The following is a 72,089-nucleotide window of genomic DNA, read 5'->3' as shown; positions in this document are numbered from 1 at the left end:
TAACCTGGACTTCCTCTTTATCACCGAAACCTGGCACAAACACCTGGACTACTTCTCACTCAACCAAGCTACCCCACCTGGTTACACCTACATCGACGAGCCCCGCCTGACCAGCCGAGGTGGTGGGGTGGCATCAGTCCATAAAATCACTCACTGTCGCAACCTCGGTGTCCTTTTTGATAATAACCTCTCTTTCGACCAACACATCACCCAAATCACCAAAACTGCTTTCTTCCACCTCAAAAGCATTTCTCGTCTCCACCCTTCACTTTCTTTCAACGCTGCTCAAACCCTCATCCACGCCTTCATCACCTCCCGCCTTGACTACTGCAATAGCATTCTCTACGGTACAACCTCCAAATTCCTCAATAAACTACAGTACATCCAGAATGCCACGGAGTCAGCCCTGTTACGCGTTTCTAATGACATCCTCCTGGCAAATGACTCTGGAGACCACGTGTGTCTAGTTTTATTGGACTTAACTGCAGCATTTGATACAGTGGATCACAGTATTCTGCTGACTCGTTTGCAGCACTTGGTGGGCATTGGTGGCAGTGCTCTTGAGTGGTTTAGGTCCTATTTAGCTGACAGAACCTTCTGTGTCAGCCTTGGCTGCTCTGAGTCACGCACTGCTCCCCTGTCATGTGGTGTTCCACAGGGCTCAATTCTGGGGCCTCTGCTGTTCTCGCTGTATCTGCTCCCATTGGGTTCCATCTTAAGGAAACATGGTATTCCCTTCCACTGCTATGCAGATGACTGCCAGATCTATGTCCCACTGAGCAAGAAAGACGCCTTCTCATTAAGACCACTCCTATCCTGTCTGGAAGAAATCAAAACCTGGATGGCACAAAATTTCTTGAGATTCAATGAAAAGAAGACAGAGGTGATATTGTTTGGTCCCAGTGGCCCTTGTACATTCCATCCTGTAGACTTGGGCCCCCTGTCTCTTTATCTTAAGTCAACAGTCTCAAACTTGGGCCTTAAACTGGACAGTGATTTCAAACTTGATCGGCAAATTGGTGCCGTTGTCAAATCCAGCTTCTTTCACCTTAGACAGCTGGCCAAAATAAAACCTCTCCTCTCACATGAACACTTTGAGACAGTAATTCATGCCTTTGTCACATCCCGGCTCGATTACTGCAATGCCCTTTACTTTGGAGTCAGCCAGTCCTCCATTAAGCGCCTTCAGCTGGTCCAGAATGCCGCTGCTCGCCTCTTGACTGGTACTCGTAAGAGGGAGCACATAACTCCTACTCTGGCATCCCTTCACTGGCTCCCCATTCATTTTAGAGTTATTTTCAAGATCCTCTTATTTGTTTTCAAATCTCTGAATAATCTCGCGCCACCTTACCTCTCTGAGCTCATCCGCCCCTACACACCTGCCCGGCGCCTCAGGTCTGTGGACCAGACCTTATTAGAAGTACCAAGAACTAAACTGAGGCTCAGAGGGGATCGAGCCTTTTCTGTTGCTGGTCCCTCTCTCTGGAATGACCTCCCACTGAACATTCGGCAAGCCTCCTTGCTGCCCATCTTCAAAACCGTCCTCAAAACTCACTTGTATTCTTTGGCATTCGACTCAGCATGACTTAGATTTGTTCTTGGTTTTACTGTTTGGTGCTTTCTACCGCCTTTATTACCGATTTGTCTTACTGTTTATTGTGCATGTTAAATTGCTCCATGTACAGCACTTTGTATGCAGCGATGGCTGTTTGAAAGTGCTCTATAAATACTGTTGACTTGACTTGACTACTCACTTATAAAGCCCTTCACAATCAGGCCCCCTCCTATCTTTCCGACCTTCTTTACCAATACATTCCTTCCCGCAATCTCCGCTCCTCAAACATAAACCTCCTCGCCATTCCCGTGACCAAGCTCAAAACCTGGGGGGACCGAGCCTTCTCTGTCGCCGCCCCCACCCTCTGGAACGCTCTACCACAACACATCCGCAACTGTACTGACCTCCAATCCTTCAAATCATCTCTTAAAACTCATCTGTTCTGCAATGCTTTTAATACCTTTTAATCTCTTTTACCCATTTTGCTTTTTGTTCATCTCAATGTGCTTTTGTAAATTATGTATGCTTGTTTTAAGTGCACATTTTTATCCTGTGTTTTAAGCTCTTGTGAAGTGTCTTTGAGTGTGATGAAAAGCGCTTTCAAATAAAATGTATTATTATTATTATTATTAAAAATGATCTATTCCTCAGTGTGGCATTAAAGAAGTGACAGAAACATTTTGCATTTTTGAGGATGAACGCCATTTGTATTAAAGCAAGAAATGCAGTTACCTTTATATTCCAATACATCACAACGCTAAACCTCTGCACTAAATATAGCTCACAATCAATATTTAGCGAAATAAAAGTTTCCGTACACTAAATACGTTGTACTCACCAAAGATGTTGATGCAGACGCAGCAGACCTTTATATTCTCCTGCCTATAGGATGGCTGTAGCATACATGCTGCTCTGAAAGTGCTCCTAAAATTTGATTTCCAGGTTGAAACAAACTGTCCAGCAATGGTATTGGTTGACAAACCCCTAAAGTCCAGTTTTGCTTGAAATGTGCGCTTTAAAAAATAATTTCGAATGATGTCATACATTGTCCTTTGGAGCCCATATTGGTTCAACTAATCAGAGGTGTAAACATATACTATTCATAAACCAATCAGAGGATGGAAAAATATATCACCAAGCCTTTGCAAAGACGCAGAAGCGTAAATCTAATTTCTAACAGTCATTTCAGTGATCTGTGTGTGTGTGTGTGTGTGTGTGTTTTCAAAACCGGCACTTGGGATTCTGAAATCCTTGAGCAGATTACATGTACCTGGCAACAGATAGTGCACAAAATATTTCATATCACCAGTAACTGTGCCATTATGCACAGGTTGAAATTAACACCACACAACATAAATATAGATAAACATATTCCTGTGCTTTATACTGTAGAGTGGATATAGAAAGTAATTCTCAACACCTCTATAGATTTCTATGCAGTATTTCATTGGGCTCTGTCAGCCAGTTTCGACGCCATTGTGATGAAAGGTGTGTTTCCGTGCAGGAACTTGCATCTCGTGTGACTGCATGTTCAGGTGTTCCTTGTCCTGGCCTGCCTGCGAGGTGAACCAGTTCCTCAGGTGGGATCCATCAGAAAACGCTTCCGCCTTGATGCTGACAGACTGCCACATTCCATCTCTTAATTACACGCTAGCGTTTGCGCCAAGATGGGGTGTGGCGAGCCTCTGCGTTACATAATTCAACACCAAATGTTGCTAAAGTTCTTTTCACAATGGAATTTCCGCACTGCATTTTGCATGCTTCCACGCCGCACAATGTTGTTTTTACAAGTCGGGAGGTATGAATTACCGGTAGGTCGACCAAAGGTGTGGCGCTTGTTTGTCTTTCTCTCATTGGCTTACTTTGCTTTTTAGCATCGGCTAAAACAACACAGGCTAATCCCCTCCACCTTTGTCCAACATGCTAAAATGACAACATAGCTTTTTAAAAAAAAATTTATTTGCAAAATGAATGCCAGCATTCACATTAAAAACAAACTATCTCACATTTGATTTCAGCTTCTGATAAATAAGACTAACACAAACATCTAACACTTTCTTAGTTGTGAAATTGTGGAATTGTAAACAATATTGCACAGGGTTGTTTCTCAACAAAATCAATAAACCATCACATTTCTAACACATAGACTGCGTATATATTGTTTTAACTGTAGCTCAGGTTGCAATCTCAAACTCGAGGCCCAGGGGCTAGTTACGGTCCCCTGCATCATTCTTTTCTGGCCCACGAAAGCAAATTTAGTGTGTGTACCACTTCTTGTTATGTCACTTGCAAAATAGATTTTTTTGTTTGTTTGGCATAAAATCTGTATGATTATGTTACATGCACACACGCCATCACATCATGATGAAAATTAGCCAGTCTATTTCCAGGTACATTTCGAAGACTACATTTCATTCTAAAAATACCATATTTGGTGCCAGTCAAAACAGAGTAAAATTTACACTTAAAATATTAACATTTTACTCAATGTTGTGGATTCGTTGTACTGCAAACGATTAAAATGATCTTTTATTTGATGAGAACTCGCTCATGTTTGACATTGAGAGCCTTGTGTACTCTTGAGTGAAGAGATTTTGATCTATTCTGAAGATTTACCCCCGCTCAAGTGGCCGGGGAAACAATTGTACTCCTGTTGTCCACACTAAAAATACTTTTAGGAAATTTTACTCCGAATGTTTTGCTCCTGATTGGCTGGCAACCAGTTCAGGGTGTACCCCGCCTAGCTGCCCGGAGTCAGCTGGGATCAGCTCCAGCATGACTGCGCCCCTTGTGAGGATAAGCGGCTCAGATAATGGATGGACGAATATTTTCCTCCCTTCCAAGTGTTATTTTACTCTGCTTACAATGTGTCCAAATAGTCTATTTAGAGAAAAAAAAATAAGTACATAGAAAAATAAAATTTCTATGTATGGTTGTGTTTACGGTGACAGAACACATGAACAAAAAAAACCCTGCAGGTGCCCATATTGCAATTCAATCGCTCCACAAGCATAATTATGGAAGTAAACAATAATACATAAACACTACAAGTATTTAATAATTGCATAGCATTTAGTTGTCTTAGACTGAAATGAGGGTCTATAGATGCTGTACTCCAATGGCCAATGGCCACAAATATTTAGCTTATCTCATGATACACACCTTTACAGACCTCTGATGCAGCATATTTCGACCAGACTTAATTGTCTGTGATTTTGCTTTTTTTTTTTTTTCCATTTATACCTTGCCATTCCAATTGTGGCACAAAAAATAAAATAAAATCACATTTGTGTCACAAGAGCCCTGCAGCGCCACTCCACTCCAATATTAGATCCAACCAATATGGTGAAGTTCAATTTGGAATGTCCTCAAAGCTTCCGTGTCAGCAAATTATGCTCTTCCGGCATAATTAAACACAAATGAAAAAAAACAAAAACAAAAATCATGTTGGAAACTTGCACCACATCCTCATCTTAACTGAACTGCTGGAAATGTTTCCACCATCTGCATAGTCACCACCTCCGTCATCAGTGCTGGCCCAAACATGCCTAGAAGAGACCACAAATAAAAATAGATGATCACACGTGATACACGAAATTACCCAATTTTACATAATTAGTATAAAACATTCTTTATATACTAAAAATAATTGTGGACGTACATTCTTGCTTTATTCATCTACAATAGCTATGACATGCAATAACTGGCAAAATAAAATAGATGCTCTTCCACAGAAAATAACATGTAAAGCCACCTGTTGCCATTCATACAGCAAAATAACAGCTTTGAGTTCATTTAAACTGGCCCAGATCTCACACTGAGTACGTAAATTTGTGAGTACACTGAGACGTATTTTTTTTTCAATAAATAGTGATCCTCATGTTTCCGTGCATAGCCAAATGTCTGATTGACTCTAAAATGTTTAGAATTTCCCTTGGATGCCACAAAATGGCAATGAATTACTATTTTTTCCTTAGACAGGGTTTTGGCCAGTGAACAATGGAGGATAGGTTTTTATCTCTAGGTAAATCCGCAAATATATGGAGGACCGCTGTCTTTTCTTTTCATGATATGTTTGTCGAATGGTGCGCTGTGAGATTTTTTTTTTCATGTAAAACACATGCCTTGGCTCACTAAAAGTTTGGAAACTGATCCAGAACAGGTTTATAATGTCTTACTTGTTTATATTCAAATCGGTCTTGCAGGTAGCGGTTGCCCAGGCCAGTGATGTGCCCAACGTTTTGGCGGGAGAGGCCGGCGATACGAGCCGTGAAGTCCAACATAAAGGCCAGCTTGACCAGCTCGGGTGCCGTGGGTAGGACAGTGGGCTGTGTGCGCGTGGGTGAGGCCTCCTTCTCCAAATAGGCATCGGCCAGCCTCTGGAAGGACGAATATGACATCCTCTGGAAGAAGTTGCTCAGGGTGGAGTTGTCTTTAATCTGCATAGAAAACCAGAAAGGCAAAAAGTTCAAAGGTCAGTCAAGAAAATCTTTCCTATCGGTGAGTTCTCATAAACGTGCTGCGACATGAGCATTCATGCAAATCTCCTCAAGGGTGGCCATTGTTTACAAGCTGTAAAGTCAACAGCGGGCAATGATGCATGATGTAGGACTAAAAAATATCACACGCATGCATGCTGAAGTTTGAACTTTGACTACCATGACTACTTATCACCTCCTTTGTGGTGCAGCTGCCTTATCACAATAACGCTTGACCCATTTAACAACCGTTCTGCCGAACCATTTAGCCGACCTACCTATGTAACTTACTTCAGAACTTAACTACCGATGTAACTTCAAACTTGCTTTTCTGCTCAGGTAATCCACTTACCAAACTTTCTAATCACCCATATGACCCACATATCTATCCAAACTACCTAACTAACCTCCTTCTTTAACCACCCTATCTAATATATCTAGTCATTTAACATACCTTCCTACCTACCCATTAAACCTGCCTACCTACTGTACCCATCGAACCAACCCATGCAACCGGCCTGCCGGCCTACCTACCTACCAATTTACTGATGTAACTCCCCTTTCAACCTACCTCTGTACTTAATATACTCATGTAATCTGCCCTTTCAACCTACCTACCCATTGAATATATCTTTCCACTTCAAGTATGCTTAACTATGTTACCTGCCCTGCGATTGGCTGGCAACCAGTTCAGGGTGTACCCCGCCTGCTGCCCGAAGACAGCTAGGATAGGCTCCAGCATGTCCGCGACCCTTATGAGGATAAACGGATTAGAAAATGGATGGATGAACTATGTTACCAATCTACCCCACCTAATACCTTCTTTGCTAGCTACCTGTAGCTACTATACCTACCTAACCTACCTATCACCAGCGTTGAGCCCTTGTCACAATTGGGTAAATTTAATATTTTTTCCACTGATCTATAATGTTAGTCAGTCAACATGTGGGCGTGTTATTTTTATCGCAGCAGTATGTAGCCTACCCACCTGCTTAATATTGATGATGAATCATGTGTCAGTGAGTAAAATGTGAAATGAAGAGTAGATTTGTTAGCATCTGGGTGATGGCCACTGACTGACCTTGCCGTCGATAGCGTCTCCCTGCTCCTTTGTCAAAGCAATGATCCGGTTGATGACTTCCTCTGCGGAGATTGGGGGGAAGAAAAATGAACAAGAAGTTGAGTTCATCTGCCTGACAGCAGCCTCTACCATCCATCCATTTACTGAGCTACCTACCTACCTGCCTACCTACCGACCTATTGATCTTTTTAATCTGCCCATCTAACATACCTTTATTATATGCTTGTTTTTTCTTCTTCTTTCTGCCTACATTCTTGCTGCTGGAGGCTGTAAATTTCCCCAGTGTGGGACAAATAAAGGATATCTTATCTTATCTTATCTTATCTTATCTTATCTTATTATTTATATTCATTTGAAAGCCCCGCTGCCCATCTCGTGCATGGGCTCAACCGGTCGGGCCATTGATAAGGCCATTAGTCGACTCATTGCAACAGAACACATCATTAAGATTTGATCAATCTCAGCAGGCCTTCCAGCTTGTGTCAGGTACATGGACAGAGTTTTAATATTCATTTTCTCAACAACCGACTTGATTGTGAGAAATTACTTCCCCAGGTAACGTTAACGAATGTCCCGGTAGGTAGGCACTTTATGGCTTATAGTGTTTTTCCGTTTCTGGAGATTGCAATGTCCTGAAGGGACATGTACTACCAGCTTCAGTTGATTTCTACTCAAGTTCAGGATGCGGTTGCACAGCCAAAATAAAGGCCATCCAACGTTTTCGCAATCAGTACATATTTCCCACGCTGACTGCCAGCCTTTTATGCTCCAGTCCTGCAAAGCATAGACCCAGCTAGCATACGGGACTGCAACTCTAAGGTTTGTGAGCCCTCGATGAGTTGGGTTGTCAAGTATGTGAACCACTCTATTGTACTGCCAAGGGCCCCCAAACTGCAAGCAACATTATGAAAACAATACCCGGTGTCCTTACCATCTGACATAGTGTCCAGCTCATCTTTTTCCTTGACCTCGTGGAGAATCTTATCCAGTTCCTCAGACACCTTCTCATAGTAGGAGATGGTCGGTTCCACGCTCACCACAGCTGAAAATCAACAACAGGACATTAGTTAAAGGCAATGCACACTTTCTAACAAACCAACGATTCCCACCCAGCGTATCAATAGGGAATGAGTTTATTTATTGGTGCCAGTAACGTGTCGTGACAAGGCAGAACAATTAAGTGTTCGTCATCCAGATGTGGTTGTGAAATCATACCTCCGCTGATGTCTGCAGGGTTGAACTCCTCTTTCTTGTTGTTCATAATAAGGGAGAGGCGCCTCTTGGAGAACCTTCTTTTCAAACTCTTTCTCTTTGAGGACTTCTTCTTTGTCGAGGAGGCCGGAGTCGAGGCATGCAAGCACACGGAAGTGTAGTCCGAGTCATCGTCGGACGCCTCTGGAATGTCCGATGGACACTCCTGCTCCTCGGCTTTCTCCACAGTGCTCCTCCGTGAGAATAAACCCAGGAAGTTCTTCCACAAGGAGGGCTTTTTGTTCTTCTTGAACTTCTTGCTGACCTTGCCCTCTGACACTATGTCTGGGGGAGTTTCAGCGGAAGCGAGCGACCGGAAAGTACCATCGTTCAAATCATCGGCCAAGTGAAAGGAAGGGTTGCTGGAATGTCTCTGGTGCCTTTTAGGAATGGTCACCCATTTGAGTTTGCACTCGGGATGCTTGACTCCAAGTGACTCATCGTTGAGGCTTAGGCTGCGTTTGACGTAGACTTCCAGAAGACGGCGCGTATCGTTGGGCGCCACTGAAATCACAGGACTGATGTTGGTCCATCGATGGGCTGTTTTGTCCTTCATGGCGGGACAACTGCAATCACAAGAGAATATATGTCACACTTTATCTAAATCATCCATTTAAGTTAATCATTGTATCTATTTTGGTTTATGGTTCAATAAATTTTTTTTTGCTTCACTTGCAAAACCAAAAACATTTTTTTGCTTAATTTAATGAAAAAAATAGTAAACTGTCAATAATCCAGTACTGTACACCGTTATATTATTTACTTTTTTGCTTCAGTTACTTATTTTTAATTATTCTTTATTTTCATTATTTGCTGGTAGTATACCTTTTTTTTTTTATTTCTAAAGTTGCTTACCTATTTAAAAAAAATCTAGACTTCTTTCAAATTGCTTCACATTATATGTACTGAATATTAATGTTTTTTGGAGCAATAAAATTTGAATTGATCTATAATAAAAAATACTGCCATAACTAATTCCGCGAAAAGCTTTTCTAAATTTTTCATATCCGTGTTTACCGTAAGTGACTCACCTTTCTAGGAAATCAACAGGATGTAAGTCGTTGCATTTGAGGCTTGTTATGACTCAATAAAAAATGTTTTTGTCATATTGCGTATTAAGTGACATATGACTCAGACAAAAGACAGCGCAGCTGTCATAGTAAAGACAATTAAAACAGAGTATTATACAACAAATACAGGAAATGTTGTCAGTCTTTTTTTATCAAAAAAATAATTTTATTTGATGTACACTTTACAAAATGAAATAAATATAAATTGTTCTTTCACCTTATATTAAAATTTTCTTTGTGTGCGTGCACGCACGCGTGTGTGTGCACGCGTGTGTGTATGCACGCATGCTACAGTTGCTTGTTTAACTCCACTGTATTCAGATTTTTTGCTGCAAGTGCATTGATTGGATTTATTTTTTAATAATAATAACATGCATTTCATGATTAATTTTTTTTGATTGAATCTAATGCATCAAAAACAAATAACATACTCCAACTTACTCTAAATTCTCTTACATTCAGGACAACAAATAGATACACAAATTAGTGTTGTTATTATTATTTGCTGCCAGTAAACTTTTAACAGTACTTATAATTTTATAAATTACGTCCCTTTTACCTTTTTGACGCTTTGCTGACTGGACCCAAACCATTTCTGTATGCATTGCACTTACTCTATAACTGAATCCATAGCAAGGCAATAACTTGCTCCAATACAATTATTTGCGTTAGGAAAACAAAAATGAAACAGCCGTATTCTAACATACTGACATACAATGCAAAGCCTCTGCAGAAGCGGCGAACAGCTCTTGCATTATTAGAAATAGATGCACAATAAACACAAATGTTGATTTATCATAAAGTAATCAGCATAAAGTGCTGTATTATATAACTGGAGCAGCATTCAGTTTAAACAATGATAGAATGGACACAGTCCAGTAATACCATTGCCGTGCATTGATATTATTTTCAAAAGATCAAATGAGAAGACTCACGTAGTGAAGTGTGTAGAGGTGATGGTCAATTGTCGAAAATTGACTGCGTATTTTTCTCTGTTTACGCTTTCAAATGAGGAACTCGACACCTTTGCTGCTTCTTCTTGTATGTCGGCCGTTTCTCCACTCCACTTCCTTACCTGAACCTGTGTGACGCAAGCACCAATGACGGGCCAGGGGGGCGGGGACGGAAAGCCCCGCTCACCTGAACCAACAGGCTTCATGACTGTATTAGGCAACCTTTCCATCATTGGCCCTGGCCAACTCTCTGGACGTAAAACCTGGCTGACCCACTTTCTATTCGTCTTTTTTCTATTCTGTTCATCCAGTTTCGGCCCTCCATGGCATTAATTAATAGGATATACTGATATAATACAATCAATCATTTTTAATCTGTTTTTTGTGGGACAGGGAGGGTTGAATTAAGAATGCTGTCAATAATATTTGATTTTTCAAAAATTACATTTTTATACCTATATACGACATGTGGATTTCATGCTGAAACACAAAGAAGACCGTCACGACTGACCTACCGTAATACAGTGTTTTGTTTTTCACAGGAGTTAATACAATAGATTTTTAGTTATAGAGTGCTTTGATGAAGGCCGTGGTCGTGTAGTGGTTTGTACCCAGTGTTGTGGACGCAGGAACCCTGGTTCAAATCCTGGTCACGGCATGTGCAAAGAGCAAACTTGTCTTCTTAGTTTGCCGTTGTCTGAGTAGGGATTATAACTTTGGTAGCCTGGTGGTCCAGTGGTTAGCGCGTCGACCTCACAGTGCAGAGGCTGTGGGTTCCTCCGGCCTTCCTATTTGGAGTTTGCATGTTCTCCCCCTGCCTGCGTGGGTTCTCTCCGGGCACTCTGGTTTCCTCCCACATTCCAGAAACATGCATGGCAGGCTGATTGAACACTCCAAATTGTCCCTCGGTGTGAGTGTAAGCGTGAATGGTTGTTCATCTGTGTTTGCCTTGCAATTGGCTGGCAACCGGTTCAGGGTGCCCCCCGCCTATTGCCCGAAGACAGCTGGGATATGCTCCGGCACCCCCCTTGACCCTTGGATGGATGGATGGAGTGCTTAGACCACAGCTGTAGCTGTAACAAAGTGCTTTACAGAACATTTTACATAAAACCACAATACAACAGAACAAGGAATATATGCCTGCGAGTAATGGTGTAGGTATGTAACTGTCTACATGTTTGAGTTAGAATATTTGTGTTTGAAAGATTTGCAACTGATGGTGCAGAGTTTTTGGGTGCGTGGTTCTCAAATGAGCACCTTTAATATAAGTGAATAAAGATTGTATCTTTTTTTTCTTCATTTTTTATATCCTAATTACAACAACATAAAGTAAAACAGGGTTTCACAAAGGCAACTTATTAAAACAGTAAAATTTAATGTTTTATAAAAACAAATTAAATTCATATTTATCAGAACTGTCTCGCCAGCGGCCATCCTGCAGCGCGTTCCGCCACCTTCTATGTCACCATTAGCGTTGTCAAGCTCACCTCCACAACGATTATTCATAGGCTACTATGCAAACAGCCGCTGGGCTAAAATAAAAATAAAATAAAAGCAAAAAGTAACACTGAACATCAATGCGTTCAGGGTGTAGTCTGCCTTCCACCCAAAGTCAGCTGGTTAGGCTCCGCAACCCTGTTCAGGATAAGCAGTGTCAAAAATGGATGGATGGATGGATATCCAAGTCTCACCAATATTTTATTTTGAAGTTGCCCCTCAGAAGCAATTGTTGAGGCGGATGACTTGACTTCGAATTGAGGCTTGCCTGATCCATTTGTACGCAAAGTGTTGTACAGCCTTGAACTGGGGTGCAATTCTCAATTTTCAGCCCTCAAGCGCACCAGCACACCGCTTATGTGCACCCCTGTTTATAATGACTACAATGCTCAATGCTCATTTTGTTACCCTGACTCGCTTGGTCGTAATGCCCTGGCTCTGCTCCAATTGCGTCATGTTAACAAAAGTCACATTATTTATTTGCATGAGAAAGAACGGCGGGCCAAAATCAGAGTAATTTCAACTAGTGTGAGAGTCAAGTGTCCTGTCATTCCTTTGTGTATTTCAATGGAAGAATTTCACAGATATTTTATTAAGTCACATATGAACTGTTATAAATGGGTAAAAACGTGGCATAGCATGTCTCCTTTAACTGCATGTGACTCCAGGTTGATTTCCAGATTACACTTCCACTTCTCCCAAAGTTCCCGCCCCTCTCTGTTTACGATGAGCTCATCGATTGAGTCAGCGGCCCTCTGGATTGTTGACACGATTTTGTACATGCGGGAAACCAACACACAATTTGCTTTGTCTATCTTATTTGTGAAAGTTGAGTATCACGCAAAGGGAACTTTTCCCTTTATTTTTACTTTATTACTACGCTGCTATTGTGTCATAATTATAAAGTGATTAACACAATGAAGTCACACAGGTTGAATTCTCCACTGAGCAAATCAGTTTAAATTGACATTAATTACTGACTACAAGTACATATCCATTAGTCAAATCACTTTTTGGGCTCTCTTCAGTAAACTAGCGTGTAGCACCACACCTAGTTAGAGAATGGCAATCTAATGACACACATAAAACACCTCATAAATATTGTCAAATCAAATGAAAATACAACAATGAATAATAACAATTCTAAATAATATATGATACATTAGATATAAAATATGAATTAGGAGAAAAATTCAGAGGCACCTGCTGGGTCGAGGGCAATGGTTCTTAACCTGGGTTTGATCGAAACCCAGGGGTTCAAGTGAGTTGGTGTCAGGGGTTTGGCGGAGCCTCTGCCATGGTGGTTAAAACACACCCGACTCATGTCAATTAATTATGACACGCCCGCTTGGCCATCGCTGGCTGCAGATGATCACATTACATTGATTGTCCAATCAGTGCTGCGGGAAATTTAGTTCGCTCAGTAGTCACAGTGTGACTGTCGTGATAGTACGTCATACAATTTTTAAAAACCTTTACAGTACTTATGCCATTTAATTTTATTTACTTTTTTCTGTTTTTTATAAATGCATTTTTTATGCCTTGAATTTGTAAAAATTCGGTGAATGTGCATATGGACTGGTTGGGTTCCGTACCTCTAACAAGGTTAAGAACCACTGGTCTCTGGCAGAGGTGGGCAAACTACGGCCCACGGGCCAGATCCGGCCTGTTGGTCTTTTTAATCCGGCCCGCCGAAGGTTGGTACAGTACACAATTTAGGTTCGATGTAAATGATTGCATTCATTTCATTTGGACTTGTAATGACAGGCATTTCAATGCCAGGTGGCGCAGTTACTTGAAGTTGCAGAGCACAGGGAGGTAGGGGGAGACAATACGGAAGCCCGCAATAGCGCTAACTCAAGTAACTCCCGCTCGATACGACGGAATAACTGTGTCCGCGCCGCTATTTTCTATCATTGGATCCAAAACAGCGACATGCAAGTGACTCTTTATTACAGTGAGTTTTACTGGAATTGCGAATATTTTTACGTCCTGTAGATCATGGCATCCAAACGAAGAGGAACAATAATGGCCGCGGAAGAGAAAGTGAAGTGTATCTGATTAAACGAAGCGGGTTACAACGTACAAAACATTCATTAGACGCTTGGAGTCTGAAAGACTCAAATCTGCGAGACTTTGAAAAACGAGGAAGCGATTCTTGCTCAGTCCGATTCTGGCTGTTTCCATGCTCAGAGAGATTTGCTTGCGACTCGACGGACAGTCGAGTAACTAAACGTTTCCTGGAATGGTTTGACTGTTATCGTGCTAAAAACTTTCCGCAAACTGGAGCGCTAAAAAGAGAGCAATCGAGTTCCATAGCACTATGGGCATCGAAGACTTCTAAGCGTCCCGTGGCTGGGTTCAAAAGTTTGTTGCACGACATCAGCAGAGCAACGCTGTGTTGTGTGGTGATCGAGGGGAGGTCAAGTTCGAGACAGTGAATGAGTGGAAAGAAAGCCACCAGGTCTTTTACTCATCTCATTTTGTAGCAAATAGTCTTAACTTTGTTATATTTTGTCATATACCTCTACTGTATGCTGCAGTTTTTGGGCAATATATTGTTGCGCTTTGATGCTTGTGTTGTCACACATGTACATGTATGTTGTTAACATACTTGGACGTTCATACAGGACATATACCATAGTTGTTTCACTGTTCTCATGAAAAAAAGTATGGTAATACTTTAATGCTTTTGTTCTGTTGATGTGTGGTATGGACTGTAAGTATATACAGTTTTTTATATGTACCGTATCTTGTGCTGACCCAGCCCACCTGTCAAATTTAGAAATCAATGTGGTCCCCGAGCCAAAAGGTTTGCCTACCTCTGGTCTAGGGTGAGGGGGGGGGGGGGGGGGGATCAACTTGTCACTTTCCCCTCTTATACGATAAATAGTCAAGGGAGTCGACCTGTCGTACGCGTTCCTTCCCACCAACTGCTAGCTTGCTAGCCAACCTTCTAATGGCTAATAGCTAACGTTCGCACTTGACTGCAGTATTTGCTTTAAGAGTAAATAGGGAAATGCCCCACCACATCCAGAAGATGGCACTGCTGTAAACAAAGCATTTTGCCCTTAAGACAAATTGATAAATGTTAGTGGCTAGCCAGATGATGTTGGCTCCACGAGACTCTTGGCAGATTGCGTTTCAAAACTCTGCAATAGATATGAAGTACGCGCTCCTCTATTCACAAGTTCCTTTATTCAGATTTTTTTCTGTGAAACCCTTCCTCAACGATTCAATGAAAATATTGTCCACTCACAATGTTTTTGGTTAGGGGTACTTTTTCTGAAATGCTCTAAAATGCCACAAGATGGCGCAAAATTCCCAGTTTATAATAAAGTACTGATTGGCGCTATGGAAATATGTTGAAGGGATACATCTCGGCTGTTTATTAAGATGAAAACTAACATTAGCTTGGGTTGATCCCAGGAGTTTACAGAGAGTCTATGGGGCATATTTATGTTTTTGCTCTGCTGAAATCAAATCATCTGCAAGCCATTTTGCTTTCAGAATAATGTAAAAAGAGTTTCAAAGGATATTTAAAGTCGATCATCGTTTGTGGTGTATTAAAAGTTCAATTAATAATATAAACAATTGTATACATTTTTAAAAGATACTTGATTTTTTTTTTTTTTTTGCAATTTGTGGCAGACAATCGAATTTACTGTCTTCTAAACCCCCCAAAACCTTTTCTCACGATAGTGCCATCTGCTGCTTGTGGTGGGCCAATTTCTCATTTGCCTCTAATGTAAATTGGCAACTTTTTTCACAGCAGTTTTTCGGACACATGTTCTCATTTTGTCATTTTTAAAAAAAACTGAATCAAAGACGAATGCAAAACACGTCCTAGCAAGCAAAGTCACGGCACTGAATCGGCACGCTGGACTATGTCACTGATCAATAAGACACGGCAGCTATAAGTTGCCATTTTGTGATCACGGTCAGACCATCCATCAGCGCAACCCGACAACATACTTAAGTCAAATGCTGAACTTTGGAGCCTGTTTTACACGCATCTCATGAGTTGTCTGCTGAGTGAGCGGAAATCCAACAAGTTGATTTGTGACTAGCCTGCCGATTGTGCAAGACCCATCCATATTTTACAAGGTGACGGGACTTCTCCAGTCATGAGACCATGCTATTTTTAGACCATGGTGGAAAGATCGTGCATGTAATGTAATAGTGGAAATGTGGAAAATATTACAATGAAAATACAAAAACAATATTAAAATATATAGTAAGTTTGACAAAAAAGGAAAAAATAATATTCTAAACTAAAAAAATATATACAAATATTGCAAGACTATTGAATGAAAAATATTTAAATACTTGAGAAAATAACAAAAAAAAAACCCCACACTAAATTATCTAAAATGATTCATCCTTCCATTCTTTTCAAAACCACTTATCTCGAACTGGGTCATGGGGGGGTTCTGGAGCCTATCTCAGCTGACTGTGGGCGAAAGGCAGACTACATCCTGAACTGGTCATCAGTCAATGGCAGAACACTAAATTATTAGATGAAGAAATCACACGAAAAAGTATGAGTATGTTAATAGAGTAACCCACTCATACATTAAACAATACAAAATATGAGAAAAAAACCCTAATATTGACAAATAAAAAAATAAAAAAACAAAGACTTCACACAATATTGCATGAAAAATGTGTACATGACCTACACAAATACTGTATATTACAACAAAAAGACAAAAACATAAATATAAAAATAAGAAGTACCGGTATGTATATTATTTTACATTTACACACACATCAGATAAAATACTGGAATATTTCTCATAAAACACATTATGGCAAATGGCAAAATATTTCGAAATAATTCAAAATATGAGACACCAATTTGAAAAAATAAAACTACAGACAAAAATGTACAAAATGAAAAATATATATAATAAAATTACAAACAGATGACAAAATGCACAAATACAAAATATTAACAAAATATGAGAAGAAAATAGAAATAGAACAAATAAATGAAAACCAACAAAATCAAAAATATTCAAAATTATATTGCCTAAAAATACAAACATTTAATAAAAGCAGAAATGGATGACAAAGACATAAAAGCATTAAAACAAACAAATACAGATTAAAAACATGGATAATGCAACATATAATAATACAATACAAAACATGAGGTCATAAAAAGGAAAAACATTAGATGAATAACCTGTCAGAAATTCAAAATATGACCTAAAACTCCCCAAAATATGAAACATTTTTAGACAGTGATGGAAAACTGCCTTGTTACATTTCAACTGACCTTTGGATGGATTCCTCCAGATTTCTTTAGTGTAATACCTGATGAATTATAAATGACAACAGCATTCCATCAGCATTGACCTTGGGAGAGTCACCTGTATGTGTGTGTGTGTGTGTGTGTGTGTGTGTGTGTGTGCGTGTGTGTGCGCGTGTGTGTGCTTGATGCTGCCAATCAGCCAATCCATTGCCTGCACAAGGACACATTTGTTCTCAGCAATGGATGCTTTTATAAATTATTCATCCACTTTACTCAGTCGGCCGTTTGAAGCAGAGTCAGAAGAAGCGTTCGTCAAAAACACTGCACTGATGGTGCCCAATCTATTGGTAAAACCGAAAATATTCGATGATAAATACAAGTACAAATACACAAGTATTATGACAAAAAACACAAAGCACTATCAATATTTTGAAAATAATACAAACATTTAAACATAATGCCGCTTTTTTATACAAAATGAAAACTAAATAATGAATAAAAATAAATAAATGAAATTTAAGAAAATATTTGAAAACATTACAAAATATGCATAAAAAATGCAAACATTTTATATAAAGATACAAAAACAGAAAATCGTCTGTATGTGTAAAACATACTAGACTGAAAATTTTAAAATGATTGGACAGGAATAAAAAAATATTTAAAAATAATAATTTAGAAAATAGCTAAAGTCTTAAAGACGCTAGGAAAAAAATTTAAAATCCATTCACTTGCAGCGTTGACTATTAGCTGCTAGCAATTAGCTGTTGTTTGAAGATACAGTCTTAGCTCTTAGCCAAATGATGAGCGGGAGACTCCACACAGTTAGCATACAGGTTTAATGGAAGGCACTCTTCATAGAATAAATAACATGGCATTCAGTCATTCATTTCTTTAGAACTGAGCCACTAAGTAATAAAGAGGGTCAACTACATTTTGGTCATTTTAAAGTTAAGTGCATGCAGACATGAAAAGAGAATAGGCACATCTTTCAAATGAAACTAGTTCCAAGTCCAGTTTTAGTCCTAATTTTGACCTATAGGAGGCAGTCCATCCTTTCCTTCATCCATCCGTGGACTTTGTGCACTCTCCTGAAAAATGATGAAATTGAGTTGGCCCACTCCAATTCTCAGTGGCTCACCTGTACTCAATAAGAATAAGTGCTTCTTCCTAACATAAAGTGCTGATTAGCCAAGTCACTAAATGATCTCATTGGCTCACATATTAATTATTGCTGTGTTTCTAGGGTCAAATAGGGTTCCCCGAAGTGCTTGCGGCATCTTTATTGCCTACAGTACATTAATTGCAAGATTACATTCTAGGCCTTTGCTATAGAAACTCTACTTATACGTGTCACGGAGGCACATTGTCATAATTGAAATGCGGCATGCATGTCTCACGGTCTCACTTGATTATTCCTAGACCATTAACCCTTATATTATGTTAAGGGTCAATTTGACCCATTTCAGTTTTTGCGGTGACCAAAGCACTGGATATCCTTTCGTTTTCTTCATGAAATTTAGTGACTTTTCCTCATCTAGGGTCATGAACTGGTGTGTAAAATCTGGACACTCTGATGTATAGTGGGATGTCTGTGCACAGTTTGAATACAAATATGATGTTGGGGGTCATTTTGACCCAGACACTTTAAGGGGGGCAAGCAGCTTTTCAGATCCAAAAGAAACATGTCTAATTGATGAACAGTACTTTGTTTTGACTGCTCAGTGACTGCCAGATACCCAGCCAGGTATATGTAGAGCAGGAACTTTCTCTCATTTGACTCGTCACTCTTCTCATGTCATTTCTTTGACTAACATACCAAAAATGAGCTCCAGAAAATTTACAGCTGAATAAGCTTCATCACAGAGTTTGAACTGGGATAGTGATGCAGAGGAAGGTATTTCAGAGACAGAGGATCTTTCTGGCATGTATGGCATCAAAATGTGGGCAGCCTGTGATGCAATATCTAGTTTTGCATGGAATATGCAAGTGCATACTGGAAAGCTACCTGGAGGAGCATCTGAGAAGATTCAGATGATGCGTGCGGTGCTGAGGATGAGTGAAGGACTGCAAAGTCATAACTTCTTTACAATATTACGGCCTTGGAGATGAAGTTCAGGAGAGAAAGCTGACTATGTTGGCAACAGTCAGAAGAAATAAGACAGAAATTCCCGGTGAAATTCTGAAGATGCAGGGCAGACCTCTGCATTCCTCAGTATTTGTTTTCACTGAGAAAGCAGCAGTTGTTTCATACTGCCCAAAGAAAAACAAAAATGTTCTTGTAATGAGCACAATGCACACAGATGCATCTCTGAGCACAAGAGAAGACACGAAGCCACAAATGATCCTGGATTACAACTCAACCAAAAGGGGACTTGACAATCTGACAGCACACATACAACTGCCAGTGCAATACTTTGTAGATAAAACACTGAAAATCTCAGAAAAGTTAAAAGAAAAAAAGAAGCGTGACATGGAAAAACTTTACCTAAACAGTTCTTAAATATACTTTTGGAATTAAAAATCTGTTGTCTGTCTCTTATCTGAATGTTTACATCATCTTAAACAAAGTTGTTACTGGTGTAACCTGTTTTTGGACTATTTTGTGTGGATTTTTACAGTGCGGGTCAAAATGACCCACAACATAACCAATGTGATTTTTTTTCAACATAATATGAGGGTTAAAATCCTTATAATAAACTACATTCATTATGTCAAATTTAGTATGAGCCTCATTTCTGCATGCCATACCGTATAAATGATACAATATTTATTTCATTTATCATGTGCAAACACACACACACACACACACACACACATACACACACACACACACACACACACACTATTCTATTACATCACATATATGGATCTTACAGGATGTCACATTTGTGGATAGTGATGATAAATGTGCTTCCCTGCATGTATTAAGAGCCTCACAAAGTGCATATGTGGAGACTATCATTCAGTGCAATCATTTAAGAAGCTCTTTCAATTGTACTATTGCATAAATATGTTCACTTGCTGAGATAGCAAATGTCATTTTATTTTATTTTTTTTCTGCATGCGCGTTACAATAGCATTTGATTGATATTTCGAGGCTCATCTACAACGTGCCAACTATAGCATTTATCAGATGTCATTTTAGTAAAACTACTATTAACAATATCTCACAAAATTTTTGAAAGTCTTGGAGATTAGCATGTGTTCAAGTGAAACCTCAATGGAAGTAATGGGTTTGTTGTTGTTGTTGTTTTTGTAATGGAGGAGGGGCCTGGGGAGTGGTCAACCCAAGAAGGACAGGCTGCAAGGACACTGGATACTTCTTTAAATACCCCCAAATAATGAACATTATGCATTGACAAAGACAATGTTATTGTAAATACTCGAAATATCCACAATTATTTGATGTAAATGCATTATTTCTATTGCTTTTTTTTTCTTGCCAAATTGTGAGCCAAATGGTCAGTGCTTGGATTCTCTACATATCAAGCAATCCATGCAAAAAAAAAAAGACAGAAACATATCCTTGTTGACAGTTCACAGTTATCCTGCGAGAAAATGTAACTCAAAAGTGTTTCCCAAATTTGAATTAAAATACCAAATAGCTCTCTCTCTCTCTCTCTCTACCTCTCTCTATGTGTCCATTGACAAACAGAGATTGGTTCAAATCTCCCTAAATAAATGAAGCTGTATTGTTTGGCTGCTCTTTAGTTCAGGTGTAATTCCACCATTGAGCACAAGATGGGAGCACACAATTTCGTTTGAGACTGTAAATTTGAAATAAATATAAAACGTTTTTTGTTGAAAATTATTAAATGACATCCTCTGCCATCCTATGCCTACAGAAAGCAACGACTGTAGGCACATTTTAGAATGCAAATCATTGTGCATGATTATTGATGTATAATGTGAGATGATAGGTTTAACTGTATGGGGAAAAATGCGATTTGTGTACTGTAAACACAAAAAAGGGATTGGTACACTGCTACACTGTTTGTAAAACATTTTCGTCTTATCCATTCCTCTTACTCGCTCTCAATATATTGGATGTGTTCAAATGTTTTTGTAGTGCTTTAAAAGTCTGTTTAAAGACCTTTAAAAATTGTGCTGTACAAACATGCTTCGAAAGTAGCTTAAGAGGGTATTTCTATCATGCAGATTTCACTTATTGCCAGGGTACTGGATGAATGAAATTATCTGATTATATTATTACATGTTTGTCTTTAAAAAATGTTGCTGCCTAAATTGTTCACCAATTCTGGATTAACATGTTTTTCTTTTTTTGGGGGGGGGTTGTTTTTTTAGTGCGAAGGGGGGGTGGGGGAGAGCTCAATTAGCAGTACTTTACCCAAACCCGAACAAATAGCCCAGTGCTATTTAAGATAGATGGCAGGAAATTGCACTTGTTAAAAGGGTTCCTCTTGTGCTGGGTAGTATTTATTTCACTATGTCCAAAAGAAGACAACTTGAGTAAAAGCTACATACTGTCATCATGCTGCAAAATTGGCTGAAGAAAATGTTATTCTAGGAGTGGATGCCATTCTTCTCGACGTTCCAGGTGCTCTTATCGAGCGACGTTGCGCTGCCGTATTTGTCGGCCACCGAGCACTTCTGCGCTTCGGTGGCGGCATCGATCATCTGCTTCTCGTCCTGCGCCGTCTCGCGGTGGTAAAAATAGTTGAAGTTGGACACGATGACAGGCACAGGCAGAGCGATGGTCAGCACCCCTGCGATGGCACACAGGGTACCCACCATCTTCCCGCCCATGGTGATGGGGCACATGTCTCCATAGCCCACCGTGGTCATAGTAACCACTGCCCACCAGAATCCATCCGGGATGCTGACAAACTGTGTCTGTGGCTCGTCGACTTCGGCGAAGAAGATGGCGCTGGAGAAGAGGATGACACCGATGAAGAGGAAGAAGATAAGCAAGCCCAGCTCTCGCATGCTAGCCTTGAGGGTCTGCCCCAGGATCTGGAGTCCCTTGGAGTGGCGGGATAGCTTGAAGATGCGGAATACTCTCACAAGGCGGATTATCCTCAGGATGGCGAGTGACATGTTCTGGCTAGAATTGGTGTCATCGTCGGGGGTGGTCGCGAGTTCTGTGCCCAGTGTGACGAAGTAAGGGATAATGGACACAATGTCGATGATGTTCATGATGTTGTTGAAGAAGTCACTCTTACTGGGACATACGGCAAACCGGACACCGGCCTCGAAGCAGAACCAGATAATGCAAATGGTCTCTATAATAAAGAAAGGGTCTGTGAGGTAGGCTACGATGGCTTTGGCGGTAGGGTGAGGACTTGAACCGTCTCTAGTCCCATTAAGAACATGATCCACACCGGGAGTGAAATCGCCATCCTCTCTAAATTCTGGTAAAGTCTCCAGACAAAAGATAAAAATGGAGATGACAATGACGAAAACTGAGACGAGAGCAACAGTTTTGGCGGCACTGGAGCTCTCAGGGTACTCAAACAGGAGCCAGAACTGTCTTTGGAGCTCGTTGGTGGGCAATAGGACCTCAGGCTCTTTGATGAATCCTTCGTCTTCGCGAAACTGCTCCATGGCCTCGTGGCCCAGTTGATAGAAAACGATTTCACTGGCGAAGACATCTAATGGGACGTTGGCTGGCCTGCGGACCCTCCCACCAGACTGGTAGAAGTACAGGACACCATCGAAGGAAGGCCGGTTACGGTCAAAGAAATACTCGTTTTTCATAGGGTCGAAGTGGTGCATTCGTTTGGTGGGGTCACCCAGTAAAGTCTCGGGAAAGCGGTTGAGTGTGCTCAGCTGGGTCTCGAACATCAGGCCCGAAACATTGATAATCACTTTCTGGTCTCGTTCCTCTACGCCTGTCTTCTCAAACAAGTCCTCGTTGTCATAGCAGTCTCTCGGCATCCTGCTGAAGACGCCGTCAGAACATGACTCGCCACTCACCAGGAGCTTTAGATTAGAGATGAGACTGCAGCTACTGGAAGTGGCTTTGGATGGCGTGGAAGAAGACGCACCCTCACGCCGCCCCCAGCAAGGGGATGGACGTGGGGATGGACGCGGGGATGCCAGGCGGCGAGGCATTTGCTCAAGATCCGGGATCCCCGATGTGGGTGACGTCGGGTAGCCGGAGTCACTGGGGTCGCCCAAGTTGATGCCCACATCATCCATGTTTTCAAAGTTAACCAGAGGAACCTAGATAGAGATTTGATAGATGGATAAATACTTTATTTATCCTGTGAGGAAAATTAATTTGTCACAGCAGTAATCAAGAGGTGGGCACACCTGTAGAATTGCCAATCTGTCATTCATCATTTGCCCGCGGCCAGGCCACCAATCCGTCATTCCCTCACTCTGTCATCGTTATTTTAACCACACTTCCGTCAGCACTTAATTATAGTTCGTCCTGCCCAATCTTGTTACGATGGTAAATGGAGTACACTTATCTACATCTCACGGTGGCTGCCCAAAGATCTTTACAAAACCTCACATTCACGTACGTATTTGCAAACCTAATCTATTGAACTGTAAAGTACAGGAGGGAGGAAGTCATGTGTTCAATATGCCACTGTTTTCACTCCTAAAACACCAAAAATGTTACTTTAAAGTATAAAATAGTTTATTTTATCCAGGATCCATCTCCACATTGTGGCCAAAGGTGGAATCCAAGTCGTTTAAAATGAAATCCTCCACACCGGCAGGCATCACCGGCATCCTAAAGCTGAGGAAACATTCTCTCTGAGGCAAACGACTTTCATTCTTTGCCAAGCGTGATGACGTGAGAGAGAACGGTAGGGGTTTCCTATACTGCTGAGATGGGCATCACTGACCGTACTGGTGTCCAGTTTTTTGAAAACTCATTATCTGATTAACTTCCAATTCACATTCACGCACATCCATTTAGGCCCAAAGTCTTAGGGGGCACCCACTTCCATGTTAACAGCTTGATGCGCCCGCTTGCCACACAACGCATCCGCACTCCCCCTTATAGCTACATCATCCACTCTGAGCTCAATACACAACATAATTTTTGGTGCATATCTCCACCACCTAACAGGAACTGCTGAGCATTACCATATATAGTCAATGCAGTCTGCTCAAAGCAACCCTCAAGTGTATTCACCCCGGCGAACAAACACGCGAGACCACAACACACGTGTTTCTGTCAGTCATCAGTGAAACGAGTCCATTCGTGACTGAGATGGTCCATCGGTACTGACCCGGTTGAAGACGATTACACTGACGAATGGAACCCCACTTCTGTCAGTGCTTATTCCATCAGGTTTTTGAAGCTTCCCATCTTTTATCAGCAGAACGGGCATCCGTTAGTGACGTATTGATGGATTTTTCATCAATACTGATGGAGTGCCCAACTCTGCCTGCTTGTGTAACTAATACTGTATGCTTTAGAAAAAAACCAACAATGTAAGAACAAATATGAAACCAGTATTGCTGAGAAATGAAAAGAAAATTAAATCAGCAATTTTGCTATCCTCTGAAATGAAAATGAAAATCTTGTCGGCTATTTTTGTTCTGAGGAAAAAGCAAAAAAAAAAAAGTATTAAAACCTTGGTATTGCTGTTAGGTTGAATTAATCTAAAGTATTTTTTTTTGTTTGTTACGTTTTAGAGGTCCTCTTTTGTTGGTGGTCCTTGAATGCACCACAAACGCTGTCAAAAGTGAAAAGAAAAGTATGTTTGTGCTTTCAATGCAATTAATAGCTGGTGTAGTCTACATTCCCATTGAAATTGGACGGTACTGTATTCCTCAATATGTATTATTTTGTGTCAAGAGCAAAAAGTTGTGGTAGTGTGTTATTTAGGCCAGTATGCTAGCCAGTACACTTCGCCCCATGTGAAGGTGGTTTGTTTGTGTGAATAATGCAACTGCGGATTACAGTCATTTATGTAATATGGGTTCATGATTGTGGAGATGCTAGATGCATGGTGTTGAAGCTCTTTATGATACTCTCAACTTTAAGTGGTTTGTTGCCGTCTTGTGAAATCGATATGCATTAACAACTTTCTTTTGTTATTTTTTCGTTTGTTTTGCGCTATTTATGTCATTGCCCAGTCCCTGTTCACTACACATTTTTTCGCAAACCTCCATCGCTGTCCGTCTCCTTCAGTGTCAGGAATACAGAAAGGTGTCCTGCGTGGACCTCGGTCCTGCTGCCTGGCATGCAGGCAGCTTCAGTCCTCTCCGTAACCTGAACGGACGGAAGAGCAAAAAAGCAACCCCGCAGTGTTAAATGCTTTTTTTTTTGCCTATTTTTGTTAGCATCAGCACACAACTTGCCATCTGATACCCCCTAACGTTCCGACTTGAGATCATGACGGAAGTGAAACCTCGGCAGGTTTGCTCAGGAAACTGCTTACACTGAATGAACGTGTGCATGAGCGTGTGTGTGCTGATCACATAGTTAATTAGGTACACCTGCATCTGTAATTCAATGACATTCCATGCAAAATGTCGACAAAACCTTAGTTTTGTTTCAACTGCTTTACCATCTTCATTTGTTTTATGTTTTTAATCTACTGGTACATTTTTAAAAATAATGTCACAAGTTGTTTTTTTTTCTGTGGCTTGTTTTTTTGTTTCCATTTTAACATTTATCGTTCTTGAAGAATGCAAAAATGTGTTGATTCTTTTTATCATCACCTACTGTACAGGAAGTACTTCCAGAATATTCTAAACAATAACCTGCACTTGTAAATGCTCAGGATTCTTTTTTTTTTCATATTATGACATATTCTTCACCCTCTGTCACTTGATAATAAATCTTGATTTTGGTGTATTTTGACTGCATCACTCTATGATTTTTAAGTTTTCAGGGGTATTATATACAAAATTAAAAATATTAAAAAACAGTATTAAATACTAAATATAATTACATCTAATATTAATGAACAAATATGAAGTATTTGCCTAAAAAATACTTAAAAATAAAAATAGAAAACAATAAAACAATCATAAAACCAGAAATATAAATATCAATAATGTAAACTAAAAACCATGAAATAGCCTCACAGTGGGCTATATATACAAACATGCACACACACATGCACACACACACATACACACACACATGCACACACACACACGCACACACATGTGCACGCTTTCACACACCACATCGATCAAAATTTCATTAAATTTGATAAGTAACACACCCAAAAATATATAAATAAATTGTCCCACAGCAGTACATTTAGGCACATTTTTAAGTATGTTTGAGTTTTTCAAATCTAATCTAACCTCGTTTGAAAAATCTATTCTTTGGACTAATTATGGCATACTGAATTGGCCCTGGAAAAGCCCAAACAAGGTAGGAGCCATCCAGTCATCAACAAAGCTTGCATTGAGACAACCGGACTCTTTTTGTTTGTTACATGAAGCGTCCAGTGGTCTCTATCCAACCTTTGCTGATCGCTCTATTGTTCTTGTTCCCTCGAGTCCTCTTTCAGACTTTTTGGCTGCGTTCCCTTGACCCTTTGTGTTCTCTGTCTTGTCTTTTTTTTGCAGTGCAGCACAACAACTAAACATTCAGCAGCCAGATTTAAAAGCATAGAAAATATGGATTGTGCAATGTAAGCAAAAAAAACTAAAAACTTTGCATCATCTAGTGAGTTGACATTGAACAATGACACCATCACCTTCAGCAACATACAAACAAATCAAAACAATCCTAAAGGATTACTCACTCACCTCCCGACTCCGCAGGAGTGCCCTCCACTTCTTCCTCCTCTTCTTCTACCCTGTTACCTCAGCTGCACCCCCACTCAAGAGAGTCTCTTTCAAAGCTTCCATTGGGTAATTGAACACCTGATAGGAAATGAGAGATGCTACATGCGCACAAATAAAAAAACAATGCACACATACACCCTCGTGCAGGCGTTTAAATGCAGAGAGGGATGGTGAGACGAGGGCTGGATGGGATGGGGAGGGGGGGTCACCTGGCTTCTCACCCCCCCCATCAGCTCCGTGATAGGAGATTTAGTGCCTGACGTGGTGTGAAGGAAAGCTCACACCTCCTCCCCCTGTTTTCTTTTTGTCCTTCCCGCAGAGTAAGCGTATGCACACGTTAGGATTGCCCAATCAGGTGTCACCTTGGGGATTAGACTGCATTGTGGACTCCCCAACCACTACAGACTACACCTGCCAGAGCACCTGCATCACATCTGTCCAACCGTCTCACGCTAGGGAAAAGCACCATAAAGGACTATAGTTTTTTTTTTCGACATGATTGAGAAACACCCTCATTTGAGTGCGGTAAACATGTGCCACTTCTATTTAGGGGGAAATCAAACCCGTCAATGACCTTGGCGAATGTTTGAGGTATAGATCTGGAGCTACTAGCAATCTACCAATGAACAACTGACCCTCATTGCGAGACTCCAAGGTGACTTGTTGTACCTCTTACGGAGGTCAAATGTCAGAGTAAAAAAATCAACCTTCGCCACATACAAAAAAAAAAATCACATACATTTTGAATAATGTGGAAAATAATTTTTTTAAATTCCTTGTTTGATTAAATCTAAATTAACCCTTTCAGGGACAGCGGTCACTACAGTGGACAGCCGATCAGGTTATCAAGTAACAGGTTATCATTATATTTATTGGTGCATGAAAGGGTTAAAAAAAGTTTGTTCAAAAAACAAACGTACTCAACTCAACTATATTTATAGCGCACTTTAAATTATGCACCGCTCTACACAAAGTGCTGTACATGGAGCAAATATCATTTATACAACAATAAACAATAACACAATACATTAATAACAGTAAAGACAGTAGAAAGCACAAAAACAGAAAAACTAAAAATCAAGTGTGAGTCATGCTGAGTCAAAAGCCAAAGAATAGAAATGAGTTTTGAGACGATAGATTGGCAGCCAAATGTCCAGTGGGAGCTCATTCCAAAGAGAGGGACCAGCAACGGAAAAGTCTCGGTCCCCTCTGAGGCTCCGCTTAGTTTTATATATATACAGTATATATACATACGGTATATGCGCTGATGTACTGCAGCCAAGCAAAACCATAACTTATATTCTGAGTTTTTCTATCAATGTTCAGTGTTCAGTCTCTGAACCTCATTTTCTGGAATGTTGGCCCAGTTTTGCATCAATGAATCAAGAAAAGGTGCTGAGTGCAACAATAGACTTCCATCCTACACATCAAAACAGGAACTGATCCTTGATTTCACCTGTGTAGGAGCCCCATGTTATTTGCATATTTTGCTTATGAAACGTCCAACCACTCGTGGGGAGTGCTTTAATTTTTACTGACTTGAGCTGAATGGGGTGGATGGCCAGATGGGTTGAAATTGGGGTTTCCTTGGGTGTACCCATGTCATCGATTGGGGAAAGCAATTTCCGACAAGCGCGTTTTGTACTTGGGCATTTAGTTGATGTTTTTTTGGATAACAAGTGGTGAGTTTTCCAAACATTAAATGCCACGCATTATTTCATTCAGTTGAGGGTTTTGTTGTTTTTATTTTTTTAATGCTAGGTACAAAAATTCATCAAAATTGAACAATCAGTAACCAAAATTGTCGTGGACAAGGTGGTAGTGTCCAAGTCCCAACAAACCGGAATTCATCTGAACGATATGTCTTAATTTTGAACTGACAATAACGTTAGCACATTGTAGTTCTTAGTGGCTCAGTTAAGAACAGATTGAACAACATTGTTACAGTGGTGAAAAAAACATTTCATCTCAGCAACGTCTTGACCTTAAAACCATCCCTCCAAAAGTTTCTCGTTGAACCTTTGCCAGTTGGACGGTTAATTTGGCAGCAGAAGGTGAGATTCTAATGTTACCCATTTCGAACCACAGCGCTTATGTGCCGCGGTGCTGCACGTCTCCCCCCCTTCTGTCACACTGCGGCGAGTGCAGCACCACTGCAGCCTGCACGGTACGCATCAAGGTCGCCTCCCCCCCAAAAAGTCTTAAGTCTTTACAGTGGAGCGTTCGCTATCCATCATATTAAGCCTTTTTCTCCAGGGTAGGGGATCTCATTATGTTCACCCATGAGTGTAAACTTCACAAAGTATGTATAGGTGGTGGGACGGGGGGGCTCAAGTTCATGCAAGGTTATGAGAGAACATGCATGTGCAAGCGAAGCTAGGCTTTTTCCATTGATTTAAAAAAAAATACAAAATAATATTTGCCAACTAGTCTTTTATCATCAAAGTCCATTTTGACATACCTTTACACTGAGTATCACAATACAGGACAGAATCATTAGGTCATTGATACCATTGATATCAGTGACTTTCTTGTTCCCCTTTTGGAGCATAATTTCCAATTTGTATGACCACCAAATTAGCGGTTATGATTCACAACAGGATATTATCACAATATTCTTCTAATGATACCAGCAGTATCACGATACAGGTCAAGATTCTCAATGTTATTGGTGTCTCTTTACTTTTACTGCAGTCATTGCTGCAGTCATTTTCCAAATTCTCTGACCACCACAATAGTGGTCAGAAGTAAGCACAATTCAAATTTCCAGTGAAACAACATTTGTCAATGATCATAATAGTATCAGGATATAGGTCGTAGTGGTCAGAACAGCGATATTTTGGATATCGGTATTATTTGTAATTGACTTTCGGAGCACTTTTATTTTTAGTTACCGTACTGGCCCGAATATAAGACGGCCCTGATTATAAGACGACCCCTTCTTTTTCAAGACTCAAGTTTGAAAAAAGACTTTTTGAACACCAAATTAATTGTTATCTGGAAAATAATTACAGTACATCTGAAACATATGATTATAACAATATATTTGAGAGAAAAAGCATGTTATTTTGTCTCATTCAAATCTTAATATCTGAAGATTTAAAATATGTAAATTAAAGTGCAATCACATTTGTAATTGAATGGCTTCTGGTTTTTGAAATGTAAATTACATCATAGCTTCTCCTCAGTTGCCGATTAACCTGGCCGATCTTTGACCCCCTTTTCTCCAGATTGTCACTACGTTTCTCCATTTTCTGTTATCTCTTCTATTATTTTCTTCTCTTTTCCTTCTTACCGCTATTTTTATTTTTATTCTTCGTGGCAGGGGTTCACTTTGGCCTGGGGAGTCAAGTTCAGCATTCGCTTCAATGATATCTGGCACCATCTAGCGTCGTGAATGGGTATAATGTCTAGACCCCGAATATAAGACGACCCCCACTTTTTCAGTCTTATTTCAATGCAAAAAAACACCGTCTTATATTCGGGCCAATACGGTATATGACCAGTAAATAACAATATAACAATAATAATAATAATCAAATTCTAAGACCACAGATACAGGTCAAAATCGTCTTGCTAGCATGATACGATTAATACTGGCAGGTTTCTTGTTTCACTTTAAATGTATATTTTTGGACAGCACGGTGATCGACCGATATGCAGTATTTCGATTCCAGGCTCTGTCCTTCTTGTGTGGAGTCAATGGCGAGTGATTTGTGCGTGTAAAAGTGATCGAGGCGGTGGTAAAAGGCTCAAAGATGAGCTCCACCTCAGCATCCTGCGGGAGTGGTGACAGACATGTTCCTTTCTTCTGCCTGTCCTTCAACGCAGCACTTCATCCATCTAATCCTCAACACCTTCCCCTGCTGCTGACGTACTAAGTGTACCTGGTAACACTCTGCGTTGACAAAGCGATTCTATCTTTGGCATGCTCGTGTGTCAAGTGCGATACCTGCCCGTACTGACATTTTGAAAGTGATTGATAATAATAGTAATTTTGTCTATTATGTCTTAATGGTGTTTGAAATTCGTGACTGTCCAATGTTCCTATGTTTTGAACATGTTAGAAATTTCATGGTGACAAGAAAAAGTGCTTGCAATGATTTCCAACTTTTTTGCGAATGTCTGGCAAATGTTTTTGCAGCTTGAGCAAACCCTGATGAAAACTTTATGAGTTTTAATGTTATTTAATTTAAACCAAAGTGTTGGCAATTAGGTGTTCAAATAACTCAAATTTGAATTTTACTTTAAAGTTGGTCTTCCCACATTCCAAAAACATGCATGGCAGGCTGATTGGACGCTCTAAATTGTCCCTAGGTGTGAGTGTGGGCGTGAATGGTTGTTCGTCTCTTTGTGCCCTGCGATTGGCTGGCAACTGATTCAGGGTGTCCCGGCCTACTGCCCGAAGACGGCTGGGATACGCTCCAGCACCCCCCGCGACCCTAGTGAGGATCAAGCGGTTCGGAAAATGGATGGATGGATGGATGGGAGGAAATCGGAGTCCCCGGAGGAAACCCACACAGGCGCGCAGAGAACATGCAACATCCACACAGGAAGGCCGGAGTGGGAATCGAACCCTGCACCTCTGCGCTGTGAGAGCTAACCAGTCGCCCACCGTGCCGTCAATTTCTTTACATTTGACTTTAAAATGTCATTTTTGTCAGCATTTAGTTTTTGTGTTTTATTTTTCATGCTTTTGAACATATTTAATTGATTATTTTTAGATTTTGATTTAATCTCCCAAAATGTTCAATATGTTTTATAAATGTATATATAATTTAAATTTTTTTTTTAATAATCATTTTAAAAATATATTAACATATTCATCTGTCACCCTTGAAAATATCTTGTAAGAGACAAAATAAAACATCAAATATGACATGCGAAAGAGCTCAGCACCAAACGACACATCGTTCGGTGATTGTTTTTTGATTAGTGACGCCCGGCAAGTGTGTCACATGCCAATCAAGTGTGTATTACTCAGTGGGGGATGGAGAGGAGTGCTTAATCTTCTTAGTGCAATTGGACAACATTTACCGACCACACACACACACACACACACACACACACCTGCAAAACTGAGTGTTTGATCACTGTTTCAAAGAAAGCTGAAGTCACACTGGAACACTTTTTTTCACATTTACAGGTAATCTTTAACTTGACAAGTAATTTTCTAAATTGAGAGTGAAAAAAAAATCACTCCTAACACCGCACCGCAGGATCATCACTTAGGATAATCTTTTCAAGATATCCAATAATCAGCGCTTGCTGATCACCACTGAGAGAAAACGCTCAAATTTGGCCCTTTCGACCAACACATGATCCAAATCACCAAAACTGCTTTCCTCCACCTCAAAAAACATTTCTCGCCTTCATCACCTCCTGCCTTGACTACTGCAATAGCATCCTCTTGGGTACCACCTCCAAATTCCTCAAAAAAACGACAATAAATCCGTAACACCACTGCCCACCTTCTCACCCACACCCGCTCCCGTGATCACATCACCCCGGTCGTGAAAAACCTCTTTTGGCTCCCCGCTCCTCCTACTCACCTATGAAGCCCTTCACATTCAGGCACCCTCCTATTTCTCAAAACTCACCTGTTCCGCAATGTTTTTAACATCTTTGTTTTTATTTTCTTGACCTTTGTGTGTTTTAAAATTAGTGTAGATTATTTTATCACAATCACACGCTCTACAGGTATACCACATTGTGAATTTGGGGAAAATATGTGAATTTTCCCGAATGGCCGGTCCTGCACACCACGGCCACCAGCAGCTGGACTATATAACTGCCCCCCGCCCATTACTGTAATAAGCACCACAATTATTTTAGTAATCACCACAGTTATTTTAGTCAACAAAAAATGAAGAAAACAACTCACACTAAAATAGAAATATCTAAAAGGAAATGACATCAGAACTAAAGTTTGCGTTTCTAAAAGTAATTATAGTTATAGCAAAATTGTCTGTCTAGTTTTTCTGTTTATCAATGAATTGTGTGTGTATTGATTTTAAATGTGTTAAATTAGGCATTACTGGAAAGCTGTGCAGAAGAAGGAATGTCAAACAGTCGTTTGGGAATTGTAATTTACTTAGTTTACACAATATTTATTGCGACCTTTTTGTTTAGCTTGCGCTTGAAAATATGACAAAAACTAATACTATAGCTAATAAAAACTATACAAATCCAAATCATTTTCCAAAAATTAGCAAATGCTGCAAAAATGAATTTAACCTAACTGAATTTGGAATACAAAAGTTAAAATGAAATACAAATGAACTACATTGAAAAATCTAAGGCTATTATAACCTTGGTGTAAGCAAACATTTTGTCACGTCAACAGTCATTCACATTTTGATGTTGGATATCAAGATGTATGTGTGTAACCCCTATTAACCATATTTACCGGGAATGATTTTGGGCACAAGACGTTTTGTCATTTGGTACAGTTGACCTCCTGGCAGCAGTCACTTTTTAAAGTCCCGCAAGGATGAAAAGAACTGCTTATGAATCAGGACGACTTCATTGAAAAGTAATTACTGCGCTACAATTGTGCACAATGCCAACAGACTCAGGCTGTATTATTAATATTATTGTTATTGTCATTATTGTTGTTATAATTAACATTTCAGAGTCTCCTGTCATTTTGCGCCCATGCGGGGTCTTATCTGAGGAGAGCAGCTTTAGCATAACGTGCTAATCTCTGACACTAACACGCCCACACACGCCTGGAACAACATCTTTGTTCTGACGTATTCCTGCAGCAAAGCCATGTGGTCTATAAATATCTTACAAAAATACAGTGGATTTAAAAAAAACCCCAATTCTAGACACCCGTTTTCAAATGCCAAGTTTTGTTTGACAAGAAAAATGTCAGAAAAAGCCTATTGCAACAGCTGAACTTTATTTGGGGTTAATCAGAGGCACTTGAAATGGTTGAAAGTGTGTGCTAACTCCCATAATCTGCCATATAACCAGTCGTAAGAAGACGCGCACATTATATCAGTTGCTCATTTTTACTTCTTGAAAACATTGTATTTAATTAGATCACAGAAAACAATGATGTCAATCAAATTGTCATGGCCTACATTATTTTTAATTTATTCAAATGCTATTTCGTTAATTATTCTTGATTATTTGTCACTTGTTTTGGAGCAAGAAAATGTCATGAATAAAATGGTTTCTCACAAAAATGCTGGTTGAGTTCTTTGCACATTTTTAATAATTTGTTGATGCTAAATGTTGCGGTCAAACAATTAGTTTTTGTTTTCTTTAATTAGCCTTAGCAACTATTTTTGTCTTGTGTGCGACTCCTCCGAAAGTGACTCGGTGGCGCTCGCTGGGAAGTTGGAAAAAATAAGCCCCTGACAGGAGTTTCATACAGCAAGGGAAATACGGTGAAGAATTCCAAGGCTCTTCGTTTTGAAGAGCTCTTTCATTCATTGAATTTAAAGATTAATATTTATACCTAAATGTTTGTGTTTTGATTTTGTTTTTGTTAAGATTACATTTGCTTTTGTTCCCTCATGTGCCTTTTTTAGTCTCAAACCAGTTCTTGTCATCCGGGTCCCTTGTGTTAACCCAGGGGTCGTCAACCCAAAATGTTGAAAGAGACATATTGGACCAAAAAAACAAAAAACAAATATGTCTGCAGCCGCAAAAAATTAAAAGCCTAAAATTAAGCGTTACAATGAAGGCAACACATGCTGTATGTATCGAGATTAGCTATATTAGCCTACTATGAAAATGACTAAGTTGGCTACAAATACACAATACGCCTTCATGAGTAAAAGTTTTTTTCCCCTGCAGTGTATCCTGTAGAGCAGTGGTGCCCAACCTTTTTTGACGCAATATCTACTCTTCGATCAACCAACCTCCCTCAATCTACCCGTTACCGCACGTGTGCATACGCACGCATTTGCACACGCATGCCATAATGAGCGACAGCCATAACGGCCGCTAAGATAATCAAGTCATGGGACGCACTTTTGCAGCGTGTTAACTATCATAGCTCACGTGTACCGTTTAAAAATGCATCTTTCGGCCCTCCAGGTTCCCATTCTTTGCCAGTACCCTCGGTGAATTGTACATGAAAATGTTGAGTTTTTTTTTTTTTTTTTTTTTTTACAACAACCATCTGCCTGGCATCCCATCCTGCTAATAGAAACGTGTGTCGCAGGCTATGACGCAAATCTTCGTTGACAGAAATGTTGAAATTTAACATTTATTCTATATATTTTTACAGCATTGGAAAACATCAATGTTTGTGTCATGTTTGTACGCCGACAGAAACCATATTAAAACAAAACTGTACTTCCCTCCCCCATCTGTTTCCATTCTTGAACATTTTTTTGAAAAGCTCCAGGGAGCCACGAGGGCGACGCCAAAGAACTGCATGCCACTCTGGAGCCGCAGGTTGCCGACCGCCGTGGTAACCAATCGGCTACCTCAACCCTGTGTGTCTTGTCCAGGTGTTTCTTGTTTTCTTGTCACTTTAGTTTCCTGGGTTCTGTCAGTCTTTGTCTGATCATTGTGTTCCTGTCATGTTGTTATGTTTCTGTCAGAAATTTTTGTTTATTTCTTAGTTTGGTTTATTAGTTAGTTTTTCCAGTGTACTCCTGCCAGTATTTGTTTTTTAATATATTTTGTTCAGTCCACCCTGTTCCTCCTGCCTCCCTGCTTTTGGGGTCCAGGGCCATCACACAAAACATGACAAAATGGCTTCAAAACGATTCAAATAGAATGGATTTCAAAGTTGAGCACGATTGAATTGTACTAAACAAATGCAATGCACTGTACTGGATTCAGAAAAAAAATAAGCCACTGTAAATTCAGTCATTCTAATAGCTACCTCTAGAGGGACTCCAAGTACCACATTTTGCTTGTAACCCCACTTTGAGAATTACTGGTCCACGCCATTCAATTCAAGCAGAGAATTGCATCAAAGTTCAATCATATCGAGGATTCCCCACACAAAAGAGGAAGGAGGCCTTAAATTTGTTGTTGCTGTTGTGCTCTCATCGGCAAAGGCCAAGCCCCGCCCTCATTATTTCAGTTCCATATGTCGCCTGAGGTGACACGAGCCCATTACTGAGATCTCTCTGTGTTGGCACGGGGTCACCAAACCGACGCGACCACATTAACAAGCTTTGCCGCTCATGATAACCATTGTTTTTCTCACATCCGCTCGGCATCAAAGAGGATTTCGGCCATGCCGCTTGGATGACCTCAGCTTGCCCTGTGGGTCACCCTCAGAAGAACTTAAACAGTGTATTTTCATCCCCGGTGTGAACTCTTGTTTCTGGGAAATGTGGAATGAGATTAGAGAAAAAGCAGCTTGCTTTCATGGTAATCCTTTTAAGGCCAAGAATTGTCTTTGCCATTGGTGGGGCTACAATGCCGATAGGACAGCACAGCATGGTTCACTAGTGGTTCGCGCGACCGCCTACATTTCTGAAATTCAAATCCATAGAAGCCCTACAGCAGCGGCCTGAAGTCCAAAACTGGGCCGCCACCAATTGACCTGCCAGATGACACCGATGGGGAAAAATGATATTCACACTGCCAATCGCCCAGTGTTAAAATTTCAGGACGGTATTGAAAATTGTAGGTTGGTGTTGCATTTACAATATTCAGTCATAAAATAGTTTGTTGAGCGTAACTTTCGTTGTCAAAATCGGGTGTCATCTGGAATCAACCCTGATTGGTGTCTATTTGAAATGGAGACGCGCACATACGGTACTTGATGATTGAAGTTCACTGACTAGAGTCGAGACAATTTTCTTCCTCTCTTCCAAGCTGGAATCAAACTTCCTTTAGGTAGGCAAAACTCACTGATGAAAACGGGGGGGGGGGGGGGGGGTGTCTCATAACTTGGTTGCTGGCTAAGTTTTCTGTTTCATATGGTTTAAAACAGATAACATTAATTCGCTTCTGTCCCTGTATTTCAGACTTGTCTTGAATATTTGGATTTCAAAAAAATGAATCACTATTACTCGGCAGTATTACATTTCGAATGTCTTAAATGAGAAATATCTGACAGATAGTGTCAAATTAGTGAACAGATCTCAATGGACAGTTTTGTTATTGTGACAATATTGCAATAACTATCATGACATTAATACCGTGATTAATCCAAAACATGAGCTTTCAATCTGGTTGCATTCCTACCGATAATAATTACATATTTTTAGGATGAAAACCAAAGATTTTATCTCAGGCCATCATAGAATTGTTAGAAAAAAAATTTAGACATGGCCAAACAGTTGCCAAGCCATGTCGTATAGAATGTGGATAGATCAATACAGTTCTGGTTGAAGTGTTGTCATTGGAAGCAATCCCAACGTGTAGTGAGTGACTGTGAGCTGTATAGCGAGGATGTATGAGCCATCTGATTGGACAATGGCTTTGAGGCGACTGCCCAAACCTCAGCTGTTCATTTTTCAGGCAGCTCAATGTTGTAACGTTCCAATGTCACCCCTAGAGGACGCTGGTGTGTTTCACTGCACAAATGCCAACGGGCCGCCTCACGTGAAATAAATGCCCAAGTTTTCAAGAATGTTCTAGTCTTCACATATTGATAAAAATGGTATGGTATAGCATACTATTTTACCATGCAAAATCACGAAAAGCATACAATAATAAAACCATGATCAAATGATAAAGAATAGAATCGCTGTTGTGAGTCAACATAATCTGTCCAAATTTGGTAAATTTCTCTTAAAAAGAATAATAAAATCAATCCGAATTGTCAGTCCTCTGTGGGTTTGTTATATTTTATTTTGTTTTATTTATTATTAGTATTCATTTTAACAAATTATGGACCAATGTAAACTGTTGAAAATGGCTTGTTCTCGATGCTGATGCAATGTTAATGACCCGCTGTTATTCTTATCATCATTATTATTAATATTTTTATTATTATTATTATTCTTGTAGTTGTTTTTGTTATTATTCTTTGTTTCATAAATTGAAGGAAATGTGAGCATTCCACACGAATGGGGACAACAGGCGGGGTGGGGGCGGGGTTACCCTGAAGGGGTTAATTCTCTAAGAAATAAAAACAATATATAATTAATACATATTACAGCTTTTAAATAACATCACCAATTTAAAACATCATTTACATTCATAAAAATGTGTTACCACCTTCAAATGTTGTATTTACTTTAAACTGTGATTCTGTTTTATTTAAGTTAAAAAGCTGAATTCCAATTTTTTGTTAGTAATTCATAATTATGTCATACCACAGTTCTACATTTTTTGTGACAGAAATTAGTATTTTGTGGCCACAAATTAGCATTGTGTATGCTCTTTCTATACATTGTGGCCACACCGTGAGGTTCCACCCCCGCAAGTCTGGTTTTCCATTTGTAGGTGACAGAAAGATGGTGTTTTTCCTGAAGATAGCGATTTCAAACCTAAAACGACGGCTAAGAGTACGTACGATGAGATATGACTTGTATTTGGAGATATGTTCGCACTGCATCAATGTCAACTCCTCTCAACACTCCTTTCGTTCTCCTCCTCCTCCTCTCCTTGTTCGTCTCTCCTTCTTGAAGCAAAAAGCTAAAAATAGCTCAGGCTCTGTTCACTTTCAAGCTGCAGGGAGCGCGTGCACTGTGCGCTTGATGCTGAAGACACCGGGAGGCGTTTTCAACATGTCCTGCACGCCTCCCCGCGGCTACAAAGATGCAGAAACGCACCCAGAATAGCACTGAAAGAGGCCTTTCATCGATTTGGTCTAAAATTAGCCTTCCAGGGGAAAGCGAGATGTCTGAAGTCAAACTCAAAGACAGACAAAACACAAAACATTTGACTTATTGTTATTATTATAATTATTATTGACTTCATTGTTATCGCCTTGTCAGCACTCTCAATCATGTCGGAAGGACTAAATGTTGTTCTCTGGTCCACAGATTGTCCGAGTTGTCTTGTAAAGTGCAGATCCTATTACTTGCTGAGTCCATATGTCGCCTGCTGATATTGCTTTTGCTCTTATGTACATCAATCTCAACATTTCATAGGAAAAAAAAAAGAAAAGCCATCATCCACCATCGAAGCTTCAGGGCCTCTTTGGCGGAATTTACACTGCAGGTCAAAGTGCTGAATTCTGATGGGGGGGGTGGAGGGGGGGTCGCATGGTGGAGGTGTACTGTGCATATATACAGGTATATATATATATATATATATATATATATATATATATATATATATATATATATACATATATATATATATATATATATATATATATATATATATATACAGTATATGTGCACACACACACACGGCTCAGTTTGACAGTATTGTAACAAATCAGTTTCTTGCCATTTTACAATATGAATAACAATGCCTCATTGGATGATTTGTATCGCATTTCGGAATTTGTCATGTTGCATCTCCCAATTATTCCACCAAAACAGAATTGGAATTGTTTCACTTCAACCATGAGGCGTAAATTCAGCCGTATGACACACGGATGGAGGAGAGGGGTGGACAACTGTACAATATTGTGTGAAAGTCACAGCCATTCTTTCTTGAGCCCACACATGCATACATATTGCATATTGGTCACCTTGTTTCACCTATGTTGTGTGTGTGTGTGTGTGTGTGTGTGTGTGTGTGTGTGTGTGTGTGTGTGTGTGTGTGTTTTCATGCAGGTCAAACAAACCCCCAAACAATCTGAAAAGTTCTCATTGAGCTATCCCACAGCAGAATATTGCAAGATTTCTTGAGGGGGCTCCAAGGTTTGTTTCAGATAGTGTGTTTGCCGATCACATTGGTGACCACCATCGAATAATTTCACATGAAAAGCAATGCATAGATTTCCCAGCGTTTCTCCAACTTTTTCCACGGAGTGAATTTTAAATGCCAATGTAATGACATTAATTTAAAAATAAAAGATTGGAAAATAAGCAAGGAATACAAGTTGACTCCACTTAGCTGGGTGTGTTTTCAACACAAAAGTCAATATTGGGCATTGCTGCTACAATGGGTTTGGCCTAAATGAAAGAAGAAAAAAAACACTTTCAGAGAAATGTGCCAGCATGCAGAGGCGAAGATGTTTTTTGTTGTCGTCCCATTTAAAAGGTACAGTACTGTATATAAATCATGCATCAACACAGCTGCACCGTCTTTTCCTGCTCTCACAGGAATTTAGTAGGATAATCCACAAAAACGGATTGAAAAGTGACGTGAAAGTGAAAAGTGAACATTCCCACCCATGATTTTTTATTTTATCAGATTCTTGTCAATTTTTCTCTCTGTTGTTAAAAAGTTAAAAATATACTAAAGAGCAAAGTAACGCCAAACAGCCAAATGTTCTGCCTGTAATTCATATCTTCATTTTTGTAAGCGAAAAGGAATCCTAAAAGAATTAATTTTATTCATTATCCACTTTTCTAATCCGCTTATGCTCACAAGGGTCTCGGGTGAGCTGAAGCCTCTTCCAGCTGTTTTCTGGCAGCAAGCGTGGGACACCTTGAACCGGTTGCAAGCCAATCATAGGGCACACATAGATGAGGAACCATTCGCGCTCACAATCACACCCAGGGACAATTTAAAGTTTTCCATTAACTTGACATGCATGTATTTGGAATGTGGGAAGAAACCGGAGTACCCGGAGAAAACCCACTCAGGCACGGGGAGAACATGCAAACTCCACACAGGAAGGCCGGAGCCGGAATTGAACCCGGTACCTCTGCACTGTGAGGTCGACGAGCTAACCAGTTTATTCATTATAGGTTTTTTTTGTGTGTATTGATTAATTGGTTATCAGATTTTTTTTTTTTGCCATATTGGAATCTGCATTGGCCTCACAAAAGTCCCATTGAGAACATATTTTTCACACTTTTATACACATAGTGAGACTTGAAGTGCTTTTTGATCGATTAACAAAGGGAAATATTGCTAAAGAAACAAAAAAATGGTATCTTCCTTTGAGCCACCGGCAACTAGAGCGGGCTAACTCATTTTAGTCATTTTGAAGTTCTGTGCAGAAATGAACAGAAAAAAAGTTTTTCCTCTCTAGTTGTCAGTAGCTCATTTCAGCTGACTTTTCCCTACGTTTGAGGGGCTGCGTGAGAGCAGCGGACGAGGGTGGATGGGGGGGCGGCGCATCGGCAGCGATGGCGTGACACGTGTTGTTACTGTTGCATGTCGGAAGCCTAAAAATAGACACGGGCGCCTCGACGTGGAGAATTCATTGAAAATGCCACATGCTACAAACAGACCAATGCCCGCTACCCCTTAACTCGCCCATCAGTCGACAGCCATCAGACAAATGTTAAAACTGGGATTCAGGAGGGACAGCCAAGGTCTGCTACAGTGATGCTGATTATCACCCCCAGCATGGATGGATGGATGGATCAATGGACGGACGGATGGATGAACAGATGGTTAGGACTGCCTGACTTGGCAGTGTTGCGACCATGGCAGCTATCCTTAACTGGACACCATCCTGAAATCTTTCCAGGCATTCATGCTAATCAAACGCCAACTGAAACCCTTGTCTCGTTTTAAATATATCACCCCGAGGTATGCTGGGAAAGGGCTAGCAGGAGTGTAGGAGTGTGTGCCTTCGGCACTCACGATTAAATGTTAGCTTCATTATGGCAATATCTGCATCACAAGTCTCTGGTGAAAGTGTGCTGTATTTGCATTCGGTCTATATTTATAAATACATCTTAAATCGTTTTTTTTTTTTTTAAATCTCTGCAGTGAGCATCTTGAAGCTTGAAGTCATGCTTCTAGGGATGAATAGGATGTCATGCAAGACTAGGAAAGATTCTATTACATCCATTCTTCTCAAAAGTTGCTATGGTAACCACAGCGTCCTAAACGGCTCAGTAACATCCGCGACCTCAAAGTGCTTTTTATGGCAACCTGGCGAAGGCTTCTAGGTGGAAGGTCAGGGTTTGGTGGTGGGTGTGCGTGTTTTCTCTGTGGAAAAAATAAAAAATAAAGCTGGGCATACACTGAGACATTTGGGAATTTTAAAGAAAAATCTTCAAAGAAACATTTGTTCGTCAAACATCATTGTAAGTGTGACAAGAAGTAGTACAGTGTACCTTTTTTTAACCTTTTAGGGCCACCATACCATTTGATTATTGCAGTTAACCTTACCTCATCTTAACTTCACATCATCTATACATCATAGTGGGCTACTGCGATGACTGACAGGGACTCGTAAATGGCAAGTCATTCATCACAACTGACGAGCACTACCTCTGCAATGACTAATAACGAATTAAAAGGGTGGAAAAGTTCACTCAAAATTCGTTGAGGAATTGCAGAAAGTGGAACTGCATTGCAATCTAGCCACGCATCTACTTTGCAAACAAACACAGTGCAGCTCAGCCTCTGCTTTGCAGACGTCATGGCCAACAATGAGGTTTTTTTTTGGAGAACTTGCCAAATCCGTTGAAGCAGCTCCACTTTGCTCGATCCCAAGAATAATTATTGATGTTGCGCTTTCTCAAAACTCTGTTTGTTTGAAGATCCTATATCGAATGGAGAATTGACTACGAACAGTTTTGTATTTTATGTCAATGTACTTAAAACCAATATAGATACACACAGGTCCCCAAAACAAAATTTTGTAACAATAACAACATCTCCATATTTCGCAATTTCGCAAAACCTGGTTCCACTTAAGTCCAGTATGGTGGCAGTAATGTGTGTTCCAACTATTGCTAACTGTCAAACATATCAAGAAGAAGAATGCCATAAACAAAAGCAACACAGGTACATTAAAGCCTGTTCATTGCTGTTTATGGCAACCTCAGACGAACCATTGTAGCACAAGCCCTGAATTGACCATAGCTCCAGGAGTAACAATGTCGCAATTCAAAATGTGGTCATTTTGAAATCAGAAGAGAACACACGTATTTTGCAGTGTATGCCCAGCTTGAGTGTTTCTATGTTTGGCCTGTAGGGGGCAACTTACCCGCCAAATATATATTATGCATCTTCAGAGGGTTCCAAGTTTGAGTTCCAATCCTACAGTGGTGGTGTAACCCAAATCTGTACGTATTTTGGAACGCGACTGTCGCTAACCTGCGCAACGGCATTGTGAAAGTTTCTTTATGGGATCTCAAATTTGCCTAATAAGTAGGCCATAACCACATCAGCAATTTTTTTTTTTATCCTTGAGCAAAACATATGAAGTGATCGCCACACGTTATCTAATCAGTATTTTCTGGTGTGCATGGTATTTTTGTTATCTGATAAATATTCAATCTACAGTTCCAAATGATGTATGCAGCACAGTTGTGTGATGTTATCGCGGTTTTTGATGCACCAGATGCACAACCTGCCACTAAATTTGAGTCAATATTTGTATGACTGAAACAGTTTTAAGCCATAAATGTAAAACAGTTCGATGAAAAACCGCAAGTACCACGGTCAACGAGTGTGGCTTCTTGTGCCTCATGATTCTTTGTGGCACTAATTATTTGCATGCTATTCTTAAACATTAAAAAGGTCCTGCCCGGACCGTCGTAAACGTTGGACCCCATGGACTGACTAACAGTCCCTAACTACAGGCTACGTGAATCTATGTTGTGCATGGAAAAAAACAAAAAACAACCAAACAAAACCCGAGAAGAAACATTCAAGTTGTCCTCAAAGCTCCGCAGTATAAGACCAGTTTGGGTGAATGGCGGGGAAAGCATCTTGAAGAGAGCTTGCATCGTAGTAACACGTCGCGTAAGAGCAAAACAGCGAGGCATCAAGGCCATTCTCAGTCACTCATCAGATACTGACTACTAAAATGTCCCACCACAAGCGTCTGTGGCGCCGACGGCTGTCATTCATCCTTGCAAAAACTAGCAGTGAGAAACAAACCTGGGAACGGACCCGCTGTATGGTCAAGTTTTTTTTTCTCTCTCTTTCTATGGTGATGCCTAAGTATTTTGTGCCTAAAGCAAAGCAGTGCACCCTGGTAAGTGAGGGATCAAGTGACTTCAGTGTGTTGTCTTAACTTCAAAAAGCTTTTTTTCCCCCCTCAATGGTTATTTTTGGTTGGCATTAGTGTGACATTTCAGTTTTTCTTCCACTCAGGAAACTCCATGCAAATGCAAACAAATCTGGCTCTGTCTGACAGTGCTCAGGGAGGAGTGAAGCGTGGCGTGAAAAGCATCTCATTCCTGAATTCTTTTGCCTTTGTATTACTTTTTCTCCCAGTGATCTCTACGGTAGACTACACATCTGTGAGCATCTTGGTGATGTTGACGTAGTTTGTGTTGGCCAGCGTGCAGTTGGCAGTCTTGAGGTTCTCCCGGCGGAAGTCCTCATTGCTGTTGTTGACCGCCTCCTGGATCTCCATGTAGTCCGACTTGCTGATGGTCGATCCGCTGCGACTCTTTTTCAGCTCCTCGCCCGACTCGCTCTTGGGGGCGTTGACCTGGAGGTACTGCGCCTGCTCCTCCCCTTCCGTCTCGCGATGGTAGAAGTAATTGAAGTTGGACACGATGACAGGCACGGGCAAGGCGATGGTCAGCACGCCGGCGATGGCACACAGGGAGCCCACGATCTTGCCCCCGATGGTGGTGGGTACCATGTCACCGTAGCCCACCGTGGTCATGGAGACCACGGCCCACCAGAAGGCGTCCGGGATGCTCTCGAACTGGGACTGACGCTCGTCGGCCTCTGCGAAGTACACCGCGCTAGAGAAGAGGATGACACCGATGAAAAGGAAGAAGATGAGCAGTCCCAGCTCCCTCATGCTGGCCTTCAGGGTCTGGCCCAGGATCTGGAGCCCCTTGGAGTGGCGTGAGAGCTTGAAAATTCGAAACACTCGCACCAGTCGGATCACCCTGAGGATTGCTAAAGACATGGCCTGCTGTCCAGCTTGACCGTCATCTGGGCTGTCTGCCAGCTCTGTGCCCAGCGTGATGAAATACGGGATGATGGCCACAATGTCAATGATGTTCATGAGGTTGCCAAAGAAGCCCGCTTTGCTGGGGCAGGCGAAGAAGCGCACTAGAAACTCAAAGGAGAACCAGATGATGCACAGCGTCTCCAGGATGAAGAAGGGGTCGGTGAAGTAGGTGGAAGTGTACCTGATGACTGTGGTGTTGGTCTCGGGGTAAAAGATCTCAGCGTGGGACTTGTGCATGTCGTCCTCGTCGTTGCGGAAGATGGGGAGGGTCTCCAGACAGAAACTGACAATAGAGATGAGGATGACCATGACGGAGATGATGGCGATAATCCGAGCTGGACCTGAGCTCTCCGGGTACTCAAACAGAAGCCACACTTGTCTCTGAAACTCGTTGTCGGGGAGAGGGCGCTCCTCCTCCTTGATGAAGCCCTCGTCCTCGCGGAAAATCTCGATGGCTTCATCGCCCAGCTCGTAGAAGCGGATCTCCTCTGAGAATATGTCCAGCGTGACGTTCACCGGCCTCCTTAGCCGCCCGCCTGACTGGTAGTAGTACAATATGGCATCAAAGCTGGGTCTGTTCCTGTCAAAAAAGTACTCGTTACGCAACGGGTCAAAGTAGCGCATTCTCTTTTTGGGGTCCCCCAGAAGTGTTTCGGGGAACTGCGAGAGCGTCTTGAGTTGGGTCTCGAAGCGCAGTCCGGAGATGTTGATCACCACCCGCTCGCAGCACTCGTGGTCCACCTCCGGGTCGTAGTCCAGCGGGTGGCCCGGGTGTGCCGCCGCCTCATCGGACGGATCGCCCGTGGCGACCGTCATCGTGGCGGGAAATGGCGGCTGGGCGAGGACTGCACCTTTCGCGGGGGGTGCGGTCGTGCGTCCGGGTGCGGAGAACCCTCCAGGCGTTTCTCAGGGCTGGACTGCATGTAGGACAGTCGCACAAGTAGGTCAAATAAACTTGAGACAGGTAACACTTGATACTTCTCCAACTTGCACCTTTATAAAAGAATCACCTCAAACTTGCTCGAGTGCAATTAATACGCCAGCGGGCTGTGTGTCCTGCATGTCAATTGCTTCAATGCAGGCAGAGTCAGTGCAGCAGCTCATAAATTAGGACGCCCGATCTGCTGCATTTTAGGCAATTGGGAACTAAAACCACAAGCGCCTGCTTTTTCTCCCCCTTTTTCTCACGGCGAAGCCATGCATGAACACAACAATGCGGCCAGCACCACAAGCCACGCATGCAGCACCCTGCTGACAACACCACTGCAGTCCAACACACACACACACACACACACACACACACACACACACACGCGCGCGCGCGCGCACACACACAGAAAGGTATTGGCTCCTTCGAATTCAGGTTTGCGCTGAAGAAACAGTAAATAAGACTTTTTTTCAAAGTGGAGGATTTAGAACACACTGCACAGCTGTGTTTGAAATATTCAAAAACACACGTGAATAATTGAAGAGCAGAAGGAAACAGCAGCCAAGGGAAGAAAAAAATTATTCTCTTCATGGCGTGGGTGATGAGTGGGAGGACTGTCACTGTTATTTTTAAAGAGAGGCTTGCATCAACTGCAAAATACATGGACCAAATGTAAATATTCATGCGGAATGTACATACCTGCAGACATCTTAGTGGACTCTGCTGCTGATACTGCCGTTTACAGACAACCAGTTCTCCTGTCTTGGAATAAAAAATGCTTTTAATCTACAAAATGAAGACAGGTAATCGTCCCTGTAGTGCATCTCCACTGCGGGACTGCTGGGGAATCACCTCATGTTGACTGCCTCTCCTCCTTCTGCTGCTGCTCCTGCTGCATCCTTGCCGTGTGCACTGGCCGAGGACGGTGCGCGGGCGGGTGTGTCCTTGCCTCCCCCTTCCTCCTCCTCCTTCTCCTCCTCTTCCTCCTCCTCCTCTTCTTCCTCCACGTCTCTTGTGATGATGGCTGAGGGTGACGATGATGATGATGATGATGCTGATTATAGGGTTAAAAAATGAAAGGGTTGGACTAAGAGAAGCGGCTATCACGCAGGAGCAAGAAAAGGTGAACACTCGGGAGCGTGAGCAGCAAGAGGGACCGCTTTTTGTTCATAATTGAGTGCATTACTGTTTTTCTCAACCCCATTGTCCAAACTAAATGCTGAGTTGCCTGAACCCACTGATCGAATCAGTCACTCTTTTTGGACAAAGCATCTTTTGTTTGAAGCCACCGACTTTTGAAGTGAGCACTGTATTGGAACAGACATGACCTGAACTGAAAGTGAAGAACATTTAATATTTGGTGGCATAACCCTGACTTGCAGTAACTGCATCAAGCCTGTGACTAACTGGCTTCACTAGACTGTTGCATTGTTCAGTTGAGATGCTTTTCTAGGCTTTTTCTGCAGCCTCTTTCAGTTCCTGGTTGTTTCTGGGGATTTCTCCCTTTATTTGGTTCAGGTTCGATGACTGACTTGGCCTGTCAGATCTTCAAAACATGCCGCTTCTTTCTTTTTCAGGACATTCCAAATTATTGTAATGGCTATGCTCAATGTTTGTACAATAACGCTGATTAATTTTCCCTCTTCTCTCAGCTTCAAAATGGTTTTCTTTTCCCCCATCTGTTGTTTGCTCAACAGCATATGCAGTTTTCACAGGTGAAACCCAAAGCAACAAAAAAAGTGATATCTAAGTTTTAATAATCGATCTAAAAGGCAAAACATGCGCAGCTAGAAAAATCTACCAGTGACATGTTCCATCGAATTTGAAATATATCGAGATATGTATCAAATCGTCTGTTATTAAAAAGTACTGACAAGTTCATTGAAATCTGTAAAAAAAAGAAGACCCAAAAAAGTGCATCATAGCCTCTCGACATGAGCCGCACCCGCACCAAATTGAATCATCCTAATCCCACTTGTTTTACACACACATATACACACACACACACACACACACACACACACACACACACACACACTTATCTATTTATCTATCTACACACACACACACACACACACACATATATATATATATATATATATGTATATGTGTATGTGTGTGTGTGTAAATCACCTATCTATCTATCTATCTATCTATCTATCTATCTATCTATCTATCTATCTATCTATCTATCTTTCTTTCTTTTTATATATCTATCTATCTATGTAATTGCAAGCTTCCCTGGCAACAAACCATTGAATAATAATAGATCAAAAGGTGACAAAAATAGAGCTGAAGCTATTTTAAGCAGGCAGAACAACATGGATCAATGGCCTCGCATGTGCAACATTCAGAGAACTGGCGACGGAGGCACCGCGGCCGCAGATGACATCGGGAGGATGGCCATAGGTCAGCGGGAATCCCATGACATAGAAGGGGGGCATGGGAGCGAGTCGGTCTCTTTGTTGATTTATGAGGCTTCGCCAAGGTTAGTGCTGGCAGAGTCCATCAAGGCTGCAACACACGCTGATCCCTCTCACTGTCTCCATAATGGCTTTCCCAAGTACCTCGTAACAGGGCAGCCATTAATAATGAGTCAGGGGTGTGCTCGTGTCGGCTACCAGCCGGGCATTCTTACTTTGCGTGAGCTATCCACATTTAATTCAATGCGAAGGATCTCGCACCAGTCTTGTGCGTGCAGTGCCAATGGTGGTCAACACGACACAACAAGGAAAAGCTCGTGAACTGTAATGTAATCATGCTTTTGGGGTGAGCAAAATAGGGCAAGTGGGCCATATGAGGCCCACACCGTTCTTTCATCCGAGCCACAGAGTCTGGATTAAAGTCTGGACGATTCACCAAGTCCATGCGATTTATGTAGCTGATTATCAACTCAACTAAATTTTTTTCATGGACCACCGCACTAAATCGTCCCGAGATATGATTGTGAGTGAGAATGGTTGTTTGTCTATGTGTGTCATGCGATTGGCAGGCAACCAGTCAGGGTGTCCCCCGCTTACTGCCCGAAAACAGCTGGAAGAGTCTCCAGCACGCCCACGGCCCTCATGAGGATTAGCGGATCAGATAATGGATGGGTGGGTGGATGGAAGCCGGATTTTGGACTTGAACTTGTCACTTGTCCCCCTTGGCTTGGCATGTTTCAATGTCTGGTCTAGCTCCCTTGAATGTACCTTCCAGAAAAACTGGGAAACAAACAGATGAATTCAGATTTTAGGGCGGGAACTAAGCCCAACTCCCGATTGATTCATTTATGAACTGATTAGGATGTTTGCCTAAAGATTTACAGTCCACATATGAGGCGAGAGGATTACGATTAAAATGTTCACTCGTTTGATGTTGTGCTTCTTGATACGTAGGAAGCCTCATGCGTATAATCCTTATCTGGGAATTATTCTCATACTAAAACCATTTTATCCTTATCCAGTGCCTTGCTCTCCCACCTCCACTGTACGTATCTTACCTACCGCAACGGTGATGCACTTCACTTCCTCTCCAAAGCGTCCTCATTGAGGTTTTTTTTTTTTTTTTTAAAGAGGGGTGCAGATGGAGGCAAGGCTGGGGGTGGAGAACAGGAATTGAGGATGGGGGGAGAGTGGAGTCGTGGATCATCAGATGGACGCCCAGCTGGATTAGACAAGACCACTGGTCTACGGCGACTCTGGATTTGGCCTTTGTATAACAATATACACCAACTTTCTTTCAATACATATTTTATAGTTAATACAGAGTAGTGGTTAAACATGCCCAGGGGCCTACATACTTGTAACACATTATTCAAATGAGAGGCAAAAACCTTTTTTTTTTCATACGCCAATGGGTGATGTTACGACTGAGCCGAGTGAATACTGCCCAGCAACTGACACCAAACACATGGATTGAGCCAAAGTTGTTCTCCTAAGAGCAAAATTGCCCGAGTGTTTTGAATTTGAATTTGAATTCACTTTACATACAGTATATATCTATATCTATATCTATATCTTTATCTATCTATATATATATATATATATATATATATATATATATATATATACACAAGACCCAAGGTGTAGGTTGTGCAAAGAGGCACCTGAGACGATCCAACACATAACTATGGAACGCCATAACCAGGTGGCTGGCATAGTCTACCGAAACATCTGTGCGGAGTTTGGACTGGAAACCCCAAGGTCAAAATGGGAAACACCTCCGAAGGTGGTGGAGAATGACAGAGCGAAGATCCTGTGGGACTTCCAGATCCACACTGACAAGATGGTAATGGCGAACCAACCAGATATCGTGATCATAGATAAAGGGCAGAGGAAAGCCGTTGTGGTGGATGTAGCGGTCCCAAGTGATGGAAACATCAGAAAGAAGGAACACGAGAAACTCGAGAAATACCAAGGGCTCAGAGAGGAGCTGGAGAGAGCCTGGAAGGTAAAGGTGACAGTCGTGCCTGTGGTGGTCGGAGCACTCGGGGCAGTGACCCCCAAACTAGATGAGTGATTGCAACAGATCCCGGGAACAACATCGGACATCTCAGTCCAGAAATGTGCAGTGCTGGGAACAGCAAGGATACTGCGCAGAACCCTCAAGCTTCCTGGCCTCTGGTAGAGGACCCGAGCTGAATGAGGGACGGACACCACCCGAGGTGGGGTGAGACGATGATTTTTTATAGATAGATAGATAGATAGATAGATAGATATAGATGTATATATATATATATATATATATATATTGTATATATAGATAAAGATATAGATATATAGATATATATATACTATACCTGCATATACAGTATATAGATAGATAGATAGATAGATAGATAGATAGATAGATAGATAGATAGATAGATAGATAGATAGATAGATAGATAGATAGATAGATAGATAGATAGATAGACATAGATACCATAGATACCACCAATGGGCTTGCTAAAAATTGTGAGGGTTTTATACTCTCTGTGTCGATTCGTCCACGCCATATAAAATCCACAAATGGTATGTCACTGGACTCTTCTTGTTTGTGAAATGTTTGGTTATTTGTTTGGGTTTTTGTTTTTTGTTTGTTTTAAATAAAAATGTTTTTAAAAATACTTGGGCAACTATATTATTGGGATAGCCAAATAGAGGAGAGCTTCCACTCTGTAACGGGCAATCTTCGAATAACGAAAAAAGAAAGTCTATGTATAATAAACTATCCACCATCTTCAGTGAACTTGAATATTTATTGTTAAAATGAAAACATACGGATTGTAATAATCTAAAAAAAAATTAACGCCAATTATAAAAAAAATAGGAACTCTAATCAAAGAACATATTCATTTATTTTCAGATCATGTGCACTTCTGGACTGCATGAAAGGACAAAACATTACTTTTCAGAAAATGTATTCTAAAAAGAGCATGACTCAGAAGGCCAGTGACACTCTGTCACTGAAGCAGAGATCCACTCATGTCGCCTGAGCAAATGTGTGTGTGCGTGTGTGTGTGTGTGTGTGTGTGTGTGTGTGTGTGCGCGTATGCGTGTGTGCGTGTGCCCGCACTGTGTGAAATTCAAGTCAAGGTAAGCGTTTCCTTCGGGCACACTACATTATGTTACAGGAAGGTCACATTTGAAATAAGACTCCAGGAGCTCCAGGATGGATTTAAAATGATGATGGTGATGGCGGTGGTTGAAGTAGCATGACTTCGCATTCTGAAAAAACAGTCAGGTGTTATGAGAGAGAGAGAGAGAGAGAGAGAAAGTGCTGCAGTGTGTGCTGCATGCAGTGAAGTTGTCCGCTATAGTGTGGGACAATGGGGATTTACAGTATAGCCACTGAGTCACTGATGCCTGACTTTTTGGTTGGGCGGAGAACCAAATGAATAGATAGCTCGACTTTTGATTCAACCTTAAATTTAGAGTGGTATCTAGACTCAAAATGACCATATCCCAAATCATTTTTCCCCATTGAAATAAATAGAGAAGCAATTAATCCCGTCCAGCCCTTGTGCTCCTTCTGGTGTGCATATCTTGGACACCAGGGGGCAGTATAATATAGAAATACTGTACAGACACACATGAAGAAGAATCATCCGAAGATTAGTTGTCACGAATGTACAGTGGACCCCACATACTTATGGTGTAGGCACCCGCAGGTTCCCCGATTCACAGATTTAAAAAAAATATTAAATCTCTCTCTCTCTCTCTCTCTCTATATATATATATATATATATATATATATATATACACATATAGATAGATATATACACATATAGATAGATAGATAGATAGATAGATAGATAGATAGATAGATAGATAGATAGATAGATAGATAGATAGATAGATAGATAGATATCGGCGGCCCAGTGGTCCAGTGGTTAGCACGTCGACTTCACAGTGCAAAGGTCGTGGGTTTGATCCCGGCTCCGGCCTCCCTGTGTGGAGTTTGCCTGCTCTCCCCGGGCCTGCGTGTGTACTCCGGCTTCCTCCCACATTCCGAAATCATGCATGGCAGGCTGGTTGAACACTCTAAATTGTCCTTAGGTGTGAGCGTGGATCGTTGTTCGTCTCTGTGTGCCCTGGTTCAGGGTGTCCACCGCCTCCTGCCCGAAGATGGCTTGGATAGGCTCCAGCACCCCCCGCGACCCTTGTGAGGATTAAGCGGATCAGAAAGCGGATGGATGGATCGATAGATAGATAGATCAATAGATAGACAGACAGATACATACATACCACCAATGGGCACATATAACCACCAAGTGATTTCAACACATTAAATTTCAAATTTCAAAATGGTTTTGTGGGCCGAAGGATTTATTGCAGAAGAATACAAAACTAATTGTACAGTAGCGACCCCAACAGAGTATACCTGTAGTGAAGCCCGGCCCAGTAGGAAACAAACAGAGCATACAGATTCCAGTAACTGGACAATTTGATGGATGAAAATGGGTGGCTTAATCTGCCTAATTGTTATTCCACATCCATATCATGTTTGGATGAGTGGGGGCACATAGAACATAATACTTCAAAGAAGATTTTTGACCTTATTGGCACTTGAAAACTTGTGTCCGCTCACCAACATGCCGTAAAAGTGGCGCCTGGCAGCAGTACTTTCCGAAGCTAACATATTATGTGCCCGGGGCGACACTTGAACTTCACTTGAAGCTCGTTCATAACAAACTAGAGGAAGTAAAAGCGGCATGTGCATTTGGAGCAATTATTCACAGCTGCCAGCGTTTTATCATTCCTTGCCCGCCCGTGATATTTCCTGAGCGTGCCCTAAAACGGCGACTTAGTGCTGCGGGAACTTGCAGGAAGTGAGGTTGTTGCCATTCATGAGTCCATCCATCCGTCCATCTGCTCTGTGGCGTGTGTGTAATTGCACTCCGGGCGCCATTCATAAAGTTCACTGGTCTTTACGGAGACGTGGGCTCGGGGCCTCCACTCAGACAAAAGGAAGTCCTGCATGAGAGCATGTGCCACAGGAAGCACCGTCTCCTCAGAAGGAAGTCATGCTGAGTCCACTGAGTATGACCACACATAGTGCATGCAGCCTGCCAGCCTGGCCATAGATGCGACATGAACGTGGCTCAGATTACCCAGAATTCTCTGATCAGCATGGTTGACATGCTTGGTCTTGGTCATGTGACTATCCATCCATCCATCCATTTTCAACACCGCTTATCCTGAACAGGGTCGAGGGGAGTTGCTGGAGCCTATCCCAGCTGACTTCGGGCTGAAGGCAGACTACACCCTGAAGTGGTCGCCAATCAGTCAGTCACAGGATAAATATCGAGACAAACGACCATTCACACCCACAATCACACCGTCACTGAGTGGGAACCGATCCCACGCTGCCCGCACACAAGTCCGGAGTGTGTACCACTACACCATCAGCGACTACGTAATGTGACTACTGAGACTTAAATATCATATTGCTCCAAATAGTCACTTTTCAGGAGACCCCGAAAACGACATATTTGTTCAACCATTAGTCTTGCATCATTGCATCAGAGAAGGCCATTTTCAACACTTTTGATTGGCCAATAATTTCATTAACAACAACAACAACAAAATGCATGTGTGGACTCACTGACCCATAGTATAGATTTCAAAAAAATCTAAACTGACCAAATTGTGACATATGATGTTTCGGCTTGACGTCAGATTGGCCCTTTGGCGTCAATGTTTGACATGCTTTCATTAATATTATCTAGTTTTTATTTTGGGTCGTATCATTCCTAAAATAACCAGTTTTTTTCGTTTGATTTAAGTATTCAAAACACCACATTAAAACATTTTACATTTTTCTTTCTATTCCAAATGAACGAATTTGTTATGTAAATCTCCTCCATAATGCTGTTCAAATGCCCTCTGGTGCGCTCATGTGACCTGGACTTGAACCATCCCAGCAACCACCAACCGAGCACCTGGCCTCCTCCCACTGCTGACAGGCATCTCAAGGGATCGGGTCTCCGTGACAACCAAAAGAAGGCAGAATGGAGTGTTTCCCAACTACAGCGACATTGCTGATTTTTGTCCACATTGCATCTTCTCTCCATATTCTGTGCAAATATTTGAAAACTGTAGTGACAAGATACGATATCTGCTCCTCTCTCCACACAGCAGAGGCAGGTCTTCACGTGTGCAGGTGTTCCAAACATTGCCGCCATGCTGTGGAGGATAAGATTAAAGGCTGTACATTGAAGGGCAAAGAGAGGGTACTAAGTGTTTGTACCGACTACACTAGGTTTTATGTGGCCAAAAGTGAACAGTCGGCAAAAAGAGAGAGACTTTGTGTGTTCGCGAGTGCGCATGCAGTTCCAGGAAGTATCAAGTCAGCACTTCCTTTAAATAAACCATACATCTGTGCCTGAATCACTTCCTGCCTACTATTCGTCTTACGGTACTATTACCCTCCTTCAAATTAACCTCAGAGCAGATACTTGATGCACGGATGTGAATATTTGCCCCGTGTTGGGAAATTCATTTTTTATTGTTTGGATACAATTGTGGTCAAGTGTGAAATGAAACAACCAAGTAAATGTTCAGCAATATGTCGGTGGGAAAAATGTTCTAAATTTTGATGGACTGTGGTGTATGTACGTAATAACCGCCCCCAAACTGAGTTTCTCACCCCAGACATGCCATTATTTAAATGTAATTAATGACATTTAAAGTGGATAGCAAAAATCCTACACTGTCAGGAAAAGCCTACTAGAGCTAGATGAACTTTATTTGGGATTAATCAGAGACATTTTAATGCTGGGGCAGGCAGGTGTGTGTTGATTCCTATCTTACATGAGTTTGCATGTGATCAGTTCTTTCTGAAATCATCCCCATCCGAGTTTATTAGAGTGTGTTCACACTTATGCAACCACCTAATATCAGACAGTTGTTTGTTTTTACTTCCCATTGAAAAGATTTTTGGTGTGTCCGTAGGCCACATTAATGCTGGATTTATCTTGGCCTCATTTTTCTATTTCACTATTTGAACACGGGTGTATAGACTTTTTATAGCCACGCTGAAAAAATATGTGTTGAATTTCCTCAATTTTATGTCATCAAGTGGATGCAAAAAGTAAAATCATCTGGATCCAGACATATTTTCAAAATAAACAACCCACTTCCAACAGTGGCCGAAGCGCTATCGGGTCAAAGGTAAAAGGTAAACTGAGCTGCAGTGTTATCACTGATTACAATTGGGTGACAGTGTGACCAGTGATACTCTCTGATAACCATCACATACTCGAATGTTTGGACAAATATGAGCGTGGCAGCAGGCGATATTTGCATGAGGCAGTGTGGCTGTGCATCACATTCATATACGCAGTATAGTGCATAAACTGCTGCCTCCAGAGGTTGAAATGCTTTCTATGCCTGAAAGGTCACATGTCCTTGTTTCGTCTGTACAAGCACAACCACACTGGCCTAATGAAATCTGACCACCGGATGTCATGCTAGCAAAAGCCAACCTCTCATTTGATCTTTTTTATGAGACAGAGCCAGTCCCAAAAATTTGCTAATTTCAGTAAAACAAGAAATCTGGATAAAGTGTGCCATAAATCTAGATCCCACGGTATAAGAATATATATATATATATATACAGGTATATGTCAAAATATTTTCCATTCGAATGAAGAGAACAATTTAATCTATCCATTCATCCATCCATTATCCGAACAGCTTTGTTTGTTTATTTTTCAACCCAATTAAAATATCCATCCATTTTCCGAACCGCTTGATCCTCACTAGGGTCGCGGGGGGTGCTGGTGCCTATCCCAGCTGTCTTCGGGCAGTAGGCAGGGGACACCCTGAATCGGTTGCCAACCAATCGCAGGGCACACAGAGACAAACAACCATCCACGCTCACATTCACACCTAGGGACAATTTAGAGCATTCAATCAGCCTGCCATGCATGTTTTTGGAATGTGGGAGGAAACCGGAGAAAACCCACGCAGGCCCGGGGAGAACATGCAAACTCCACACAGGGAGGCCGGAGATGGAATTGAACCCGGTACCTCTGCACCGTGAAGTCGACGTGCTAACCACTGGACTACCGGGCCGCCTCAATTAAAATATTTCTAACAATTTTCTTCTTGGTTTAGTGACCATTTATAATCACAAATCCGTCCATCTATCCATGTTCTAATCCGCTTATCCTCACAAGGGTCGCAGCCATGCTGGAAGCTGCGCGGCCAAGACACAACCCATGCAGACACGGGGAGACGAAATCAAACTACACCTGAGGTATGAGTATGGGGCGGACGTGCGAACCAGTCCCACACCGTGCCGGCCGAATCATTGAGGTCAATAATGAATTGTAATAGCTCGTATTATCCACTAGATGTAAGTATGTATTTTCAGGGGGTTTTTTTCAACAAATTATTAATGAATGTATATTATTTTTTATTATTTTTTTATTGGCTTGTATTTTCTTTTTTTTCGTGAAATTAATAAGTTTAATAATCAATATATTTTTATGTATTTTGATTTGTTACAGCTTGACAGCTCTCGTGTGTGTGTGTGTGTGTGTGTGTGTGTGTGTGTGTGTGTGTGTGTGTGTGTGTGTGTGTGTGTGTGATTGGCCTGGTGGTTGACTGGTTAACGCGCCGGCCTCGCAGTGCAGGGGTGCAGGGTTTGGGACAATTTAGAGTGTTCCATTAACCTGTCATGCATGTTTTGGGGATGTAGGAGGAAACCGGAGTACCCGGAGAAAACCCAACCAGGCACGGTAAGAACATGCATACTCCACACAGGAAGGCCGGAGCTGGAATCGAACCCTGCACCTCTGCACTGTGAGGCGGATGTATTAACCAGTGCAGTCGACCTATTATTATTATTATTATTATTATTATTATTATTATTATTATTATTATTATTATCCATCCATCCATCCATTCATCCATTTTCTGAACCGCTTTATACTCACAAGGGTCGCTGGGGATGCCGGAGCCTATCCCAGCTGTCTTCGGGCAGTAGGCGGGGGACACCCTGAACTGGTTGCCAGCCAATCGCAGGGCACACACAGACAAACAACCATCTTCACTCGCAATCACACCTAGGGACAATTTTGAGTGCTCAATCAGCCTGCCATGCATGTTTTTGGAATGCAAAGTCCACACAGGAAGGCCGGTGCCGTGATTGAACCCACAACCTCTGCACTGTGAGGTCGACGCGCTAACCATTGGACCACCGGAACGCTATTATTATTATTATTATTTCTGTTATGTTAGTTTTTTTGGATGAGGGGCTAATATTAGTAGCAGTTGTAGTTGTTATAGGCTGTAGTAGCAGTAGCAATCTGAAAACATGATGTCTGTGGGAAAATAAACAAGGCCAGATTTAGAATTAGCACACATTTTTAAAAATTAGCTTCAATAGTTACTTGGCATCTCAGATTTTTTAAAAAAGTAAAAATTTGTTGACCTCTATTATTTATCCTAATTATAGTTAATACTTTAAGTATAATTCACTTAAACTGTGTGTTAACGACAATAAATGGGCTTGAAAAGTTGAAAGCCAGTAAGTGCCTCCTTAGAATGGTTGTAAACACCCTCAATCAGGAAGTAATTGCATAATTTAAGCATGTGTTTCTTTGTGGGACAAAGTGGAAAACGATTGCTCGTTTTTCACCAACATACTCAGTTGTCTGGATGTTATCGTTGTTGGTTACACTTTTGGCTTGTATAAATTAGTTCACAGACCCCCGCGCCCGCCCCCCCCCCCCCCCAAAAAAAGAAATACATTTGAAACCGAGACTAAAGAATTGTCGTCAGTGTTCCAACGCTTTTGGGGGCAAACTCAAAATGTAGATCAAAGGGATTTAAATATCTGCAACCGGAAAGTGAACAGATAAGTAAAGTGCGTGCTGTTTTCTGGACTATTATGGGCAGGCCAGGCTTGGAGGCAAAGGAAGGGAAGTCCTCGTGAAAAACAAACAATGCCTGGGGAAACATCAGAGGATGTTGCTGTGGGGACCGGCGTTGTCATGGCAACTACATCAGTAACCGAAAGGGGAGCTGCGGGGTGGGATTTCCTCTTGACCAGGTGAGCTAACATTCACCTTTCGACTGATATGATCGACAATTCTTACGACATTCAGAAGTCGGTTATTTTAATCGAACAATTTCCATTTTATTTACATTATATGGAGGCAACTCTGAATTTCAATCATTCATGACGGGCTTTCACATCACGATCGGCACTCTATCTGAATGTATACCTGATTTATCATCTTCACAAGTGATGATCGTTACAAACAATACACATTTGGATCTGTACTCTAGCCACTTGACAATAAAACATTTCAAGCTTGACTCATGAAGTTTGACTTTAAAAGTGGACAGCACATACCGGACACAACATTAGGCACACTCGAGTAATAAAAAGCTGAGGCACACATGCTGATAATCGGGACGAAGTTCGTATCCTATGGTGTTTTTTTTTTTCTCCTTCCTGATCTCCTGACACCGGTTCAATATTTATAATGGTAAATCCTTGTGCGTGGACAATAGTTGTGGCCAACTTTTTCTTTGTCATGTGTGGGCTCCCTTATTAAAAAAAAAAAAAAATTGGCAAGATTTTCAGTATTACTTTGCTTAATGCGATCCAAAACTGAGATTTTCCTTTTGTAAATATGTTAATGAATTTAACAGCAGCCCCCCCCCCCCAAAAAAAACCCTAATTGCATGGGACCCAAATCATTTATGTATATTCAATTTCATACTAATTCCAGCAATAAAATGCCACTGGATGACAGTATCGGTTTGTAAAATGCCTTCCTGTTTGCTCTTCATTATGTCAGGTTGTCAAGGCGGGCAGTTTTGCTTTATTTTACTTTTATGACATTGTGGTTACGTTGCCTTTATCCTAATTTGACAGGTAAGAATGTTTAAAAGTTACTAGAAACACTGCCTGCACAGAGAATCATCGAACCATAAACATTATTTGTACAAAACTATTACAGTGCACCATATTCTGAGAGGGGTGCTTAACTGTTGGAAAAAGCTGTCAGTACGATGCATGCCAATCATAAAGAACACAAACTCGCTGATGCCCCGAAAGCAATGAAAAGCAAGCATTTTCTTTGCTTTCTCAGCAGACCATGTGCCACGAGGGATCATCAAGTGTGCCGCAGGAAATTATCCACCTTCACTTAAACCGTCCTAAAAATGTTGTCATTTACGGCAAATAATGTATTTTTTTGTACATCCATTCACTCCAGTGCCTGTCGAGTCACACGCAGAACAGTTAAATATTTTGTCCACTAGATGGCAGAAGGTACACAATTAACCTGCTGCGGTCAGGAACACGCATTTTGTGAGATTTACTTTTTGTAATAGTTTTGTTTGGTGGTGTGCCATGAGATTTTTCGAATGTAAAATAGGTGCTCTGGATCAATAATGTTTGGGAAATATTATCAGTGCGAGTGTGCCTAATAAAATGGCCTGTGAATGTACAGATTCGGTACCCAGTCAACAACCCCCCACCCCTCCCCACACACTAGATATGTAAGTATAGGCACCATCAGGGAACATGTATATCTACACATTAAGCAAGCCAATGATCTTCTATATTTTCTCATAAAACAAACACTTCAAAATGTAAATTAGGATCAATAATCATAATACTACCGATTAACTTTCAATTGATTGGGGTGTACAGTTTTGGGGTGAAATTAGAGGATGAATATAAAATGAAGCATTACCTCATTTTGTTTTTTCTTAACAGATGTGTTGAACTGTTAAGTGTTTCAGCACTTTTTGCATAACTTGCTGTTTTCAAATAGGGAACTGAATAGCACAATTTACAATATGTAAGTGTTTGAGACATGGTCCAATATGCAAAGATGTCCACTTTCGGTGACTTCTCCAGTCTTTTGTTTTGTTGCAGTCGGCTGATGACTTGGTTGTCATTCTCATTTGAGTGGCCAGCACTGTTGATCGTGTATGTCAAAATGTGAACAGCATGATGAAGAGGCCTGTTTAATTTTAATTTAACCAGTAAATGTACAGTATTGGTTAATAATTTGGCTTTTCGGCCTTTTTGATTAAACAACAGCAAGTTGTGCACAAAGGGCCATTAAATGGAAGAGTTGAAGTTTAGAGGTCAAAATAAGTTCACCTGAAAAGTTCACAGCGCTATTTAGGTTCCTTCTAAAATTTCACCCAAATGTCAGCTAACTTTTTATGAGTAATGTATGCCATGTGGAAAATTATAGCTTATCATTGCTTGTTGTATAAATTTAAAAAAAAATCGACGGACATTTACTCCCCTCAGATATGATTTAAAAAAACATATTAACACACTTTAAAAAAAAACAATGTTGCTAATTTTGTCCCAGTGTTCCACTTTAGACGTCGGTAAACATCTTGGAGATATTAACGCAGTTCTGGCTGTTGAAATGAGGCTGCTTGACGCCCTCCTCCACTCCGGCCTGGCCTCCCTTTCCAAGGGTGGCGGAAGAAGCGCACGACCCCCGCGGCTGTAGGAGCTCCGCGCCGGGCAGGTGGTCGCAGCTGGCGTTCAGGGCGCACGGCGGCAGGTCGTCGGCGTCCGTCTCGCGGTGGTAGAAGTAGTTGAAGTTGGACACGATGACGGGCACGGGCAAGGCGATGGTCAGCACGCCGGCGATGGCGCACAGCGAACCCACGATCTTCCCCCCGATGGTCACCGGGTGCATGTCGCCGTAGCCCACCGTCGTCATGGTGACCACCGCCCACCAAAAAGCGTCTGGAATGCTGCTGAAGCTCGACGTGGGGTCGTCCGCCTCGGCGAAGTAAACCGCGCTGGAGAAGAGGATGACGCCGATGAAGAGGAAGAAAATGAGCAAGCCCAGTTCTCTCATGCTGGCCTTGAGGGTCTGCCCCAGGATCTGGAGCCCCTTGGAATGTCTCGAGAGCTTGAAAATCCGGAAGACCCTCACCAGGCGGATAACGCGAAGAATGGCGAGCGACATGGCCTGCTGGCCCCCGTTGCTCTCCGTCTCGGCCAGCTCGGTGCCCAGCGTGATGAAATAAGGGATGATGGCCACCACGTCGATGACGTTCATGATGTTCCTGGAGAAGGAAGTCTTGCTGGGGCACGACAAGAAGCGCACGATGAGCTCGAAGGAGAACCAGATGATGCACAGGGTCTCGATGACGAAAAAGGGGTCCGTGAAGGGGCTCGGTGCGTACGAGGGGACGCCGCCGATCATGCTGGAATTGCGGCTGAGCTGCGCGGAATGGCCGCGCTCCTCGCGGAATTCCGGCAGGGTCTCCATGCAGAAGATGACGATTGAGATGAGGATGACGAGCACGGACACGATGGCGATGCCCCGCGCCGGACCCGAGCTTTCCGGGTACTCAAACAGGAGCCAGATCTGCTTCTGGAAGTCATTCGTGGGCAGGACGCGCTCCTCCTCCCTGATGAAGCCTTCGTCCTCTCGGAATTTCTCCATCGCGTCCTCGCCGAGCTGATAGAAGCGAATCTCCTCGGAGAAAATGTCGATGGGCACGTTCACGGGTCTCCGGATGCGCCCGCCGGACTGATAGTAGTAGAGGATTGCGTCGAAGCTGGGTCGGTTGCGATCGAAGAAGTACTCGTTCCGGAGGGGGTCAAAGTAGCGCATCCTCTTGCGGGGGTCGCCAAGCAGCGTCTCCGGGAACTGGTTAAAAGTTTTCAGCTGCGTCTCGAAGCGCAAACCGGAGATGTTGATGACCACGCGCTCGCAGCAGCCCAGCTCGTACCGACCAAAGTGCTGCAGGTTCTGACTTTTGGTCGGCGTAGCCCCCTCCGGCATATTCTCCACCGTCATGTCGTCGTCGTCATGAGTGAGCCACTTCAGGTACCCGGAGGGGAACGCGGGTGACTGGATCACGCCCGAGTCCCGGCGGTCCATACAGGTGGCCAAGAGGGAGGGAGGAGGGGCGGACTGGTGGGAGGAGGGAAGCCTCTCCCCCAGAGACCGAAGAGCTGAGGTCGACCCACCCGCCTAACCACCGTCGGCCATCACCGCGCGCTTGTCCACGCAACCAAGTGACGCGCTTGATATGTTCGCTCCAGCAACCAGGACCCCCCTTCTAGGCTCCACTCCCCGCCCTCAAACACAAAACACCTCCACACCCGCTACTCGCGAGAATGTCTCTGTCTCTCTCTCTCTCTCTCTCTCTCTCTCTCGCTCTCTCTCTCTTTTACACACACGTCCACGCGCAGGGAAATTTAATGGCAAGAGCAAGGGCCAAGCAGGCAGCCAAGGCGGTCACACGAGACGGAGCAGCACAATGAAATGCATTGCACCATTAAATCATGATGACAAACTTTAGAATTCTTTACATTCCTTTGTATTGTTAATGCTCCATGATTTATTCAAGTGCAAAATTTTTACAGGCAAATTTTTATTCTTAAAAAAAATGAAACAAAAATTTGTCTGTGGGTGATGCGGTGACTCCCCGGGCATTCACCTGACGGGGACATCCCTTTTGATGAAAAAATTAATAAATCAAAAAAATGATGTGGTGCACGGGCCAGTGGGCCAGTGGTTAGCGCGTCGACCTCACAGTCCAGAGGTACCGGGTTCAATTCCAGCTCCGGCCTCCCTGTGTGGAGTTTGCATGTTCTCCCCGGGCCTGCGTGGGTTTTCTCCGGGTACTCCGGGTTCCTCCCACATTCCAAAAACATGCATGGCAGGCTGATTGAACGCTCTAAATTGTCCTGAGGTGTGAGTGTGAGCGCGAATGGTTGTTTGTCTCTGTGTGCCCTGCGATTGGCTGGCAACCGGTTCAGGGTGTCCCCCGCCTACTGCCCGAAGACAGCTGGGAAAGGCTCCAGCACCCCCCACGACCCTTGTGAGGATAAAGCAGAACAGAAAATGGATGGTTGGATGGATGTGGCGGGCCGGATATAGGCCCACCGGAACTTGAGTTTGAGAAAAGTGTTGTATTGGATGTTATTGATGCGTGTTGGTGTTCCTAATGTTGTGTCCAGTGAGTCCCGTGACAGAAATGAAAATTTCTAGTGGCTGCCAGAGTGGCCGAAATGCAGATAGATGTGAGCAACACAATGGCTTCCTGCTTGTAATTATGTCCCCTCGGCTGAGGTGCTGTTGTTGCTCTCCGAGGTGCTGAACAGCAGCCCAACCTCACTCGTCAACGTGGGTCACATGCACACGCACACATATAAACAATTAAAAGCGTGCTAAGATTAGCCCCGATGCATAAACATCCCCACCCAGCACACACGCCTGAGCTAATCAGCATTTTCCATTTTCTTCTAACGAAATTAGCATGAAGAAGCGTCCCGTGTGTGCTCCTTTGTCAACGCGCTGTTGTTTCAAGCTTCATCAAAGACGGCTGACATTGTGTGCGGTGAGCAACACGTGTGCGAGGGGAAGGCGAGGTGGGTGAAAGTGGGATGGTTATTAATGAATCCAAATGGGATTCAGATGTGTCTTTTATGCGTGGCTCATTTTCATTTCAAAATGCATTCTAAATATGACTCAACATGCAGAAAACGCTCTTAAAGGGCTTATCTGGCTGGGATGGTACAATTTTCACTTACAAGCTCATTTTTTAAAATTAGGAAATTGATATTGCTTACATTTTCAATTTGATCAATTTGTTTATATCGACACCCCATCAGCCTCTTCCCATGTATTGGTTACGGGAGGAACTCGACAATATTTGTCCATTCAAAATCTTTGTAATCACGAACAATTTCCAAAGACGGCAATCAATCGGCACCAAAATGTATGTTGATATTGCTGCTTATGGCCACTTCAACCTCTGAACATATCAAAAGTATTATGCTCGCCATGGCTCATGCGGAAGTAAGCAGTTCACAATTGTCTCATGCCAAATGTCCTTTCTTTTGACAAACCCCAACGATATGAACACAATGTGTTCCGAGATGCTTTTCGCAAGCCGAATGGACTATTTGCACGCAGCATTTCCGCATTGCCACATTGTCCCCCGCCTACTGCCCAAAGACAGCTGGGAAAGGCATGCTAACACCTGGTCGCTTGTCTAAGGCCGAGCAATAGTTTCAAACTCTTTCAAATATACTCGTAATCTGCTGAAATGATGTCAAGTGAGCATGAATGACACATTATTTTATTATTCACTCCTGTTATCCAAAGTGTCGGCAGAGCAATCAAAACATCATATCCCGTTCATCATACATTATGTATGATTTAGTGTATCTCAAGTGTGTATCACAGTGCATGCAGGGCGCTATGAATGGAAGACTTGCATGGCTTATTTTCACACACTCAACCCAACTTTCTTTATAGGGCACAAAAAACAACCACAAAAGAGATTTGTTATCATTTTACTGTCACGGTCTCTCGTGAGGTGCAAAAAATGAGTTTATGAAACCATAAAGGACAAGCAATAATAAAATATTAATAATCTCAAGCATACTAGTAACTGGAGAATGAGGATAAATCTTCCCACAAAGCGGCTGACATCGGCACTCTATAGAAGGCTGCCTCGAACGGACAACAGGGAAGAGAGTGCAGCTTTGCGATTCGCCGGGGACGGACACGCTGTCTTCATCAATTCGATGTTGCAATCGGTAAATTGTCCGACTGTATAAACCTTTTATCTTCTTTGTCGTACCAAGCTCACCGGTAAAGGTTTTCAAATAAAAAGCTAAACATAATTGTCGGCACACCATAGAGTTAGCCGGAAGAGGCATTTCTTTGTCTTTTCAAAGTCACCACTTTGGAGAAGGACATTTCGATGTTGAAAATCCCCAGCTCTGAGCTCTTGAATATACCTATTACAAAAACCTACATGAACAAAATGTTAATGAATGAGGTTATTTTTCCTCCAGATGGCATCCCAGTAGATTGGAATAAGCAGAAGCCATATTTTCCACTAGAAATATGTCATAAGGTGCCGTACATGGAGTCCTTTGTTCATGGAGTCCTTTGTTCTTAAGTTAGTAGGTATTCAAATTTTATTTTATTATTATTATGAAAATTATTTCTATAACTGTTCGCTTGACTCGTCATTTTTCCAGATCCACTTCCAGGGTGTAGACCCTCCGCTGCCTATCTGCAAATGATGCACTTGGCTGAAGTCATCGCTGGAAGTCCGTTGCTCTGAGTTTTTCAAAGTTTGTCCATCCATCCATTTTCTGAGCCGCATATCCTCACTATGGTTGTGCGTGGGTGTGTTGGGTTTTTCACATTCCAACTTGGAATTTTCACATTCCAAAATGTCACCAAGCCAACCTCAACACCATTGCTGCTCTCAGGGAAGCAAGTAACGTTCGGCCACTGAGACAGCCAAGGTTATTGTATGAAATGATCTTCTTACTGGTCTAGGATAATTTCACTCCCACTCTATAGCGCTCAACTTTTTGTCTTTAGTTTTTCCTAAATTGTGACTGGAAGACACTGATCTAAAAACAAATTGACACATTTTGGCAAAAGCCTTCCTACGTTCAACTGTTCATGATTTACCAATTTCTTTGTTCAAGCGATTGCGACTACAACTTTAAATTGGAAGTGGCAGGCAACATCCAGAGAATGTTTTGTCTTAAATTAGTCCCCACGGCAACCAAAACACTGAATGTTGTTTGGTTTTTTTTCCCCCAAAAGGATAAATAGTTTGAGTTGAAGATGTTACATAACTTCCGCTTTGGCTTGTGCAGGAGTAAGTCGACTTAGAGACTTTGTGTGATGTGCTCCCACTGCGAAATGAATGATGTCACATATTGGGATTACATGGAGGAGGCTTCCATTTATGTGTGTGCGTGTGCGAGGCTACTTATCATTACGTCCAGACAAAAGATTGAGAAGACCCCGAAAGAGATACTTTCCTTTCATCAGAACAGCCCTGTCTGGCCACTCAGCATCTGTTCCCTTTGATGCACTTATTTTTTTAGGTCACGCTCCGTTCAAACATGGCAGCTTACTGTGTCTGGACTTGTATGTATCGCAGCTCAGGGTCCTGAGTCCTCAGGGTGAGTAAATTCCGTTTTCACTGGGGACAAAAATGATTGATGGTCGTCAGGGGACGTTTCGTGCCGCCGCTCCGATGAAATGGAATGCACGGGGAACAGAGAGCGAGAGGAATCCCATCCAGCCTCTTTTAGGCCCAGGCTGTAAATTCCCACGCTCTCCACCACCAACTGGTTATTTATTGTCGGCAGCGCTATTTACTTATACAGATCTTAAGGCCCTCTCGCTTGATCTATGAGCACATGAGTGCTTGTTGTTAGCATTCATGTGTGCTGGTTTCAACATGCGGTACACTTGCACAGTAAAGGTCAAGGTCAAGGTCAAGGTGAACTTTATCATCCCTGAGGGGCAATTCCTTTTGCAGCCAAATGTCAACATCAGAAAACATCAACAATCCACACACACACACACACACACACACACACACACACACACACACACACACACACACACACAAATACACAAACACAATCTGCAGAGTGTTATGCCACACTATTCAAAAGGGCAATGGAAACTGGTCTGAATGAGTTTTTACATCTGTTTGTCCTGCGTTTGGGCATCATGTCTCTGTGCTCTGACAGCAGCAGTTTATATTCAGCAGACAGAGGGTGACTTTGAAATCAGGACTGAACTGCACATTCGAACAAAGTTCTGAGTTTCTGAACAGAACTTTGATCAACAGTGTTGTTCAGTTTTTCAGAGCGCACTCAAAGCAGAGTACTGGTGCGTGCTCGAGGTGCTCCAATTGAAGACATGGTGCACTACTGCATCAGGCAGTTCAGATGGAAACAGATTCCTGTATCTATAGATAAGTGGGAAGTATTGTATTATTGACAATGATGTATACAGTGATTCTATTTCGTGGTTCGTTGATCGCGGCTTTAGTGCATCGCGGATTTTTTCAAACATATTCATATAAAAAAAATCAATAATTTGTTTTTTCATATACATGTAGTACAGTACTGTATATGTTGCTCTATGTGACTCGCTGTTGTTTTGCTGACTTTCGCCGCTTCTCGCAGACCGTTTGCGGACTTTTTGCGGACTTAAAAATAAATAAATAAATATAATAATAATAATAATAATACATTTTATTTATAAGCGCCTTTCAAGACACCCAAGGATACTTTACAATAACAAAAAACACAAAACAATACGGGTTGAGCAGCGGCAGTCAAAACGCGCCAGCGTTCACTCAACCCGAAAGTCAGAAAGAAACCACAAGGGAGGGAGAGGGGGAGAAAAAAAAAACATGCTCGAACTACCCTCCTTTTGAGGATAATTTGAGTGAGGCAAAAAACTCCTGCACAAGCATATGACAGTTACAACAGGTCACAAGACATAAACAATGAAGACGGTGAAACAAGGGAATGTATGAGGGAGGGGGTGATGGTGGGGGACTAGCTTGCGTGCATATTTTCATCAGGGGAAGGTCGAGATAGCAGATGTTGTTTTGGTAGCAGGCTGCCCAAGAATTTAAGACAGCCTTGAGTCCGTGGCTTATGTCTCTTTAGTGGCGTCGATCAGCCAAATCCGTGATTTCAGTCAATATTTGAGCACGGATTCCAGTTTCTCCAAGTTCTTGACCATCTTGCAGAGACGCTCCAAAACCGCAACAGTTTGTGGTTGAGCACAGTCTGAGTCTGAGTGTTGGACATCCGCGTTATGCCATCCTTAGACCGGCAGCCTCTTCACTTCCAATAGAGCCGCTCCCGTCGGTTGAATTTTGCGATAGATCAGGAAACTGCTAACACCAAACAGCAGCATACCTGTTATCGGAAGGCCGAAAATGTAGATGTCATCCACATCCTCAACGGACAGTGTTGACAGGCACACCATTCTCCGCTTTCTCCAAGGATCTAGGGTGTACCCAGCAGCAAAAGTCCCCGAGGGGAAAATAGTCTCCCCACTGCCTGCTCTTCTCATCGATATATACTGTATATATATGTTTACTGTATTTTGTTATTCATAAACCAACCTAACTTATACGTGTTTAAAACTATTAGTATACAGCATAAAGTCATGTTAATTACTTCAGAATTTACTTCTACATGGATGTATACCATTAAATTTGGCCTTATATATATTATGTACATGTACCTATATGGAGGGGGGGCGCTACTTTGCGGATTTTCGTTTATCGCGGGTGGTTTTGGTCCCCATTAACTGCGATAAACGTACTGTATTGATACAATGATAACGCAATAAGTACAGTACAGTATATGAAACTGTAGATTTGCATACAGTATGATCGGGCCAAATCTTCTTGACCCTCTTCCCTACACTGTGCAGGAAATACAATGTTGCTAATAGGACCACTGTTTTCATTTTTGCTAGCCTGTTTTTTGGAAAAGATGTTTGCTAGAGGGGTCAGAAAAGTCACTAAATAGAGCAAAAACGGCACTAACTTGGCAGAGTTGTATGTAGACACTCAGGGTACCTCATTCTTGTACTCGTGCCCACACATATGCATAAAATAAAAGCACATCTTTCAAAATAAAAGTTCCGCATATTTTATGTTTTACTTTTGACCTTATGGTCACTCTGAGGGCAGCTCATAGAATGTAGGTGCGCCAGATGTGGCCTTCGGGCCGTAATTTATACCTATGTATTGGATGTATCCCCTTTGCCTGAAACAAATCTGTTCATGCAAAGTCCGAAGATGGATTAGTCCATTGCATGAGAAGGGAGGGGTGCACTCGAAACAATATGAGATAATAAGCAATTATCTGTTGTCTAATGTGTAAATTGAATAAAACAACAAGTACAACAACAATACTACTACTACTACTAATAATAATAATAATAGGTGGCACGGTTGTCGACTGTTTAGCACGTTGGCCTCGCAGTGCAGAGGTACAGGGCCCAATCCCAGGCCCGGGCCTTTCTGTGTGGGGTTAATTTTAATGCAAGGCGCCTTGTTGGGAACAGATGTGACGTCAAGCCGTTGACCGGGCCATCCCTTGCACCTACCAGTTGCTTTTTAGTGATCAACTGATAGCTTGTTTTGGATGTTAAATCTGTCTTATTTTTTTCTGGCTAGGTGACCGTAATAACCTGTCCTAGAAAAGGTCTTTCCAAACTTAACTAAATAAATAAATAATAAGAAGTGAGTGAGTGCATCGGCACCACATGCTTTCTCACTGGACAGCGAGAGCTCCCTGGATCCATCCAGCCGGAACGTAGTATCCAGACTTGGAAATGTCTGTATCAGTGGCGTTCCGTCAGGGCCTACAGAAACACAGAGCTACCTTTACAAATTAAATGAAGTGAAAATCATTTATTTATTGTTTAAATCATGTCTTTTGTCTGGGTGGCACGGTGGATAACTGGCCAGCCCGTCGGCTTCACAGTACAGAAGTGCAGGGTTCGATTCCGGCTCCAGCCTTCCTGGGTGGAGTTTGCATGTTTTACCTGTCCCTGCGTGGGGTTTCTCCGGGTACTCCGGTTTCCTCTCACATTTCAAAAACATGCATGGTAGGTAAATTGAACACTCTAAATCAAGGGTGTCAAACTCATTTTTGTCACGGGCATCATTATAATTACCGTTTCCCTTGGAGGGACGTGATGACTGAAACTATATAAAGAAGTCAAGAACAACGTTTTATTCAACTATTGTTTAAGTAACTGGAATGAGGGGTTTGGTCACAAGAAAATGCTTACAATATGTCACAGATTTATTACATGTGAAAATGTGAAATTTTGGTTTACATTTTAAGAAGTATCATGGAAATTTTCATCTTTGATTTGCTTTCGCCGGCCACTTAAAATGATGTGGCAGCCCACATCTGGCCCCCGGGCCTTGAGTTTGAAACCTGTTCTCTAAATTGTCCCTAGGTGTGAATGTGAGTGTGAAATGTTTGTCTATGTGTGCCCGGCGACTGGGTGGCAACCAGTTCAGGGTGTTCCCCCCCCTGCTCGAAGACACCTGGGATAGGCTCCAGAACATCTGCGACCCTTGTGAGAATGAGCAGATTAGAAAATGGAGGATGGATAATAATAATAATTTATTAGTTTTTATAAGAGATTTAATTCACCTGAAAATGTACCCATGCTTTGTTTGCTTTGTTTCAGGCACAAATACCCCAAATAATGTATTTTCCTTTGACTCATTAAGTCTGTATCTGTCAATTAAAAATCTCACTGAAAACAAAATATACGAGTAATAGTCAGTCAAAGAGTGAGCACATGTTTTTGTGACACCCTATATTTGCATTTGTATTGAATTCAGATTTGTTTGGATTCGTATAAAGGACGTGAAGTGCGACTGTCTTGTGCTTTAGAGACACATACAGTAGATGGAGTAAACAAACACAGTGTGGCTTAGTTTAAAAGTTAGTAGGCATCATAGGTAACAATACGCTTTTGCCAGTACAGGGGAACTTCGGTATATGACACCGTTCACTTCTAATAATGGAGACAATTTAGTTAAGATGGTAAATAGGTATGCATATCTCGGTGTCTTGCGCTTAGTCTGTGTCTATGAAAGTGACATCTCTCGGGATGCTCTTTGAGTAACGGAGCCCAAGGATTTATCTGCTGCATCGGGTGTGGCTGTGACAGACCAGACAATCAATAAGAATGAGAGAGAGAGTGAGACAGAGAGCGGCATTGATCGGGCGCTCATACATGGGCTGCCCAAGCGGAATCATTACGCGCTCACATGATCGGCCGCCGCGAGGCAAGGTGAAGGCCAAGGTCGTAAACCGCGCTGGGCGCGTTTACTCGGAGCAATGAGAAGCGGCCGTTGACGAGGTTGAACGGCAGCCGTTACCACTGATTTGTCTGGAGGCCGATGGGGCTGCTAAAGGGGCCAAACCAGCGTCACAACAACCATCAGGCAAGAAGAATAAACGCCTGCCTAGTTGTGGTCCAAGTATGACCTTCTTCTTTCTGGGATTCATTTTAGGCAGGAGCACTTGTTATTCGTAGATTGACAAAATGTTGAAAAGCACAACATGTTCCCACTTGACACTGGTGACAATTTGTAAGCCGTCATTAGACTTTCAGCTCTTTGTTACATCAGTGATTCTCAACCATTTATTGTGACAAGAGAGACCCTCAAGCTGAATTTAATTGGTCTGGGATTTGTTTATTGAGTAGAAATTGTTCCTGATAGCATAATTAGCTGATAGCATAAAAAATCCTGATAGCATAATTGTACAAGTCATTTTTAACATACTGTCACATTATTTAAAAAAAAAAAAAAAAAAAAAAGCAATGTGCTTGCTAAAAGTTGTCTTTATGACTGCATAGATTCTTAGTCATCCAGCTCATGATAATCCGCAAAGGTTTACTAGACTCTTGTTGAGCATTCCGGTTTCAGTTCAATAATATTCTTGGATCGTCTTGTCTAACTTGTTCTCTTGAGGTTATGCCACAGCATTTCAAATGGGTTGAGGTTAGGACACTTGACTGGGCCACTCCAGAAGGAATTTTGTCTTCTGATGAAGCCACTCTGTTGTTGAATTATTTCTGTACTTTGCATTATTGTTTATGGCTTCATCCTGCAGTCTGGTTGAGTTCTGTTCAGTTCTATCTGCCTGCTCTGTGCAACCTCTCTTTGCAAGAATACAACTCAAATGACAACTCTCTGTGTTTCCCAGTGCTGAGTTTAAAAAGAAACAGTAATGAAGACAGGCGGTTGTTATTCCAAATGACATTCCATCAGTGAATCTTGAAAGCCAACAAGAGCAGGTGGGACTGGAATAAAGGTGCATCCCCTGAGGGAGGACCTGCCTAGCCCCCTGTATGACAAACTGTCAGGATAATGCATTGGCAAGATGCCTGCCAAAGACTGGAATACCTGCTTTACGTTCACCCTGATTTGAGACAGCTCTGAACAGAGGAGACGTGTGCACCTGAATGCTAATACTGATTGATTATGGACCCTTTACGGTCATTTATATGTTTTGGAGGAAGGGGGAGAGCGAGAGATAATCCAGGACCTCTGGGAT

The 72,089-nt window shown here is 41.8% G+C and overlaps 4 protein-coding genes across 4 annotated transcripts; all 4 read right to left on the bottom strand.

Moving 5' to 3' along the window:
• Positions 1 to 3,494: 3,494 nt before the first annotated feature.
• LOC147200944 (uncharacterized) lies at positions 3,495 to 10,482 on the bottom strand. The gene is made up of 6 exons (XM_086116758.1): positions 10,371 to 10,482; positions 8,330 to 8,931; positions 8,046 to 8,156; positions 7,115 to 7,176; positions 5,734 to 5,994; positions 3,495 to 5,103 (listed from the first exon to the last, which is right to left on the bottom strand). The coding sequence occupies exons 2-6, from the start codon at positions 8,919 to 8,921 to the stop codon at positions 5,083 to 5,085; spliced, it is 1,047 nt and encodes a 348-aa protein (XP_085972884.1). The 5' UTR covers positions 8,922 to 8,931; positions 10,371 to 10,482; the 3' UTR covers positions 3,495 to 5,082.
• Positions 10,483 to 21,672: 11,190 nt separating this feature from the next.
• On the bottom strand, positions 21,673 to 23,334 carry LOC147200943 (potassium voltage-gated channel subfamily A member 10-like). Its single transcript, XM_086117666.1, has one exon. It carries the CDS (start codon positions 23,308 to 23,310, stop codon positions 21,673 to 21,675), a length of 1,638 nt encoding a protein of 545 aa, XP_085973792.1. The 5' UTR covers positions 23,311 to 23,334.
• Positions 23,335 to 39,131: 15,797 nt separating this feature from the next.
• On the bottom strand, positions 39,132 to 45,625 carry LOC147200942 (potassium voltage-gated channel subfamily A member 2). The gene has a single exon (XM_086118456.1). The coding sequence runs from the start codon at positions 45,587 to 45,589 to the stop codon at positions 44,093 to 44,095; it is 1,497 nt and encodes a 498-aa protein (XP_085974582.1). The 5' UTR covers positions 45,590 to 45,625; the 3' UTR covers positions 39,132 to 44,092.
• Positions 45,626 to 58,291: 12,666 nt separating this feature from the next.
• LOC147200941 (potassium voltage-gated channel subfamily A member 3-like) lies at positions 58,292 to 62,320 on the bottom strand. Its single transcript, XM_086118415.1, has one exon. It carries the CDS (start codon positions 62,062 to 62,064, stop codon positions 60,535 to 60,537), a length of 1,530 nt encoding a protein of 509 aa, XP_085974541.1. The 5' UTR covers positions 62,065 to 62,320; the 3' UTR covers positions 58,292 to 60,534.
• Positions 62,321 to 72,089: the final 9,769 nt, after the last annotated feature.

This window comes from Hippocampus guttulatus, chromosome 8, assembly GCF_054856545.1.
Source record: "Hippocampus guttulatus isolate MCC_2025c chromosome 8, RoL_Hgut_1.0, whole genome shotgun sequence".
In the NCBI taxonomy this organism is placed as follows: Eukaryota; Metazoa; Chordata; class Actinopteri; order Syngnathiformes; family Syngnathidae; genus Hippocampus; species Hippocampus guttulatus.
This window is presented reverse-complemented; position numbering and strand designations above follow the sequence as displayed.

Coding starts and splice junctions, on each gene's coding strand:
- LOC147200941 (XM_086118415.1), bottom strand. CDS start 62,064: ATGGACCGCCGGGACTCGGGCGTGATCCAGTCACCCGCGTTCCCCTCC.
- LOC147200943 (XM_086117666.1), bottom strand. CDS start 23,310: ATGGATGATGTGGGCATCAACTTGGGCGACCCCAGTGACTCCGGCTAC.
- LOC147200942 (XM_086118456.1), bottom strand. CDS start 45,589: ATGACGGTCGCCACGGGCGATCCGTCCGATGAGGCGGCGGCACACCCG.
- LOC147200944 (XM_086116758.1), bottom strand. CDS start 8,921: ATGAAGGACAAAACAGCCCATCGATGGACCAACATCAGTCCTGTGATT. Junction 5,995..7,114: donor GAGACGCTATCGACGGCAAG/GTCAGTCAGTGG, acceptor TTTTCTATGCAG/ATTAAAGACAACTCCACCCT. Junction 5,104..5,733: donor ACCGATTTGAATATAAACAA/GTAAGACATTAT, acceptor GGTCTCTTCTAG/GCATGTTTGGGCCAGCACTG.